This window comes from Pelodiscus sinensis, chromosome 18, assembly GCF_052426305.1.
Source record: "Pelodiscus sinensis isolate ZL-2025 chromosome 18, ASM5242630v1, whole genome shotgun sequence".
NCBI lineage: Eukaryota > Metazoa > Chordata > Testudines > Trionychidae > Pelodiscus > Pelodiscus sinensis.
This window is the reverse complement of record NC_143069.1, coordinates 17,747,066-17,819,154: the sequence shown is the minus strand read 5'-3', so window position 1 is coordinate 17,819,154 and position 72,089 is coordinate 17,747,066. Positions and strand designations below refer to the sequence as shown.

At 46.1% G+C, this 72,089-nt stretch overlaps 1 long non-coding RNA gene across 1 annotated transcript; it reads left to right on the top strand.

The window, feature by feature from the left end:
• Positions 1–52,027: 52,027 nt before the first annotated feature.
• Positions 52,028–55,773, top strand: LOC149523264 (uncharacterized). Its single transcript, XR_016347091.1, has 3 exons — positions 52,028–52,160; positions 53,125–53,190; positions 55,286–55,773. It is a non-coding gene; the product is annotated as an uncharacterized LOC149523264 (long non-coding RNA).
• Positions 55,774–72,089: the final 16,316 nt, after the last annotated feature.

Genomic DNA, 72,089 nt, shown 5'->3' with positions numbered 1-72,089 from the left:
ATCCAGGTGGCCGGTGTAGGGCTTCATCAGCCACGGCATCAGGGGATAGGCGGCATCAGCCACTATGCACACCGGCATGTGCACATCCCCAACCGCAAACTCACGATGCGGGAAAAATGTTCCTGCCTGAAGCCTCCGGTAGAGGTCCGAGTTCCTGAAGATGCGGGCATCGTGTGCCCGCCCTGACCACCCAACACAAATGTCCGAAAACTGGCCACGATGGTCGACCAGGGCCTGGAGGACCATAGAAAAGTAGCCCTTTCTGTTGATGAATTGGGCTGCTCGATGGGGCGGTGCACGGATTGCAATGTGTGTCCCATCGAGCGCTCCTCCGCAATTCGGGAAGCCGAGGGCAGCAAAGCCGGCCATGACGCTGTCCAGATCTGGTAGACAGATGAGCCTGTTGAGCAGCTCTGAATTGATGGCCCTCACCACCTGCAGAACGAGACAGACAACAAAATGTTAGAAGGGGTGTCTTATCTCTTAGGAGGAGAACCCACCGCCCACCTTCCCTCTCAAACACCCCGGGAATCCCCTCCTCAGAACCCCCCCCCCAACAATTCAGGGTGAGTGGAGGAGCTCCCTCCCACTCCCACTCCACTTGGCCCTTCCTGACAGTCTCCCTTCCCCCCATCCCAAACTGTGACTGTCCCCAGACAATGACTTACCTCCATCAGGATGGATCCTACGGTAGACCTGCCCACGCCAAATTGGTGTCCCATGGAGCGGTAGCTGTCAGGGGTTGCCAGCTTCCAGAGGGCAATGGCGATCCTCTTTTCCAGGGGGATGGCGGGCCGCAGGTGGGTGTCTTGCCGTTGCAGAGCAGGGGCGAGCCAGGTACACAGCTCCTGGAAAGTGGTCTTTCGCATCCGGAAGTTGCGTAGCCACTCTTGGTCATCCCAGATCTCCATCACGAGCCGGTCCCACCAGTCAGAGCTGGTGTCAAACCTCCAAACACGCCTGTCCACGAAAAAGTTTGGAGGCAAGGGCAGTGCGGCTGCTTGACGGAGGAGCCCCTCGTACCTCTGGTCTTGGTCCAGCTCGGGAAGTAGCCTCATGACAGTGTCATGCAGCTGCAGCAACAGCTGCAGTATGGTGGTGTGGGGCTATCGCCTGCCCAGGGACAGCTCTGGCTCCATGCCAAAAAAAAGGGTCTCAAAGCGAAAAACCTCAAAAGAAAAAAGCTGCTGGGGTGTCCCAGGAAGCTGAGCACTCCAAAGCAGCACTGCAATGCCTTGCTTACTTCCTCGAGGGACAGCAAATGCAGCTGCAGGAGCAGAGCAACGGGTGTTCAGGAGTGTCCCTCTCACCACGCGTCTCTGCACAGGGCAGGCAGGCAGCACCCGGAAGGAAATGCTGCCCCCATGCCCTGGCAGAAGCAGTTCCGGGTGGCTTTCAATTTTGAAAGAGCGTCCAGCAGTCTGGATGCTCTTTTTCGAAAAAGCGGATCGATTTTTCGATCCGCGTATTGTAGTCTAGACGCGCTCTTTCGAAAGAGGCTCTTTCGAAAGAAGCCTGCAATCTAGACATAGCCAAGGAGCTGTCTGCAGTGCTGCCACTCTCTCAGGCAGCCTGTCTCCTGGTTCTGCATACCTTGTGGCCTCCAGAGACACTGACTGATACTGGTCTTTCCGCTGCTTTTATAGGACTTTCCTGGCCCTGATTGGTTGCTTCTCCCACAGCCACTCCAGTCTGTCTGGAGGACTTTTCTATTGTGTCTCTAGGGTATGGTCAGACCATAGGGCCTCCAGGAGGGGATCCCAAGGCCAGGTCAATTGCATCACGTTCCCTTTGTCTGTAAAAATGTTTATGGATGAAAAGAATCATAGAATCGTAGAATACTAGGACTGGAAGGGACCGCGAGAGGTCATCGAATCCAGGCCCCTACCCTCATGGAAAGACCAAATACTGTCTAGACCATCCCTGATAGACATTAATTTAACCTACTCTTAAATATCTCCAGAGATGGGGATTCCACAACCTCCCTGGGCAATTTCTTCCAGGCTGTGTCTAGACTGCATCCTTTTTCTGTAAAAGGGATGCAAATTAGACACATCGCAATTGCAAATGAAGTGAGGATTTAAATACCCCCGCTTCATTTGCATAAACATGGCTGCCGCTTTTTTCTGGCTCGGAGCTTTGCCGGAAAAAGCACCAGTCTAGACAGGGATCTTTCGGAAAATAAAGCCTTTTCCGAAAGATCCCTTATTCCTTTTTTTAAGAGGTATAAGGGATCTTTTGGAAAAGGCTTTATTTTCCGAAAGATCCGCGTCTAGACTGGCGCTTTTTTCCGGCAAAGCTCCGAGCCGGAAAAAAGCAGCAGCCATGTTTATGCAAATGAAGCAGGGGGGATTTAAATCCCCACCTCATTTGCAATTGCGATGTGTCTAATTTGCATCCCTTTTACGGAAAAAGGATGCATTCTAGACACAGCCCTAGTGTTTGACTACCCTGATAGTTAGGAACTTTTTCCTAATGTCCAACCTAAATCTCCCTTGCTGCAGTTTAAGCCCATTGCTTCTTGTTCTATCCTCAGAGGCCAAGATGAACAAGTTTTCTCCCTCCTCCTTATGACACCCTTTTAGATACCTGAAAACAGCTATCATGTTCCCCCTCAGTCTTCTCTTTTCTAAACTAAACAAACCCAATTCTTTCAGCTTTCCTTCATAGGTCATGTTCTCTAGACCTTTAATCATTCTTGTTGCTCTTCTCTGGACCCTCTCCAGTTTCTCCACATCTTTCTTGAAATGTGGTGCCCAGAACTGGACACAATACTCCAACTGAGGCCTAACCAGCGCAGAGTAGAGTGGAAGAATGACTTCTCATGTCTTGCTGACAACAAGCAGTATAAGAACCTCTATAGAGTAGTGAAGGAAAAAAGAGCCTCTTCCCAGGATTATCCCTGTCCCTGTCCCTACAGATAGAATCATAGAATCATGCGGAGTATAATTTGATGTATTTCTACAACAGGGAATATAAATAACAAACCCACACCACTAGGTGGAGGCAGATATTTTGAGGAGTTTGTGAGAAAACTTTCAAAAAAGAGAAGTAATATTGGAATTCTGCTTTAAGTCATTTGGCTCACATCTCAGCAGAGTGATCTGTACAATGCTGGATCTTTAATTTTTTTCCATGAAAGAACCTGGTTAAAATCTTTTAAATAAATCAGGTTATTTCCACTCTCCTATTTGTCTGTGCTCTAATAGGGATAGAAAAAATATAATTATTGGCTAATAATGGCTTATATTTGAATCAGAGAGTTAGTAAAATTATTTAAAAAGGAAAATCTCTCTAGAAATGCATATTGTTGTTGCATCAAATTCTGCCGTCCTTGCTCAGATCCTCCCAGGTATTGAGATTCCTGGCTCCCATTGGTTTCAATGGAAATTAGTCTAAATACCTTTGAAGATCTGGGCCTCATACCCTACTCTGACAAAACTTAGGTTGAATTAGAGTCAGTCAAACGCTGAGCGGGATTAAGGTGTGCATCTTACTGCACATTGTACAAAAGCTTCTTGCTATCAGTCTATTTTTTGCAGTACAGCTGCTCCCCGAGTTGCAAATGGTCGAGTTACGACCGTTCGCACTTACGACCAAAGCTCCCATGGAGCAGTCGTAAAGGCGGTCCCCGTGTTACGAATGTGACCCGCGCTTACAAACAGCGTGGTCACGTGTAACTCAATGGGGTCCAAGTTACAAACTGATCGAGTTACAGCCAAGTGTTTGGTCTGTAAGTCGGAGAGAGGCTGTAATGTTTTTTCTGTATTCACCAGTTTTGTTTTCTTGCCTCCTTGGACATGTTGGACTTTGTACATAATGGTGAATAAATGGTATATTTATCATCCTCTCTGACTGTAATGTGTTTTGAGTGATGGCAAATTGTCAAGCCATATTCAGTACAGGCTGATCAATTGATACCTATTAGTGAGATAAGCATGTGAATTGTAAGCCCAGGACTTGCTAAGGGCAGGATCCCACTACTACTTGCTGCAGGACAGTGTGCGTTGCTGCAGAACTCTTAGTTGTGTATGTGTACATGACTTGTTTTTGTAAAAATCTGGCCCTGGGGCAAATAAACTAACATTCAACCAACGATTCAGCTTTTTATCTTGTAAAATACAACCAACTGATAAGTAAAATACAACCAAGTAATAAGTAAAGTTTCCTTTTGAGGATATACTATCGCACCAAGATCGGAATGAAGGTTATATGCTAACTTATGAGTTCCCTGACGTCTGCACGGTGTTTGTGATGACTTTGCTACACACATTGGTGTCCTTAATCTGTTCTGTGGTCCTGGGGTTATTTGTCACATGCACAAACATTATTCCCATTGCTGATCCACCCATAGTGGACTGATATTGGATGCCTTGCTCTCATGTGAACAGATACAACGAACAAGCATTGTTACAGTTACCTGTACATGATGCTGTGTTTTTGAAAGGCCTGAACTTATGGAGCAGGCGTAGACAGTGAGGGATGCATAAAACTAGCAGAGACAGGAAGTGTCTCTGTGATGACCATGCCCTTAGCTTCTTGTGGAAGTGACCTCCTGTGCATGTATTAAATATGGAGTACTCTTGAACTGTACTGCTGTACATTTTCTATCTAGCGCAGTTGTATAAGACCCCAGTTTGCACAATGGTATGGAACTGGGGCTTAGCCACAACAGACCCTGAATCAGGGAGAAAGTTTCCTAAATATGTAGTATTATTACACTAGTTTCATGTTGGTACCTGGTCAAAGTAGGCTTATCTTCTTGCTTAATTATCTTCTCTGTTGTGCTGTGAATAAATATTACTTAATGACAGTTAAGGACCATCTTATTCTGAGTTTGTACAGGTCGTAAGGCAATGAGATTCTGGCCTATGACTGGGACTATGAGGCAGTACCGCAATACAAATAATCACATGCTGATCTACAGAAATATTTTTCTGCCTTGGACATCCCCACTAGCTTGAGAGATCCAGATGTATCAGTTAGTGAAAATGGAAGCATGTGAACTTGACAGCTTCAGTTTCAGTCCCCTTGTTTCCTGCACTGAGTGTTTTTTCTGCTTTTTACACTAAATGGTAAGCATGTCCACATAATAGTGTGATGAAGATGGATGGATGGGAGGTTTTGACTTCCTTAGTCATGGCGTACTGTTGCAGGAAGGAGGTTTGCTGGGAAGAGATGGGGTCGATCTGACCACAAAAGGGAAGGACATCTTAATGCAGTGACTCACCAATCGTATTAGAAGGGCTTTAAACTAAGTTGAGTAGGGGCAGGTGACAAAAGGCAACTAGGTTCAAAAGGTATCTTTAATAGAGGACTAGTTCTTTGGGGAGAATCAGATATGGAAAATTAGAGTAGAATTACAGGAGCAACAAGAGGGAAATCCCTGGGGGGAATTTGATCAATCCCTTAGATCAGTGTTTCTCAAAGTGATCCGTGAAACCACTTTGAGAAAGTTGCTAACTGGCCGCGCCGGTGTGTTTATTTATGTTGGAAATAAGCCAGGACACTCTGGATGCAGGTGAAAACAAGCAGAGGATTTATTATACATCAGCTGATGGAGTGACACGCAGGGGTTACCCTGGTGAACACTGGTTAATTAACACAATACAATAGATTATATAGTCAGCAGGTGGACGGAGGAAAAATGATTTGATAGGTCTAGCAGCAAGACGAAATGAGCACATAAGCCAATAGAACTACTCAAGATTACATAATATCTCCACCCATTGCAAAGTAACAGCTCGTTAATTAATATACAGGTGGTTATTGTTCAAATGCCAAAACATGTCAGCAAAACAGTAATAACATTTTAGTCTCCATAGATGATGATGTTGCTATAGGAGGCGGGTATGGCCTTGATGTGGTGCAGCACTTGGTTCTCAGGCTTATTATCTAGGAGTGAAGCAAGACAGTTTAAGCAAATTTTATGAATGTTATCTCAAGCAAAATGTGTTACGTTACCAACTGAGACCCAGTTCGAGTGTTTTAGAACGTGGTTGCTATGGTGCCCAGGGTCTTTTACTGTCTGCAGTTCTTATCCTGACTGTGGTGTTCCCAGGCCTTAATCCTAGAATGGAGTTATGCTGTTTAGAGGCCTACTAGCACATTTAGGGCTGCCTCAGTTTACCCTACAATTTACCAGCACTGAGGCCACGGAGCCTTGCAGGTCCCTTTGGCTCTGGTTAGCCAGTCATAGCAAAAGGAGCTGTGGCTGCTGCTTCCCATGGCTCCCTTTGGCTGCAAACAGCAAATCGGATCCAATGGGAGCCACGAGGCTTTGTGGCTGCGGCACCAGTAAATAAACACACCAGTGTAGCCAGTTAGCAGTTTTCTCAAAGTGGTTTCATGGACCATTTTGAGTGTCACTGCTTTAGACGTCTACTCACAAATTCAAGGAATAACAGGAATAAGCAGTCAGAATTGGGAGTACTAATAGACAAGTCATAACTGAGCTTAAGTGGCATCTCAGATACTTGATGGGATAAATCTCATAACTGCAGTATTGGCATAGAGGGGTACATCTTGTTCAGGAAGAGCATGTAGGAATAAAAGGGAGGTGGTGGTGTATTGTACACTTGTTCTGAGTTCCAGAAAGAGGCAAGAAGCAGACCAGCTGAAAGTCTCTGGGTAAAGACGAAGTGGGGAAAACACATCCAAACCAGGAGGAGGAGGGAGATGAGGCATTTCTAGAACAAATAAAACAAATATCCAGACCCTTATAGTAATGAGGGACTTTACCTACCTAGACATCAGTGGGAAAAGTAATATGATAAAACACAAAATAGCCACTAAGTTCTTGGAATGTCATGGGGACAATGCTTTGTTTCAGAAACTGAAGGAAGTAACCCAGGGCATAGGCATTTAAGAATTGATTCTGACCAACAGGGAGGAGATGGTTGTGAACCTGTAGGTAGAGGCCTATTTGGGAGAAAGTGATTATGAATAAGGCTGTGAATCATTCATGGAGGTCACAGAAATCATGAAACAAAAAACAGGACTATGTAGCACTTTAAAGACTAACAAGATGGTTTATTAGGTGATGAGCTTCCGTGGGCCAGACCCACTTCCTCAGATCAAATAGTGGAAGAAAATTGACACAACCATATATACCAAAGGATACCATCAAAAAAATGAACACATATGAAAAGGACAAATCAAATTTCATGTGTTCATTTTTTTGATTGTATCCTTTGGTATATATGGTTGTGCCAATTTTCTTCCACTATTTGATCTGAGGAAGTGGGTCTGGCCCACGAAAGCTCATCACCTAATAAACCATCTTGTTAGTCTTTAAAGTTCTACATAGTCCTGTTTTTTGTTTCAGCTACACGAGACTAACACGGCTACATTTCTATCACAGAAATCATGGATTCTGTGACTTTCTGGGACCTTTGTGACTTCCACAGTAGTTGGCGTGGTACATCTCAGGGCATCCCTGGGGCCAGATGCTGTGCTGGAGCATTGGTTGGAGAGCAGTCAGGGTACCCTGGGCAGTTCACCCACCTGGAGTGGAAGTAGTAGTGGCACCCTAGCCTGCTCTCAGAGCGGTGGAGTCTGCTGGAGTGCTGCCTTTCCCCAGCACCTAAAATTTATTTAGGGCAATTTTTAGTAAAAGTCATAGACAGGTGACAGGTCATCTTAACCATAGTTCTCTCCAGCAAAGTGACAGAGTCCCTGTGTGCCTACCTGGTCATCAACAGTTTATGGAATTTGCTTTGGTCACAAGGATGTCACAATAGTGCTTGTGTAAGTTTAACTGGAAGTTCTGGTTGACAGACTGAGAGGCCATCTATCTCTCAGTACTGGAGCTAGTTGGAGAAAGGATTGAGAGAAGGTGTTGAGGAAAGACTAAACCATGAATACATTTGTGAGTGAACAGGAGGTAATTGATAGAGGTAAGGGTCACTATTGTGTTTTTTATATCCAACCTGTATCCACACATACACATTCAAGAGCATGGGTGCATAGAAACGTGTAATATTCTCCATTTATATGACCAGATCATTAGCTGCTGTAAATCCAGTGAGCCTCTACTGACTTCCCTTTTAATTGACTTGAGTTGAAGGACTGGCCTACAGCCTCTGAACCTGGAAACTTTCCTGACAACCTGTGTCACTATTGGATGTTATGGGGAAGGTCTTCTTTCCTTTCTCTGGTTGTTTTATGTTGTTAATATGGGTCCTTATTTTATGACTTCTGCATCCTTGGAGACAAAATCTAGTGGTGCAAAGCATTAGAGATGGGAGAAATTAGAAGGACTTCTCTTCTAGCTGACTGTGTCTAGACTACAAAGTTCTATCACTTTTCTTTTGAAAGAGGCTTTTCTGACAGTTGGCCCGTCTACACTGGGCCAAATGTCAGAAAAAAAGCCTCTTTCAGAACATCCCTTCTTCCTCGTAGAACGAGGTTTACTGAGATGCTGAAAAAACATGTCTGCTTTTCCAATATTTTTTTGGAAAAGCAGACGCATTCCTTGGACGTGGCAGAGCTTTTCTGGGATATCTCTGGTATCCTGGAAAAACTCTGCAGTCTAGATGTACCTGCTGTCTACTTAAGATATTAAGTGGATAGCTAGCATATTAAATGGAGGATAACAAAGCGTTTCTTAGCAACACTAGTGCTCTTAATCCTTCATCATTACTATTGCAACTGTATGGGCAATGTAAGTTACAGTTCTGATTCCATCTGCATCTGGGTGTTGGAATCGAAGGGTAAGGATGGGTAATCGCCTAATCTTGAGCAATCTTTCATGGGAAGGGTAAATTCTGATCAATTCCTCCTCCATGCCTTGGAATGCTGTTACAATGGAGACAGATAAATATGGCATTTCAGATTTCTTGTTAAATATTAAGTCTCCAGGAGAATTTCTGCTGAGAGACACATGGGAGATAAAATCCTGATTTTATTAATACATCAACTATTTCACAGTTTCATAGAGTTTAAGGCTGGTAGGTCATTAGATCATGTACTTTAATCTTCTGTATGTCACAAACCATTACGTTTCACCTAGCAACCCTATGCTGAAACCAAAACTTGTCTTGGACTAAAAATTGTCACTCCTGAAGGGTATGTCAACACAGCAGTGTTAATTTGGAATAACTGATGTTATTGCAAAATAACATAGTCCGCATCTACACAGCAAGCCATTATTTCAACATAATGTCAAATAATGTCAAGCTGGAGGACTTCTTTCTCCGACTCCTATAACCCGCATTTTATGGGGAGTAAGGGAAGTAGGAGGAAGAGTGCTCTTTCCCCGACTTCCTGCTGTGTAGACAGCGCCAAAAGCCGAAATAAACTATTTCAACTTAAGCTGCACAATTGATAGCTCAAGTTGTGTAGCTTATTTCTGCTTTAGCCCTGCTGTGTAGATGTGCCCAAGGCCTAGGAGACTAAGATGCTGTGTGCTGCAGACAGAGGATAGGAGAAACTGAAATGCTACCAATGCCTGAGGCCTTGGCAATGGTAGAGAAATGATTAGGTCAGAAATGCCCTGATGATCCTGGTGGTTGATCAGTGCCCCATACTCCCGAAGAAGACAAATTCCCAACCTCCCAAACAATAATCCCTGCTAGTCTGACCCAGGGAAAATTCCTCCCCACCCTCAAATCTGGAGATCAATTGCATCCTGACCAATGTTCTCTCCAATTCTACGTGTAGAATACATTTTATGTGCATTGAGGCATGTACGGATGTGTACAACCATTAGAAACACATGTCTGCCACCCAAGTGCTCAGTTTACAGGTAACACTGATCCTGACTATGTGAGCAAGACTTACCAAGACTTAATCTCTGAGGCTTCACATAAAGGTATGGGGCAATCACCCTACCCATAGAAAACACCTAGCTAGATAATTTCATGGAGGTTAGGTCCATAAAAGGCTATTAGCCAGGGGATAAAATGGTGTCCTTGGCCTGTGTTTGTCAGAGGCTGGAGAGGGATGGCAGGAGATAAATCGCTTGATAATTGTCTTCTGTCCACCCTCTCTGGGGCACCTGGTGCTGGCCACTGTCGGCAGACAGGATACTGGGCTAGATGGACCTTTGGTCTGACCCAGTACGGCCGTTCTTATGTTCTTATGTTGTGCATTGGGGGAAAATCTTTTAGGGTCTCTAGAGGCAACTGGACAAATACCTATTCCATGTGTCTTCTCTGCAAGTATTTAAATTACCATAAAATAAAACTGAAGCCTTTTTTCAAAACAGAGTGCATAAAGTTTGACTTCTAAATTCATACAGTGGGGTCTTTAAAAAGTGGCTTGATTTTCAAGAGATACTGAACCCCTAGAAGTTCTTTGCACCATCCATAGGTAATTCTGGGTGCTCAGCACTTTTGGAAATGACACCCTGACTAAGCAAAACACTTCAGCATGTGTTTAACTTTAGATTTATTTGTTGGCATTGAGTTAGGCATGTGATTAATTTGTTGAATCAGGATGTAGGCGTGTTAATATGGATTTAGGAGTTTTAGTTTAGGCACCCAGTTTTAAAAATCTTGGCTCTAAATTATTCTGTGTGCTATCAAAATGCCTACATTAATAGTAAAGGTGGAAAAGATTATTTTATGTGGGGATCTTATTTAAAAGGAGCAGCTTTTCCTTATTATAATCCGTCCCCCCACAATAGCTCTGCAAACAGACATGGTCACCATGAGGGAAGAAAAGGATTTGCATGATTCCCAGGTCCACTTATCACCATGTCTGGTCTCCTACAGAGTCTTTACTAGATAGTGAATTAAAGACACAAGCACTGAATCCCAACATCAATGATAACCAGCAGAATCCTTTCCTTTAATTTCAGCTGTTTACAGCGAGATTGTTTTCCTCCTGGACCATATGGACGATCAAGATAAGGCCTCTATTGCCCTTCAGATTGTCAAGATAGCTGAGACCAAACTGGCTGTCGTTGTGACTGTTCTGCTAGAAAAACTTCAGCAGGATGAGGTAGGGCAGTTTCATCAAATCACATCTGTTTTCCATGTTTCCACTCCAAATTCTGTTTGACTTCATGGAAGTAATTCAATACAGAACTTGGCTCAGCCCACCTTCAGTGTAATCAGTATTTACCCTTCTGTCTTCATGCAAAACTCATCATGCAAAATTCTGTTACAGATCAGGATGGTATAATAAAGAGACACTCAGAGGAGCACTGTCCTTTTGTACACACTGGAGTACATGGGCTGTATATTATAAAAGTGCACTGTAGGGGTATCTATAATCTCTTATAGCAGTATTTTGTCCTCCTTTAGAATCTTCATCCAAAAACCTCAAAGCACTTACCTACTTACGCATGAATTAGGTTTTACAGCACCTTTGGGAGAGTGATAAACATCCCCATTTACTGATGGGCTGTGTCATGGGGAATTAAATAACTTGCTCAACACCACATAGTGAGTTAGTAGAAGAATGGTGAATAAAACCCATGTGAACTGACTCTCTGCTCTAAACCCAAGACAACACTTCTTAATTATAATGACATATGATTGGGATATAGCTCTGAAGGGTTCTTAAATAATCCAACCCCCTTTTTCTTTTATTAATACTCGCATCCAGCAAAGTCCATTTCTCTATTAAGGGTCAACACAGAAGGCATTTTAGTTTCAAGTACCAGGAAGCCAAGACAAGCAGTTCATTTCTGGCTCGCTTGAATAGTGTGGGGCTCTTGTATTCATAAGTTATCAATTATGATTTTCAATTAAAAATCCTCCTTACATTTAAAAATGAATGGAAAGAGGCAGAGCCTCTCCCCACTAGAGCAGTAATAATAGCAGTTTGCAGCAGCATCCTTTAAAAGCACAACCACTGGAATGTGTAGCCAACCATTGGCTTTGAACATTCCAAAGTGCTTTATGACCTTAGCAGGCAGTTCACACCTTCAGCTGCCTGAATTCAGAGTTATAGACTCACAGGAGACAGATGTGAAAGGCTTGTTGGATCATCCAATTTCCCAGCAGTGCCTTTTTCATTTTTTGGGGCCAAACCAATTTTAAAAGCTCCTAGTGACTGGGTTTCCACCACTTTCCAATGAAGACGATGTAATAACCTGATAGATGTCTTATAGCTGGGGCATTTTTCCTCATGTTAAAGTCTAAATTTTATGTCTCTGATACTGCCCCCTGCTGTGCAATGTACGTGCTGCAGGGTAAGAAACACTGACTCCTAAGCATCCTCACTCCACAGTGCATGCTATGCAGCAAGGAGGTGGTGGCTGGCTGGAGTAGGCAGTCACGGTTGTGCTGACTCTGTGGAGGAGAGCTGACCTGATCTGAGCCCAGGGGAGTCCAGTTGTTTTCCCACTGTGATGTGATACGATTCATTTTAGATCCAAGAGAAACCAGGACACTCCAGGGATACTTAACCACTTTCTTATTTATTGCAAGCTTTAAGCAGTTATGACAGTTGTTTAAGTTTTACAAGCCTTAAAAACAATTACTACACAATTTAAACCTTAAATGCCATACATTCTAAAGCAAGAATATAGTGCAAAGCAATGCAAAAGCAATTAATAAAAGAGCTACTATAATACAATAAGAAAGACTAGTTCACTTACACTTCACCCGTATGCTACCTACAGTAGCAGGCAGGAGGCCAGGGTTCCTTTTCTTCCCATGCATTGGAACACCATGCACTGGATCACCGGTGTGAAGGGCCTATTTACTTCTAGTTACATCGAGCAGTACCTGTGGGTCAATCCTGCTCATTCCCTCCCACTGATTGTTCTTACTAAGCCCATTTTATAGCAAAGCGAGACTTGGTTGTTCTAATAATATTTACCAATTGATTACGTATTGTGTAGGATATGGAACATGCCCAATACCCTATCTGGAGTACATCCTGTCACTCAGGATGTTGCTGCTATGTGCATAGTTGACAGTTGTATGGCTGCATCTGTAATTTGTGGTTATCAGAAACAGAAGTACCTGTACAAGATTGCTTGCCATGTGTTCTTGACATAGTCTCACGTACCATGCTTCATCTGCATTGTTATGCAAAACATTCCTTCCTCTCACAGCTTCTCCCATGACCTTGCCTGCATGCTTATGTGCACCAGACTTGAGACAGGCCTGGGTTTTGCTTGTTAGAGATCCGCACGTGTTAAAGGGAGACGTGGCCATTTATTGTCAAGGCAGGCTCCCCTACACCCACCCAACCTCACCCTGATGCATGAGGTCAGATCCCATAGAGGTTGCAGGTCTCTATTTAAAAGTCAGTTCTGCTGGCCTCCCTGCACTTTTTAAAATTTTCTCCTGAATTACTTCCAAGCTGTTGATCTTTTCTGGGGAATGTGGTGCCAAAAAAGTGAAATAAGACAGAAGCAGTCACACCTCAGATGAACAATGAGAAACTGTTGTCTTCCTGCTTTATGACAAGATTCCTGTATGTAACAAACCCAACCCAGATGGCTGACTTTTTTTTTCACTGTCACTCCAGGTCACTTGTTGTTTCCCACTTTTCTCCCTCTCATTATGTCAGTTATATTGACCCCCTCTCTAGGTGCGCTAGTTTGCAGTTCTCTGAAATCAGTCTTGTTCTGCTCAGGTTTCTAATTTCTCTGTGCCCCTCTTTATTATTTCTCTGTCACAACTCATACCTTCAACTCCTCCATATTTAGTATCATCTGTGAATTTGAACTTTGATGGACCCCATAAAAGAGACCTTCAAGTGTGCTACTGTCAATGTAGAGGTAACTCCTGAGCTAATTTTCCCTAAAAGCTGCAGAAGATTTACTGCAGGAGTTGGGTATTTTATCATTGTATTTACAAATTCTGTCTGGAGTGGATAAAAAAAGGCATGATGCTAATAATAACAATAACAACAATAACAATAATAATAATAATAATAACAACAATAATAATAATAAACGAAATTAGATAAGGGGGCAGTGCAGGGCCCTTATTCTGATTAAAAATTTGTAAATTGCTCAGCTTCTTCTGAAATACTGCTAGCTGGGGTGATTGTGGAGGGCATAGCAAGTTTTATACAAATGAAGACTAGGGGTTACTTGAGTGAGTATGCAGGCTGTGGAATCAGTGTGGTCTAGTGGAGAGGACTCCAGATAGTGAATCAGAAGACCTGAATTATTTTCCTGGCTATTGATCTGCTCTTTTAGCCTGGGCTAGTTGTTTCATGTTTAGATTGTAAACTCTTTTGGGCAGAAGCTTATTAGCGTAAGTGTTACTATATTGCGTTACTATATTAGCTTATAGCATTACTATATTGTCATCAAGGAAACATTTCCCCCAATTGTTCTTTTATGTTTTGTCCCCAGAAAAACAGAGTAGACATTTACTGTATCCTGGAGAAAGTATTACAGCAGGATGCCCAGGTCCTAAAGAGAAGGCTACTGAGCAAAATAATAACACTTGCCTCAAAGCACATGAGAGAGACTCAGGTAAGTTAGATTAACGGAAGTGTTGGAGCATAAGCTTTTGTGGTCAAAGACCCACTTCACTGCTTTTGCAGATTCAGACTAACACGGCTACCCCTCTGATACTCAGGTAAGTTAGTTTTCCCTATATGCTAATGACAGGAATGAAAGCTTAAACTAATTAAAACATTGTTTGTAAACTATATACTGAAACTCCAGGATTAATGACTGCTAGGGGCCCACAGATCCCCACACCGTCCTCCAGAAATCCCAGGTCCTAAGCAGCATGTGACTAGTTTCATCTTGTTCAAGTTACACATGTGCTTAAGTGCTTTGTAAGGTCAGGATATTGTGACATATATCAGATGCAGAGAGGCCTACCGTTTCTTAACAAGCAAGTATTTTGTGAAGTCTCCTAGGGATTTCATTATTGATACTGATTTTGTGTGGAAGGTGCTCTGATACTATGGTGTTAAGCAGCAGGATGAAACCTTTAAACAGAATCGGAGCTGTTTCCAAAAGAAGCAGTATTTGGATTTAGGGTATAGTTTATTCAGGAAAATTCTCTGAATATCTTGAAGCTGCCCACCTCCTCTGAGGGAAAAATATCATGTCACTATGATAGCCAATCATCCACCACAAATAGCTAATAGTGAATAGTCTAAGCAGCTTGCAAACAACTGAAAGGCTGACAAGTGTTTAGGCAAACGATTCAATGATTATTTATGACTCATGATTCTGTTCTCAGAAAGTTGGGTGGAAAACAGAAATAAGAACTTGATTCATTTGAGCAGCATTGGCTGGTGTAGTTGGCTTTAATCACTTCAGTCTCTCTCTTTTTGTATTTTTTAAGGAAGCAACAAATGAACTAAAAGTGGCAGCGAGCAACACATTAGTGGCTCTGGCACGCTGCTATTTCAGTGAGGTGATGTATGAGCTTCAATGTCATCTGAATCCACTGAAGCTGTCTGACGTGTTCACTTTGATTACGCTGGGCAACCTATCATCAGCTTATCGTAGGTCAACTTCCATCTTTTGTTTCAAAGTTATTGTCTTCCATTTAAGGACAGAGGTTCACGCTCTGTACAGCTACACAGAGTGCTATTTGGGGGGCATGAGATGAACTGCTGTGGCTGGTTCCAGTTGCTAGACCATGAGCTATCCACACCAAGGTGCAAGCTCTTATGCCCCATTTGAAGTTCTTAAAGGACAGGATTGAGGAAAATCAGGTCTAGTGGAGCTCTTCTCCATTCCACTTCTCATCCCTCCCCAGTGCTCTCTCTCCTACTCTGGGAGAGGATTGGGCATCTGGCACAGCTGCACATTGGTGGAGAATGCTCCTCCTCAGGGTAAATCCCCCACTGATTTTTTACTTCTGCCTTATCATTTGTGTACGCAGCACAAAATGACCTAAGAGCCCATAGCATCCGACCCAGCGGTGTTTCTAAATGCGATAGTAAGAAGGCAGATAACAGTCAATTGTCTGTCTTCCTTTTCTTCTGGTCCTTCTTTTCAGCACTCAAGTGCATTCCTTTTGTGGGAATGACCCTGTACGGCATGAGCTCCATGCGGATGTTAGACGACGAGAGCAGGCTGAGGCAACAATTTTGTGGTGGTAAGTGCCAGCACTTATTGTAGATGTCCAAAATGGATATTTAGGGGCCTTGGTACAGAGTTAAGTGACTGATCGTTTACAAACAGGCTCTGAACTGGATTGTACCAGGGGCTGAGTCCTCATGCTCCTGTGGCACTCAGTGGAGTTGAGAGTACTCCTTACTTTGCTGGAGGTGCTGAGCATTTGTAAGTTCAGGCCCTTTATGACTTGTGGCTATTTTAAAAATAAACAAAAGCTGATGCTGCCCATGTGCCAGGAAACTCCTGGGGGAGAATGTGCAGGCAACAGACTGAATTACATTTAAAAATTTCCCGTTTTCCACCCCTCCACCCATTCCTCCTCTTTAGTTGCTTAATTATCATCTCCTTTCACCCTCTTTCTCTGTCCTCTGGTCTTCTCCACTTCTCTCTTCCTTTGCTTTTTAGTTGATGCTCAAGTAAGGCCACGTCTACACTATGCAGAAGATCAATGCTGCTGCAGTTGATCACCAGGGTCCAAATTAGCAGGTCTAGTGAAGCCCCACTAATTCGAACTGAGTGGGTGCTCCCGTTGGCACCGGTAGTCCTGCTTCTCATGAGGAATAACACTCCTGTCAACCTTCCACTGTGTGGACAGTCTGAAAACACGATTTAAGATACGTCAGCTCCAGCTACATAATTAACATAGCTGGAGTTGCGTACCTTAAGTCAACTTTCCCCTTTAGTGTAGATCAGGCCTAAGGGATTAATCCTGCACCTTTGAGATCAATGGGAATTTTGCCATTAGCTTCATAGAACATAGGATTGAGCCTTAATTTTCCTTTCAAGGGCAGCGGGTGCATCTAATTTTAGGGCAAAATGCTGTCAAATCTCAGTATAGCTAAGAGGAGTTAGGGGCACTGAACATCTTTCAGACAAACTGTAACCCAACAGGAAATCATACAGTTTTAGGGCTAAATAAGCAATAACTGCAGAGGACATGAATCATTCAGAAAACAGCTGGTCAAAATATTTTGTTTTTGTATTACATTTTTCATATTTTTTTCCAAGTTGATGGAATATTAAACTGAAAAAATGTCAATGACAGTTTTAATCAGGATGTGTTCAGTGTTTTTGTGCAGCTAAAAAGGTGGCTGAAATTTGTTGATTTTTGAAACATGTGAATGATCTTTGTAATTTGAAATTTTGAAAAAAACAAGAGTAAACACTTTTAATTTAATTTCAACTACCTTTACAATCATCTCTAATTAAGAGGTAACAAGGGAGAAAAAAATATGTTTTCAAATGATGGGAATTAAAAAGAGATGGAGAGAGACAAAAGAGAAGAAAGCCTTTTGAGAAACAAGAAACGGAAAGGAGGGAAGAGAAATCATTCAAAACTGTTATTGGATTTCATCAGCTGTTCCTGAATTGGGAATGGAATTGTAATAAACTACAAGCCTGGGTGTGTCCACTGATAAAACAACGTATCCTTATTACTAGTGCATCCTTTTCATATTGCCTGTCTTTTTTCCTTCCATGCAGTTCTGGAAAAATGGTCAAGGGCAGTAAATGTATATTTTAGTAACTGGGAAAAGTGGCCATTTCCCAAAATGGGTAAATCTCAATTCTGTGATGAAATTCTTCCCCTCTATCGTCATGTGACAAGCAAATGGACCACATGTGAAGATTTGGAGGTGAGAATTGTAGGCTTTCTAAACCTTTATGAGAAATTGTATTGTTAAATTCTCTGTGTATGGCACTCTTTGTGATGATGGAGTTCAATGGCAGGTTCTTTGGGATAGAACGGAGTATGATGTAAAACATTTAAAAAAGATTATAATGTCACAATCTCATGGAAATTCTGTCTGTACATAGTGTACATAGATTCCAGTTTTGTCACCTGACATGCAGATGAATATAGGAGTATGGGCTAAATTCATTCCTGGCAGATGTCTATTCAGTTCCAGTAGAGTTACAGCAGGAATGAGTTGGTTTAGTGTGCATACTAATCTGGGGAAATATCCCACTTGGGAAAGTTGTGAGGTGCAGTAGAATATAATTCTGAAACCAACACCATAGCTGTGTCTAGACTGGAAAAACTTGCCAGCTGTCTACACTGGCTGCTTGAATTTCCGGAAAAGCACTGACGATCTCATGTAAGATCGTCAATGCTTTTCCGGAAATACTATGCTGCTCCCGTTCAGGCAAAAGTCCTTTTCCGAAAGACTTTTGCGCAAAAGGGCCAGTGTAGACAGCACAGTAGTGTTTTCTGCAAAAAAGCCCCGATCGCGAAAATGGCAATTGGGGCTTTTTTGCGGAAAAGCGTGTCTAGATTGGCCACGGACGCTTTTCCTCAAAAAGTGCTTTTGCGGAAAAGCATCCTGCCAATCTAGATGTGCTTTTCCGAAAATGCTTTTAATGGAAAACTTTTCCGTTAAAAGCATTTTCGGAAAATCATGCCAGTGTAGACGAAGCCATGCATGAGTCTTAACTCTTTACCAGGAAATATTGAGATAGGGCTGTTTCAACAGTGGAAAAGGGAAATTGCACTCGTCAGCAGTAGAAAAGATGGGCCCATTGCATGATATTGAATGAATTTGTAGGAACATAAATTCTGTGTCTCTATGTAGCTCAAGCAGGCCATTATCAAAGCCCTTGGTACTATGATGAGCCTCCTCCTGCATAAAGAAGAGCATCAAGATAAGGTGTTTGAACAGATCCCATGGCTTCTTGAGCAATATAAAGAGGATGTTAATGTTTTTCATGTCACCAAGGTGAGATACTTATTAAAATAACTATCAATGTGTGCGCATAGGTGAACTGCACTAGCTGCTACCAGTGGCGTTTCCTGGTCTACATAGTGACTTGTTAGATAATAGATAAACACACAAGTCTTGATTTTATAGACATGGTGACCCAGGTGACAAGTTTTGTAGGTAAAAGCCTCTCATGAAAAGTATCTTCTGTTTCTGGAGATGATAAGGAGGTAAGAAACAAAACACCTGTTCCTTCCCCCCCCCCCCCACATAAGATACTCCCTCCTTGTGATTTACTGGTACATCCTATCAACTCTGTGTCTCTCTTTTAGATTATAAATAAACTCCTCAGAGCAGGGGCTGCTGTGTGTTGTCTCTGGGCAGTATTAAGTAAACTGCCAGTAGCTGAAAATTAATACTAAGAAGGCCTGAAGTGCATTGCTTTAGATTCTATAACTAGATAGATATAAAATCACTGTCTATTTCATCTACCGTTGTGAACAGGGCTGTTGTAGCTGTGTTGGTTCAAGGATATTAGAGAGACAAGGTGGGTGAGATAATATAATTAAAGATATTATTTCACCCACCTTGTCTCTCTTATTTCATCTACCCTCAGTATCACATGACCAAGGTAACTCTTGTCTGCTGATAGTGAGAGGATGGAGTGAGGGCAGTTGGCTTCAGTAGTATGATTGAGCATGTTCAGTCTCTGTGAGCTGGCTCAGTACAAGCCAAGCAGCAAATCCAGGGCCACAACCCTGCTGCCCTTCCCCCCTCCCCACTTCCTCCATGGTTTACTCCCAATCTATGTTGGCTTTCTGGTCCAGAATATGTGGTTGCTTTTGGGATTGGAATGCCCATGACTTTGAGGGAATCAATGTCTCATGGACTTGACTAAAAGTATCAGAGGACTACACAAGAGCCTAAATGTAGTAAAATATGTAGATTTCATCAGAGCTATCCTGGAAGCTTCAAGGAGCAAAGAAGAAAAGTGTGTAGGTACAGGAAGGAGTTAGACTGTCATCTCATTATCAATAGCCTGGAAGAGAACATAAAATCATCATTGATAAAATTGGCAGATGAAATAAACATTGGGGAGTGGCAAATAATGGAAAGGACAACTCACTGATTCAGAGTGATATAGATCATTTGGTAAACTGGGTGCTAACAATAAATGTGCATTTAAATATGGCTGAATGTAAATAGATGCATCTAGGAACAAAACAATGTAGGTGATACATACATGTTGAGGGATGCTTCCTGAGAAACAGTAACTCTGAAAAATATTTTGGGAAACTTGGTGAATACTCAGCTGAACATGACCTACAAATGCGATGCTGTGGCCAAAAAAGCTGAAGTGATACTGGGATGCATACATGGGGAAATCTCAAGGAGGAATATAGTGGGAAATGCAAAGTTCATTTCCACACTAGAACTGACCAACAGATATTGGTAGATACCCCTGATACCGGCTTCCTGTGAGAAGAGTGCCTTCCACACCCTGCTTGGCTTATAGCAATTCAGCAGGATGCCATTTGGGCTGCACAGAGCCTCAGCCACTTTTCAGCAGCTCACGAACCAAATATTGCAAACTTATATGCAATATACAGCCGTGTGCATTAAGAATATTGTCATCCACAGCACCAGCTGGGGGAAACACCTCTGACATCTTAGCAAGGTATTGTAAGCCCCAATAGATGCAGGACTCACTGTGAATCCAGCCAAGTGCCATCTTAGTGAACACAGTAGGAAGGGGAAAACTATAGCTCCTTGATAAATAAGGTCTAAGGCTTGTGTGACTGCCCCACCTCCCTGACAAAGAAACAGGTGCCACAATACTTCAGACACAGTGGCTGCTTAGTACTCAACTTCATCACACTGGGCACCCTATTATTGGACCTGATGAAGAACACCCAATCACAGAAAGTCCAGTAATCAGAAGACTGTGAGGAAGCCTTCCAGGCCCTGTGAAAACAGCTGAACCAAGAGCTGGTCCTATCCCATCCAACTTCACAAAGCCTTCTATCCTTCAAATGGAGGTCTCGGAGGTAGGACCAGGAGTGGTACTATCTCAAGAAATAGGTGGGAAGGAGCACCAGATCCTTTATCTCAGCTGCAAGCTGTTCTCCTGAGAGACCTGCCGCCCTACTATAGCAAGGGAGGCCCTGGCCATGAAGTGGGTGATCTACACCCTGGGGGTATGTCTACACTACAAAGTTAATTCGAACTAACGGATGTTAGTTCGAATTAACTTTGATAGGTGCTACACTAGCGCTCCGCTAGTTCGAACTTAATTCGAACTAGCGGTGTGCTTAGTTCGAACTAGGTAAACCTCATTGAACGAGGACTAAGCCTAGTTTGAACTTACTAGTTCGAATTAAGGGGTGTGTAGCCCCTTAATTCAAACTAGTGGGAGGCTAGCCCTCCCCAGCTTTCCCTGGTGGCCACTCTGGCCAACACCAGGGAAACTAGTCTGCCCCCCTTCCGGCCCCGGACCTCTTAAAGGGGCACAGGCTGGCCAGCACCCAGCTAGCAGACCCTGCACCTGGCACGGCTCGAGCCAGCCTCCCGCTGCCACCCAGCCATCCCCCTCTTCCCGGGACCAGGCTGGCGGCTCTCGGGAGCCTGCCCAGGACCGCACCCGCCTGGTTTAGTGCGGACATCATGGACCTCGTCCACGACCTCCGCACTAGGCACAGGAAAGTGGCCGTCTAGGGCAGGAGAGCTGCCAGCCTGGCCACCTAGGAGCAGGTGTGCATGAAAATGAAGGTGGTCCACTGAGACCCCCAACCCTGAGCCCTGAGCTTACAATGGGCGTATTGGGTCATACCAAAGGTCCATCTAGCCCAGTAGCCTGTCTGCCGACAGTGGCCAACCCTAGACACCCTGGAGGGGATGGACCGAAGACAGTGATCAAGCCATTTGTCTCGTGCCATCCCTCTCCAGCCTTCCACAAACTTTGGGCAGGGACACCACTCCTACCCCCTGGCTAATAGCACTCCATGGACCCAACCTCCATCACTTTATCTCACTTCTCTTTAAACTCTGTTCTAAGTTCTAGCCGTCACAACCTCCTGCAGCAAGGAGTTCCACAGGTTGAATTTTTGCTTTGTGAAGAGCAACTTTCTGTTAGTAGTTTGAAGCCTGCTACCCATTCTTTTCCTTTGGTGTCCTCTAGTCCTTCTATTATGGGGACTAATGGAGAACTTTTCTTAATGCATCCTCTCCACCCCACTCATGCTTTTATGGACTTCTATCCTATCCCCCCTTAGTGTCCTCTTTTCTAAGCTGAGAAGTCCCAGTCTCTTTAGCCTCTCTTTATATGGGACCTGTTCCAAACCTCTGATCATTGTAGTTGCCCTCCCCTCTCCCACCCTCTCTCTTCCCCTCTCCCACCTCCTTTTCCCAGTCTCCCTGAGTTTTGTTCAATAAAGAGAGATTCTGTTTTTGACCACACGTTTTCTTTATTTTGTACATCAGGAAGGGGGGCTAGGGAAGGGTAAGTGGAAGGAGGTGACGGAGGAATGGGGTACGAGCCCCCGATGGGGAGGACTGGGCTGGCTCTGCGGGCTTCTGGGGGTGGAAGCTCTCCTGCAGCCCCCCAATTGCTCCCTCTCCCCAGATGGCAGCCTGCGGCAAGTAAGCCAGGCTGATGGCCGAGTGCTGTGATGTGCCCAGTGTGGGCACTCAGAGCACTCCAAGCCAGGACTGCTTTGCAAGAGGGGCACCCCTGAGAACTGTCTGTCCGGGGTGGGGGTCGGGTCCCTTTAAGCACAGCCCTCGGCTAGCCTGAGGCAGCAGCTCCACGCTCTAAGTCCTCATCTGATGCCCTGCCGGCACTGCTTCCCGCCATCCTTAACCCCGGTTCAGGGTCCACTTAATGTGGACATGCTAGTTCGAATTAGCAAAACGCTAATTCGAACTAGTTTTTTTTAGTCTGGATGCATTAGTTGAATTAGCTTAGTTCGAATTAACTAATTCGAACTAAGTTAGTTCGAATTAGCGCTGTAGTGTAGACATACCCTGGGATATTCTGTACTGGGGAAGCCCTTTCAACTGGTCACCAACCATGCACCCCTCAGATGGATTAATAACATGAAGGACACCAGTGCCTGAATCATGAGGTAGTACTTCCCGCTCCAACCCTATGACTTCTGTACGTTACGCTGGGCCAGGGAAGGCTCATGCAAACACAGACTTCTCCCAAGTGGAAGGAGACGATGAAGAGGAAGGTCCACCAATGGACACCCTCTTAAGGAGGAGTGTTTGTGACAGAGGATACCCCCCATGCATGGTTCAGCGGGGGCTAATCATGATCTGTGGGCTATGCCCCTTCATACTTGCTGGGAATGCTCCAACTGGAACCAGGATATAAAAGGGAGCAGCTCAGTTCTGTCTAGGCTGACAGCTGAAGGGAGCAGAGGTGCTTTGCAGGCTTTTGTGGAGGGACTGCCAGTGCCCTAGGATGCAGAAACCAGCCAGCCTGTGGTTCCAGTTGACCCCCCCCCCCCCACAACCATCCAATGCCACAGATGGAGGAGAGACCACGGAGTTACTGAGATGACCTGCTTCAGAAGAATGGTGGGAAGTAATCTATGTGAACTAAGCATTATTGAGTTGAGGTATTAGTCTTTGACTCTGCATGTTTTGGAAGAAACCCCATTGAGCTGCAAGACAAGGCCCTGGGCTGGGACCCTGTGGAGTAGGTAGAGCCTGGTGGAGAAGGGCTGGCCACTAGGCAACACTGGTTTGCCCCAAAGGGTGGTTGAGCACTAGGTTGCACGGTCGTACCTAGAAGGGCTTGGGTCATTGAGCTGAAGAGCCTCATTAAAGGGCTGCTGCACTGACCCTGACTATTAGGCAATGCTGCTCTAAGAACCAGGCCTGCTATGGTGGTTGGGGAGACTAGGTCACTTGGGCTGCCTTAGTTCTTTAACTCCTCCACAACCTGATACCATCCAAACAGGGTGGACCTACCCTGTGACAGGTGACTTACTTACAGTCTATAATATCTGCATGGGGAAATATATGTAATGACCTAGCAGAGAAAGGCATGACATGATCCAGTGGCTACAAACTGAAACAGGAGACATTCAGATGGGAAATAAGGTCTACCTTTTCAGTGGTGGGATATTAGCCATTCAAACCATTTACCAAGAGTCAAGGGGATCATTTTAAAATCAAGATTGGATTTTTTTCTGAAAGTTCTGCTTTAGGAATTATTTTGGCAATTTCTAAGGCCTGTGTCATACAGAAGGCCTGACTAGTTGATGACAATCATCCCTTTTGGCCTTGGAATCTATGAATTCCATGAACCTGCTTCAGTCATTGCATATTGCTCCTTTGTATGCCCACCTTCTAACTTTCACCCTCTGTTGTAGAGTCTGAGGCAGCTCTTGGAAGTCTCTGGTGAATATAAGATCCTTCTACCTGAAGGGAAATTTCAAGCCATCTGCAGTGCTCTGCACGACCGGGTGAGGGGAACTTGTTCTTGTATCATTTGAGCTTAAGCACAGCAGATCTGAAGCATATTAAGAATAAACATCTTTTGAATGCTAGTGAAGAGCCCGGAGACCTTCTCATGCCTTATTGGTTTCTGCTGGCTTAAGAATAAGCAGATAGTGGTCTCATTTTATTAGCTAAAATCCAGCTCAGTTTGTAAAGCAATTTTAGCATAAACCAGTTATTAGAGGGAGTTAGAGTTAGATAGTAAAAACTGATCCCATCCAAATGGGGAGGACCTATCCTGTGACAGGGTGACTTAATTGCAGTCTATAATATCTATGTGGGGAAACATATGTAATAATCTAGCAGAGAAAGGCATAACGTGAGCCAATAACTAGAAAATGAAGCTGGACAAATTCAGACTGCAAATAAGGCCTACATTTTTATGGTGGAATAATTAACCATTTGAACCAGTTACCAAGGGTCAAGTCTTGATTCAATTAGCTCTGCTGCTAAAAACACTTTGAAAGCATGAACTTCTGTTATCCAGTGTCTCGGTCATTGTTTCTGATTCTTGTTGTGCAGTCAGTACCATTTCTTTTGGCTTCAGAGCTCTATTTGGAAAGGTAGGAAGTGAGTGCTTAGAAATTAATTGAGCCTCTTCTTTTCAGTTGCTTGTTCTGATTAGTTTTCCTTTGATCACTTCTCTTCTTCCCACAGATCTGTTCTCCAACTCAGCAGCTCATCATGGAAAATCAAATGGAGCTGTGCTATTGTATCCTACTGCTAGGTAGGGGAAGAGACTCCAAATTACACAGTAGTGTCCTTGTAACTTCCTTCTTTTGTAGGTGTGGTAAGAATGAGCTTTCAGTTGTTAGTGAGGATGTGATTTCTTCCTTTGCAGCCCGTTCTTCTCCTGATGACCTCATAGCATTTCTGCACTCGCAGCTGAAGATTGAGAATGAGACTGTTCGTGTGGCAACCCTGAATCTGCTCACAGCTATTATTGGTGCTGACTGTAAGTAACACAGGAGTAACTGTGACTGCTGCGATCATCGCCATCGTGCTGGGGGTTGAGTTGGGGACATCCAGAGCTAAAAGCATGAGCTGCTATAGGTTGATCTAAAGAACCAAGGCTTTGCAGGCATGGTAGGGCTATAACATACTCATCATCTCTGCAAATGGGGCACAGAGGATCTGTAACACAGGGGCGGATATAGGGCAGGGCGAGCGGGGTGGCCGCCCCGGGTCCCGCGCTTCAAAAAGCCCCGCGCACGCGGCGTGGTGCCACCGTACATGAGCATGGTGTCACTGTGCATGCGCCGTGGCAAAGGGGGGGCCCCGCGGAATTATGCTGCCCGGGGCCCCGCAAAACGGTCATCTGCCCCTGCTGCAACACATAGAGTCATATAGTCATAGATTATTAGAACTGGAAGGGACCTTGAGAGGTCATCAAGTCCAGTCCCCTGCCCTCATGGCAGGACCAAGCACTGTCTAGATCATCCCTGATAGGTGTCTATCCAATCTGCTCTTAAATATCTCCAGTGGTGGAGATTCCACAACTTCCCTGGGCAATTTTTCACAGTGTTTAACAGTTGGGACGTTTTTCCTAATGTCCAACCTAAACCTCCCTTGCTGCAATTTAAGCCCATTGTTTCTTGTCCTATCATCAGAGGCCAAAGAGAACAATTTTTCTCCCTTCTCCTTGCGACACCCTTTTAGATGCATGCTCACCAGAGGGTTGGAAATTCACTAAAGGGACCCAGTGCTGCTCTAAGTTACTCCCATGTGGTCACACAGAAATCAACAGGGTTAATTAAGTGCTGAATGTAGCCTAAAATATTTTCAAGGTACAAATACAAATGTAATCTTGTGGCGGATGCATGTTAATAATAATGAGATAAAAACAAAATAGTACTCCTGACTGAATAAGTATTAGACACTCTAGAATAGATTCCGAATTCTGCTATACTGGTGGTAAACACAGACTAACTTCACTGACCTCCATTTGTCTAACTCTCTTACAATATTTCCATCAGGATAGTATGATGGTGCTATTTACAGAAGTGGAAATACTTCAGACTTAGACTGGTGTAACTGAGATCAGAGTCTGGTCCTATATTTTCCCCGCTGATTCTCTGTATATGAGTGAAGCTTGGTAGTACTCTTAAATAGGGCACAGGACACATTCTAATGTGGAGCATGAGTGTTTGGAACAAAGATATACTATATTGCACACTTCTCCTTATCTTTCAGTGCCTGAGACAAGAGTTAGAAAGTTTCTGATTGTGAAGGCAGTGAAATCTGCTCTCAGTGATCAGAGTGCTAAGGTAAGATTGTGTGTGGAATAGTGGTATTGCTGTTAATATCTGGGAAGTATTTCACTCAGTGGAGAGTCTGGCAATGAGACACATTTTTAGGCTGAGATTATTAATAGGGTTTCAATTAATCACAGTTAACTAAAAATTAATGCGATTAAAAATTGAAATTTATTAAATATTTTTGTGGTTTTTTACATTTTCAAATATATTGATTTCAATTACAACACAATGACAAGTGTGTACTATGCACTTTATATTATTTTTATAACAAACATTTGCATTGTAAAAATGACAAAAGAAATAATATTTTTCAATTCATCTCATAGAAGTGATGTAGAGCAATCTCTTTAGCGTGAAAATGCAACTTACAAATGTAGATATTTTTTGTTAACTGTAATGAAAGAATGTAAAACTTTAGAGTCTACAAGTCCATTCAGACCTACTTCTTGTTCAGCCAGACACTAAGACAAACAAGTTTGTTTACATTTATAGGAGAAAATGCTGCCTTTTTCCTAATTACAGTGTCACCTGAAAGTGAAAACTGGCATTTGCATGGTACTTCTGTAGCCAGTGTTGCAAGGATTTTACATAACAGATGTGTTAATCATTTGTACTTCAGCCACTATTCCAAAGAGATAAAAGAAAAAGCAAAAGGACTCTCATATCCTGTCTCATATTGCATGCAGAAGAGATAATAATAACTCGTGCATAATCTCTACCCTTGCAGGTGAGGATGGCAGCTCTCCATTTTGTCCTGAAGCTGCTCAGTTCAGGAAGTGTGGACAATTGTGCAGCAGGGGATATGGTCGCCTATGTATTCGGAGAGTTCGATGTGTCCACCAGAAATCTGGTAAGGAGAGTTCTTAACACTTAGGACTCAGTTCTGCCATTCTGGCATGCTGATTGTTCCCCTTGACTTCAGTGGGAGCTTTGGATGCTCAAGGATGCAGCTGGACTGAAGGATTAGAGCTAGAATCTGATCAGTGATATTCGTGTAAAACCAGGGTAATGCTCCTGACTTCAGTGGCATTATTTTGGATTTACACAAGTGTAACAGAGACCAGAATCTGATTCTGGATATTTATATCTGACAGTGCGACCTACATTACTTAGACCTCGGGCAAGTCAGTGAAAATTCTGACAACACAATCTTTCAGTGAAATGCTCTTGTATAAGGAAGCACATCTTTTTTATAAATAGACTCTCCAAAGAACACAATGGTGCCCAATCCTGTGGCTGCTGAAGCATACATAAACTATTAGCAAAACACTGAAGTTATGCAGCCTACATCAAGATGTCTAGAACCTGGAAAAGTTTGCTGCACACTTCATTCTCTGTTCTATGTGTACTAGTTCAAAATCTTTTCAATGGGTATTTCCAGCTATGGGCAGAGTCATGGACTCCAGACACAGAGTTCCATGATGGGATCCATGATATACATTAACTTTACAGTAAGTTGTTGAGGATCTTAGCTCTGCCTGGCCCTTTAGCTACCAAGTGGGAGCTTATGGCAGTACTCACCAACTGCCTCTTTTTCATCCTACCCATCTCAAAGAAAGTAGGAGGCAACTCTTTCTCATCAGGCCACATTTGCTCTTATTTAAACTGAAATCAGTAGAGCTGATCAATATTTAGTTTGGTGTAAGGAAGAACAGAATTTAGCCTATAGATAGACTCACATTCACTATGCACAGAATGATCAAGCTGCTTGGGGCATCAGAACAAACAGAATGGCTCCCTCTAGGTTCTGCATATTTATTTCCACTGGGCAGAGTCTGAGTGGCTCTCCTCAGAGATAAAAAGAAGAAATGTTCTTTTTTGAAAAATTTTTTGAAAAGAGTTCAGGGAACTCTTTTATAGAATCATAGAACGATAGGGCTTGAAGAGAATTCAGGAAGTCATCGAGTCCAACCCCCTGCTAAAAGCAGAACCAATTCCAACTAAATCATCTCAGCCAGGGCTTTGTCAAGCTGGGACTGAAAAACCTCTAGGGATGGAGATCTCACCACCTCCCTCAGTAACCCATTCCAGTGCTTCACCACCCTCCTCGTGAAATCGTTTTTCCTAAGATCCACCCCCCCACACACACAACTTGAGACCACTGCTTCTTGTTCTGTCATCTGTCACTACTGAGAACAGCCTCTCTCCATCTTCTTTGTGTCCCCTTGTGCTGGGGTTTTCCTAAGCCTGGGTTCTGACCCACCAGTTAGGTGTTTCTGTTATTCTCTTCCCTTAAGAATCTCCATCATTCGAGGTTTTTAATGCCAGGCTTGGCAAAGCCATGGCTGGAATAATTTAGTTGGGGCTGGCCCTGCTTTGAGCAGGGGGTTGGACTATATGACCTCCTGAGGTCCCTTCCATCCTTAATCCATGATTTTATGATTTGTGCACTCCTAATGCAATGGAAAAGCTCTCCTAGGTCAATATTCAGAAAGGCTTTGTAAGAAATAGACACCGATTCTACAGCCAGTGTTTTCCCACTAGCTAGTAAATTCTATGTATCTATCTCATAGCAGGGGACATTTTATGCCAGTGGTGGACTGAGATCTAGTTTTTCCAGTATAGTTAACACTACATGGACAGGAAAGAAAATCATCAGCGCAGTAACCAAATTCAAGAGGACCAGTGAGAACTGATCACCTCTCGTAAAAGGAATGAATTAGTATTGAGTTAAGCTCTGTGTATGGAAACTCATTCACCAAAGACTTCCTGCTCTTCAGACATAAACAGAATAGTTTGAAGAGCTGAGGGGAGGGGAGTTAGGTGCAACGTTGGTATGAAAATAAAGTTATAAAAGGAGCTGGGCTGGGGAGACTTCTCTGCTCTAAATAAAAAGAAATGCTCCTCTCTGTCATTTGCCACTCAGCATGGGAGAAGCTGTCCAGGAAAGAGAACACAGCACCGGACCCCAAACTGCATGCAATGTGCTAGACAGCTGCCATCAGACAGTCTACAGAAGCCCTCACATACACAGAGCCAGACTCATCTCTCATGTAACTCCTTTGGCTTTGATGGAGTTACGTACACCAGAGGTGAATCTGGTCCCTGGGACTTGTATATACAAGGGTCTCTTTTTGGAGACATATAAATCTTTTGCTATATGGAAGTTAAATGCTTTGGAGAGGGATTTTAGTGACAATCAAACCTATTTAAAAGAAACGTTTGGGAGGGATTTTCTGGTACTAACTTTGTCCATTCTCCTGCTTTGCCAACAGCTACTAGAGACCTGGCTCAGTTCAGGGCAGGAGTGGGAGAGAGAAAGGGCCTTGCAGGCCAGTGTCTGGCTGCTAACTGCCTATCAGGAGATAGTTAATAGCACAGTGAGTATAGTTCTACTCTTCCTTGAGCTGACTTCCCAACTTCTATCAAATCTGACATTCAACGTGAATGCATGAGAAATTCTACTAGGCCTGCAGCTGGGGCCTCAAAGTGAGTAAGATCCCTCTGCTTCCATAAGAGAAAGGTTTCCATAATAGTGCTGTGACAGCACTCAGGCCAGACTGTAAGAAACAGGGCAGGCAGTTCCCCAGACTAGTGATTTTATAATTAGATTCACCAAACCAGTAAGAAAAGAGCTTCTACTCTGGTTAACAAAATACCAAACAATAGTACCCTTTAGGCATTCCAGACCTTGGTTCCCATCTAGACAACTAAGTCTAATATAATCACCAATCACAAAGGACTAGACACTTATCCTTAGGTTAATATGAATCACAGGTCTTCCCTAAATATCAGCCAATCCTTAATAACGGAATATCAGATTTGTTGTTAAAAGGAAAAAGAAGAGAGTTACAAATGGTTAAGTGATAGATAGTTGTTAAAATGACTTTCACTTTTCATAGTTCAGGATCACAACCATGGTGGAATAAACGGCTGGCTTGTAAAAGTCTCTCTGGAATCATGCTAACCGGTCAACATCCAAAGCCAGTTTAGATGCAAAGGCTGTTAGTTTTTCCATGCATTTCCCAGACTATTCCAAATAATTATTTGGAAGATCTATGTCCTATGGCTTACACGTCCCCTGTTCAAAGTTTAAGCAGACTGGAGAGAGAAGATCAGTCCCATAACTTGTCTTTTATAGCTATTCTAGCCGGTTGGCAAGCCTCCTCACAGAAATTGTCGAAGCAGGATCTCTCCCTGAGAAAGAATAGGTCATGCAGATCTCCTGTCGTACTTTGTTTTGAAGTTAATTTTCTATTTCCTACGCATACACTGGTAAATGGGTGATAGTCATTCACATAAAGTAATTAGCCGATCGTAGTCTTCCATTACAACACAGATAGTTAAGCTGAAGGCAATGTACAAACTATTTTCTTGTACTATCTTCTATCTTTGATCTTAAGGTTAACTGAAGACAGTTGCATATAATTAAGGCAATTAAGACATGAAAAGGAATTGGAATCTACAAGCTAATTTGGTTATGTTAAACTTCTAGCAAGATATAAATACAGACAATAATACATAACATCTACCTTTCATATCTATTACCAAAATGCATAATGTTGGTGATCGCTAGTCTAGGACTTTTCTTTGGGTACGTCTAGACTACAGGGTTTTGTCGACAGAAGTTTTGTCGACAGTATCTGTCGACAAAACTTCTGTCGACAAAGAGCGTCTAGACACATTCAGTTCTGTCGACTAAACAAGCTGCTTTGTCGACAAAACCCTGTAGTCTAGACACAACCCTACATGCAATAACACCTTCTGTCGACAGAACTCTGTCGACAGAAGGTGTTATGCCTCGTAAAATGAGGTTTACCAGCATCGACAAAACTGCTGACTTCTGTCGACGTTATGTTGACAGAACTCAGCGGTAGTGTAGACGCAGGTATAGTTTTGTTGACAAAAGTCCACTTTTGTCGACAAAACTCAGTAGTCTAGACACACCCTTTGAAATAACATAGAAGTGACTTGTCTTGATACAATTGCAGTGCCGCTTGTTAAGTTATTGTGGTCACACATAGGTTGGCTGTGTCAGTGTCATAGATGCATTCCTATACTCTCAGGCTGTTAAAGTTGAAGCAAAATGCAGGACAATGTAGCACTTTAAAGACTAACAAGATGGTTTATTAGATGATGAGCTTTCGTGGGCCAGACCCACTTCCTGATCTGAGGACGTGGGTCTGGCCCACGAAAGCTCATCATCTACTAAACCATCTTAAAAAATAAATAAATCAATAAATAAATAAATCTTGTTAGTCTTTAAAGTGCTACATTGTCCTGCATTTGCTTCAGCTACTCCAGACTAACACAGCTACATTTCTATCGCTGTTAAAGTTGAATTTCTATTTCTATTTAATCGGATAAGAACATAAAACATGAATGGCCATTCTGGATCCCCCAGACAAATGGTTCATGTAGCCTGTCTTCTGACAGTGGTGGGTGTTATATGCATCAGAGGGAACAAACAGAACAAGGCAATTGTTGAGTGATCTCTCCCCTGTTGTCCAGTCCCAGCCCCAGGCAGTCAGAGATATAGGGACACCCATATCATGCATCTCTGATCATCTTATATGGCTCTATCAAACCCCCCTGTAAGCATCTCTTTTCTAAGATGAATGGTCCCAGTCCTTTTAACTTCTCCTTGTATGACTTGTCCCATATCCCATATCATTTTTGTTGCTTTTCTCTGAACTTTTTCCAATTATAACCTAACTTTATTTAAGTTGGAGGACTACAATTGCTTGCAATATTCAAGGTGTGGGTGTACCATGGATTTGAAACAGTGGCATGATGATATTTATCATATTATTATTCATCCCTTTTCCTAGTGGTTCCTAACATACCATTAGCATTTTTAACTGCAGCTGCATGTTGAACAGATGTTTTTAGAGGACTATCCACAATGACTCTGAGATTTTTCTTGAGTGCTACAGCTAATTTAGACCCCATCAATTTGCATGTACAACAAGGATTATGTTTTCCAATGTGCCGTACCCAGGTACAGTAATGGAGTTCACAATAAGGAAGGCAAATAATGTCCAGTATAGCCGGAGAACTTTCATTCTTCATTCTTTTAAAATTAGCCTCAGGAAACTTTTGATCAGTTTGGATCGCTGATTGGGCTGTTAGCACCATATACCTGTGCTTCACTTACGACATCGCGTCAGTGGGTGGTTGACTGTATCAACTGTCTTCTCAATATACAAGGTGAGGAGACCATGAGCAGGTGTAAGTAACTCTTCACTTTCTTTCATTGTTGTAATGACCATTTTTTCCATCTGTAATTCTTTCTGTCTTGTTAGCGACACTTATATAACAGAACGATTGGGGCCTTGTAAGTACATTGCTGGAAGAGAACTGCACAAATAATAAATAATCTGCAAATATTAGAGGGTGGACAAAATATAGCACACAGGCCAGATCTGCCCTTCTCCCCAGAATTTCTGTCTGGAGCGCTCAGCTGATTAGCAAGCATGCCAGCAGCATGTGTTCAGCTGCCCCTCTCCGACCTTGCTCCATCCTATCTGCTGCTAGTGGTGTGTGGAGGGGAGGTGAGCGGGGAGACATGCAGAAATCAGGGTGACCCTTTTGCCCCTGTCATCATCTCTGCAGAGCAGAGTTTGGGGAGAGGGACACATACAATAGTGCTGCTCCAGTCTGAAGTATGGTGAGTAACGGAGTGCCTATCTAAAGAGGCACTGTTTCTAAGATTTCTCTGGCAGCCAGCATGTCCCTCTCTCTCTCTCTCTCTCTCTCTCTCTCTCTCTCTCTCACACACACACACACACACACATTGTCTCACACACACTCTCTCCCCCGCCATATGCCCATATGCCCCCGCTCTGCAGAGTGGGGTGGGGAGAGGGAGATGACAGAGCAGGACAGCTTTCCCTTAAAGAGACAGTTCATGATTTAGAAGTGAGCGAAGAGCCTGGGTTTCCTACCTAAGCTTTTGGTCAGCCCCATCTCTTTTACAATGAGAGTTCAGTGGAGGGATTCTCCTCCAAATCAGAACCTCAGATCAATCTACATGAGTTGTGCTTGACTATGAGATTAGATTTAAATACTGAGAGCAGAGTGGCTACTGAAACCAGATATACAGAGAAAGATGCTCCACACAGAATACAGTGCCTGTTTAATCCTGTATGAATCACAATGAATCACATGCCATTACCGTTAACTTTCAGACATAGGGGCTACGTCTAGACTACATCCCTTTTTCGGAGGGATAAGGGATCTTTCGGAAAAGGCTTAATTTTCCGCAAGATCAGCATCTAGACTGGCGCTTTTCTCCGGCAAAGCTCCGTGCCGAAAAAAGCTGCAGCCATTTTTATGCTAATGAAGCAGGGGAGATTTAAATCCCCGCTTCATTAGCAATTGCGATACGTCTAATTTACATCCCTTTTCCGAAAAAGGGATGTAGTCTAGACATAGCCTGACGGTAAAATTCTGACTCCATTAAAGTCAAGAAGAATTTCGTCATTGGCTTTAGTGGGGCCAAAATTTCACACACAGCTGGTAATAACATACCCCATAGATCCTCCTGTATGATTATCTCTGGATCAGAGGTTCAGTTTTATTAAATGTTGCCATACTTTTTCTCCTTTTCTCTATCCTAGGTCAGTGCACTAACCTGGGGTCAGCAGAGGAGGAGCTGAGTTGTCTCCGTGAGGCACTAACAACTCCAGACCCTGAGGCTCTGTTTCAAGCATCTTCCAAAATGGCTAAGGTAACAAACACTAGGTGACTGTCCTAGTGGCTGTGCACCATTCATTTTCCCTTGTCCAGAGGACTGGAAAAGGGCAAATCTAGTGCCCATCTATAAAAAGGGAAATAAGAACAACCCAGGAAACTACAGACCAGTTAGTTTAACTTCTGTGCCTGGGAAGATAATGGAGCAAGTAATTAAGGAAATCGTCTGTAAACACTTGGAAAGTGGCAAGGTGATAGGGAACAGCCAGCCTGGATTTGTAAAGAACAAATCATGTCAAACCAATCTGATAGTTTTCTTTGATAGGCTAACGAGTCTTGTGGATAAGGGAGAAGGGGTGGATGTGGTATACCTAGACTTTAGTAAGGCATTTGATACAGTCTCGCATGATATTCTTATCAATAAACCAGGTAAATACAACTTAGATGGGGCTACTATAAGGTGGGTGCATAACTGGCTGGATAACCATACTCAGAGAGTAGTTATTAATGGTTCACAATCCTGCTGGAAAGGCATAACAAGTGGGGTTCCACAGGGGTCTGTTTTGGAACCGGCTTTGTTCAATATCTTCATCAACGATTTAGATATTGATATAGAAAGTACGCTTATTAAGTTTGCAGATGATACCAAGCTGGGAGGGGTTGCGACTAATCTGCAGGATAGGGTCACTAATTCAAAATGACTTGGACAAATTGGAGAAATGGTCTGAGGTAAATAGGATGAAGTTTAAGACAAATGCCAAGTTCTCCACTTAGGAAGGAACAATCAGTTTCATACATACAGAATGGGAAGCGACTGTCTGGGAAGGAGTACGGCAGAAAGGGATTTAGGGGTTATAGTGGACCACAAGTTGAATATGAGTCAGCAGTGTGATGCCGTTGCAAAGAAAGCAAACATAATTCTGAGATGCATTAACGGGTGTTGTGAGCAAGACACGAGAAGTCATTCTTCCGCTCTACTCTGCGCTGGTTAGGCCTCAATTGGAGTATTGTGTTCAGTTCTGAGCACCGCATTTCAAGAAAGATGTGGAGAAATTGGAGAGGGTCCAGAGAAGAGCAACGAGAATGATGAAAGGTCTAGAGAACATGACCTATGAGGGAAGGCTGAAGGAATTAGGTTTGTTTAGTTTAGAAAAGAGAAGATCGAGGGGGAACATGATAGCAGTTTTCAGATATCTAAAAGGGTGCCATAAGGAGGAGGGAGAAAACTTGTTCATCTTGGCCTATGGGGATAGAACAAGAAGCAATGGGCTTAAACTGCAGCAAGGGAGATTTAGGTTGGACATTAGGAAAAAGTTCCTAATTGTCAGGGTAGTCAAACACTGGAATAAATTGCCCAGGGAGGTTGTGGAATCTCCATTTCTGGAGATATTTAAGAGTAGGTTAGATAAATGTCTATCAGGGATGGTCTAGACAGTATTTGATCCTGCCATGAGGGCAGGGGATTGGACTCGATGAACTCTCAAGGTCCCTTCCAGTCCTAGTATTCTATGATTCTATGATTGTTTTATGCTTTTGTGATGTCTTTCCACACTTGGAGCGAGCTATGGGAGTGAGGCATTCATGGGTAATCAGTAACATGCTTTTCATAGGTATATGCTATGAATGCCATGTAAAAAACAAACAGATTCCAGACAGTTGCATGAACATGCCCATGCATGTGCGCGCGCACATCCATCCATCCATCCATCCATCCATCCGGGGGAAAATATGTGAGCGGGACATCAAGCTGAGAAACCAGTCTTGGCACCTTGTGTGTTTACCTGAACCTATATTTGTGTGCATGCATCTCTTTGCATATTTTTATATTTTGTGAAAAGATGTCATGTACATAATAGTATATAAACTGGAAATTTACATCCTGTTTGTCCCATACAATGTTGTGCTAACTGTACAACCTAAGATCTAACCTGATATTATTAGTGTAGAATAGAGATGTGGTAGCTAGAAAGATTACAGAGAAAATTTTAATTGCAACTGCCTTGCCAGATAGGAGCCCAATTAGCAATTTGCTGATGAATACATTATTTTCCAATACAGCTCTTAGGCCTCCTTTCTTAAAAGTACTGGAGCCGACTATCATTGCAATCTTTCCTGTTTTTGATCTGTCCACAGGTGGTTAGTAAGTACTTTCCCTCTGAACAAGCCACAGATTTTATTGAGGCCATACTGGATGGTATGCGGTCTGCTAGCCCCTCCTGTGCCACAGCAGCCGGTCTGTGGATGAAGATCATCCTGAAGGAGTGTGGAGGTGCCATGCTGGATGAGGTAAAATAGAAGCTGGAGAGGTTTTTCTGGCTAACCTGCAGGCTTTCAGGTCTTTGCCATCATTTGCAGTGAACACAAGTCTTGCTGTTTCTCCCCCTGGGATTGGAAGTTAATTCCATCTGTGTTCCTATCCTGAGTCAGGCAATGGGGGAATCAACAGCAGAAGACAGAGATAATCTAACGGTACATCTGCACTAGCTCGTTAGTTCGAGCTCGGTAGGGTAATGAGGGCAAGCGGAGTTGCAAATGAAGCCCGAGATTTAAATATCCCGGGCTTCATTTGCATGTTCCCTGGCGCCACCATTTTTAAATCCCCCTTACTCCAAACTCCGTGCCCGCGGCTACATGCGGCATGGACTAGGTAGTTCAAATTAAAGATCCTAATTCGAACTACCGTTACTCCTCATGGAATTAGGATCTTTAATTAGAACTACCTACTCCGTGCCGCGTGTAGCCGCGGGCACGGAGTTCAGATTAAGGAGGATTTTAAAATGGCAGCACCCGGGAACATGCAAATGAAGCCTGGGATATTTAAATCCTGGGCTTCATTTGCAACTCTGCTTGCCCTCATTACCCTACCTAGCTCGAACTAACGAGCTAGTGTAGCCGTACCCCAAGGGAAAAGGAAGATGCTTGATTAGTTGTCTATCTTGTTGTCACAGTTTCCAGCCATGAAAGGCTTGGAAAAATTAGACTCCGAGTAAAATGCAAAAAGAGAATATCCGGCCCCAAGAGACAAGCTAAGTGAACTACATCTTCGGGCCTCAGATAATGAGGGGTCTCTAAAAATACCCCCAAATTACTAGTTTTTACTTGCCTCTTTGCCTATGTATAGATAGATAGATAGATAGATAGATAGATAGATAGATAGATAGATAGATAACTTTATTATTTCTCTTTTCATTGTCCTTTCTGTTAGAATAATACATGTTTTTTTGGAAATGCAATGAGGCCTCTTTAACTTGACATAGCTTAGGGCCTCAGCATGTCTTAACCCGGTGTTGCAGCCAGGTATGGGCAGAGATATGCATAATTTTTGTGGATTAAATCTATGCAGCCATGTCTAAATACTTGTTTTTTGAAGGGAGGAATTTCTACAAGAACAGCAAATTGCTAAACGACTAAATAAAGGTTTTGGCTCTGCAGAATGAATGCAGAGAATGGAAAAGGGACATTTTTTCTGGTTTTATTCTGTCCAGGTGCCAGCTATCCTGAGGAGAATATACATTCATATGCCTACCATCAAGCAGGGTAGCTTGAGGCAGTTCCTGGTGGAGGCAGTGTCCATTCTAGCCCACCATCACCTAGAGGCAGTGATCTTCAGCCTCCTCACCAAACGTCTGCCGATGGACAGGTATATAGTGCTCCTTACAGTGTTCATTTTGGTAACCATGGATCCCACAGCTTCACTGGAAGATGTAAGGCTTCATTTAAGCCACAGACAGGTTGAGATAATTCCTAAAGGTTAATAGCTTGGGTCTTTCTGCAGAAAGGTCCAAGACCATGTCAAGGTGGGTGCAGGGAGAAATTAAGTTTCATTCTGTTTCCATTAATTAATAGTTGCTTTGGCATCCTAAAGACTTCCCTTTACTGGCATCACTTGAGTGGACTTTTGCCTCTCCAGACCCCTGAACTAACATCACCCTGGAAATTGCCAGTGACTGTTCGTTTTCTGGTAGCATGAAAGCTTCAAATCCAAATTCCTGGCTGATTAGCAAGGATAGGGCACCAGGCTTTTGGTATCAGGAAGGGTATGGCTGCTGGAATGGAGTTGTCATTCTTGGTACTTAAAGACAGGGCGGTAAGCATATCTATCATTTCATTCAAACATCCCTAGCTGAATTATCAGTCATCTGTGCTGGAATCTAAGAACATAAGAACGGCTGTAGTGGGTCAGACCAAATGTCCATCTAGCCCAGGATCCTGTCTTCAGACAGTGGCCAATGCCAGGTGCCCCATAGGGAGTGAACAGAACATGCCCATTCTGGCAAATAGAGGCCAGGGAATGCCATTTGTAAAGAGGTCATGGGCTAGCCACAAATATTTGTTCTCATAGTTGTACATCCAGTTAGTAGGAAGATCATTTTTCTTTCTTCAACTTGTCTCCCAGGCCCTAGATCTTTGGGCATCATATGCTCATGATTCCATATCTACTGAGAAGTAGGAAAACAGGAACTGTGATTAGAGCTCTGTGTCCTTTCCTTCTGAAGTCTAGCATTAATGGTTATGGTGCAGTAAGGCTAGGGTTGTGTCTATACAGCACCCTAAACTTGAAATAAGATGCACAATTTGCACTCCGCAAATTGCGTATCATATTTTGCATAGCCTATTTTGAAATGTGGCGCTTCTACACAGCACCAAATGTCGAAATAATGTGCTATTTCAAGCCATCCCTTATCCCTCATGCAACAAAGTTTATTGGGATGGCAAAATAGTGTGCCCATTATTTTGAAAAATATTTCAAAATAACGGGCTGCTTCTGTAAATGTGGGGTAGGTATTTCGGGATACCTCCAGGATCCCAAAATAGTCATGCACTGTAGAAATGTAACCTGAAATGTAACTTAACTTAGTTCTGTAACTAGAAACTCAATATGTAAAACATGAGGACCATATAAGGAGGACAGCACTCTGAACTTGCTCATCATAGGCAGGGCTTGACAAATAATACAATCTACGCATCCATGGCGTGTAGATTGTAACCTGGAAGAGCCGGGTTCGGGCGATCTGTGCATGCGCAGATCGCCGGACAGCGCGGCTGGTGAGCCCTGATCATAGTCAAGGAGAAAATGTGTTCTTTACTTGAATATGATGCATATAGTCAGAGCCACAAAAGTCTCCAGGGGTCACATATAACCTATGTTAAATTGCAGTAACACCACTGAGCTGTGGAGATCTCTGGGGACAGATCCCTTGCTTGCCCCTCAAGTCCTGAAGGTCCTAATAGAAAGAATAAAGACTCCAACAAGCCAAGAAGGAAGCATGACCTCAGAGACAGAAACTGACCTGCATTTAGCAGCTGCTGCACCTCTCACAGTAAGTTAGACGACAGACATGTATTTCTCTGCTTTGTGACAAACATGCTGATGGAAAGCTAGATGAGTGGTATAATATTGTCATCTGGGCACTTCTTTTCTGAAGTACTGTTTCCTGGATTCCAGCTGTGCTTTCTGTGGCAGATTTAGAGTATGTGGCTGATTCACTTCATAATATCTGGCAATCAGAAAGTCTTTGAATCAGATTTCTTACAGTGCTTTGCAAATGTTTTGTGCAACTCATAACATGCCTTGATAGGTCCTACACATTTTTACAGCTATGGGACGCTAAGGCACACATGGAGTGAATTGCTCTCGGTCATTCATCAAGTTAGTGACAGGAGTGAGAATTTAGTCCAGCAGGTATCAGAAGGGGAGAGCGTGTGATAGTGTTAGGAAGAGACCTCTTCTTTTACCATGCTCTCCTTTCAGGCAACATGTGCCATCTTTGAAGTGGTGTCAGCATTGCAGTTGAGCAAAACTGTGCAGGAGCTGTTCCCGGAGTTGTTCACTGTTCTTCTGCAGCAGATCAGCCAAACCCTAGGACAAAAGATGCCTTTGCCCAGGATGAGACGCCGAAGGAGGTTATTTAGAAAAGGACAACAACTATGTGAGGGCAACCCTTGCAGGTAATTAGAAGAAAGGGAGCAAAACAAAGAGAATCCCAGTCCATTTGTGTGACACTCCCCAGGAGTTCTCAGGGTTATGAGGCACCTTACCATCACCTGCTTTTAATATGAGAAAGTCTTGTTTGTGCTTGCTATAGGTCAGTTCCCTGAAACCACCAAGCTCTGGCAACACAAACACTACTATCTAGGCCTCCTCAGGCCTCAGTCTCTTTGTCCTCTCTTTCTGACTACAGCTTAGAGAATCTCTATCAACAGATTCTCCTCTAAGAGAAGTCTCCCTGCGATTTACGTGCCTCTCCCCACCAATCGGCTTTCCCCCATCTCTTAGTTTAAAAACTGCTCTACAGCCTTTTAAATGTTTAGTGCCAGTAGTCTGGTTCCACCCTGGTTTAGGTGGAGCCCATCCTTCCTGTATAGGCTCCCCCTCTCCCAAAAGTGTCCCCAGTTCTTGATAAATCCAAACCCCTCTTCCCTACACCATCGTCTCATCCACGCATTGAGACTCTGAAGCTTTGCCTGCCTACCTGGTCCTGCGCATGGAACTGGAAGCATTTCCAAGAATGCCACCATAGAGGTCCTGGATTTCAGTCTCTTTCCTAGCAACCTAAATTTGGCCTCCAGGACATCTCTCCTACCCTTCCCTATGTCATTGAGACCTACATGTACCACGACCACCGGCTCCTCCCCAGCACTACACATAAGTCTATCTAGATGCCGCTAGCATTTTGTCTCTTTTGCTCTCTGTTTCCCTCAAACACTGCTGTGGATGTCCCTTTAGGCAGATTCCTTATTCATGGGAGAATAGGTTTGTTGATTCTATAGCCCCACTCTAGCCAGGCAATCAGGTACATTTCTATCCAATTAGGCTTTCTCTGGGGAAGCTAATTAGTACTAGTAGTTACCAGAGTGCTGACCCCAAGTACAAGCTCTCAGCACCCTGTCACATCTCGCTGGACATAGGGCCCCAAAATATCCATTAGTGATCACTAATCTCTCTGTGTCCCAGCTTTTGGGGTCTGATTGTGAATTTTTTCCATATTACTGTACTGTGCTAGTGCCCATACACCTTGCAGATAGGAGAAAGTGACTGCAAAATGTTGTCCATAGCAACACTAGTAATATGAGATGTATGAGACTGAAATACCTCCTGGGAATTAAGTCCTTCCAAAAACAGTGGTCCCCAGGATACTGTCAATGGATGAACTGTCAATGAACAACAGACCTGACAAGTAACTGGGGTTTCCTGACTGCTTAGGCTGTGCCTTTCTATTGGTTACTACAGTTCTGTGCCTCTTTTCCCCCAGGCTTTCTATTGAAGCATTAGAGGCTGTGCTTCTCAAGGCTATGAATGAGAAGCTGATACGAACTCTCTGGAAGCAGAAAACTTGGATGCTTCTTGAAAATCCGCAGACTCACCACGAGGGGGTGTGTTTGCTGGTGAGGTAAGAGATCTAGGAGACAGCACTTCATCCTCAGGGATCGGCAACAAATAGAGTGACTGACAGGGAACTTTCAGGTATAGCTTTGTGCGGGGTGCCCTGGGTGAGAAACACAGAGCTTCCATGCGTAGGTTTTAGAGTTGTATGGTCATAGCAGCTAAGCTTTTGAAGTGCACAGTCTGCCCCATAAGTGGTTCCTTTTGTCTTCCAGGGTTCTGCAAAGATCTGGACTAATAACAGTGGAGATCATACAGAGCCTCCTTCCCTGGGTAAATTCCCCATCAGAAAAGCAGCGAGTCACCAGCACAGCTTTCTTTGCTCAGGTATGAGCAGTTCCACCATTAGGCTGTTATCTGTTGTTTACCTTTCTCTGAGGAATTGTACAGTTCAGTTCATAGGAATTCATTTTAGATAGTAGAATGTGTCCTTTATAAGGAAATCTCATAAGGAACTTCATTACACCTTTCTTAATCATTTTCTCTTTGTTATTTTTGGGGCCTATACTAGCCTAGCCTAGCTGCCTATTCTAGTTGCTGGTTAAGAGAGAGTGAGCAAGATATAGATAGGCTACGTCTACATTGGCAAGATTTTGCGCAAATAGGGTATGTCTACACTACAGCACTAATTCGAATTAACTTAATTCAAATTAGTTAATTTGAAATAAGCTAATTCGAATGAGTGCATTTAGACCTAAAAACTAATTCGAATGAGCATTTTGCTAATTCGAAATCGCATGTCCACATTGAGTGGACCCTGAACCGAAGTTAAGGCTGGCCAGAACCAGTGCCGTCAGGGCATCAGGTTAGGACTTAAGGTGTGGAGCTGCTTCCTCAGGCTAGCCGAGGGCTGTGCTTAAAAAGACCTGACCCCCACCCCGGACAGACAGTTCTCAGGATTCCCCGCTTGCATGTCTAACTCGATGGGGACATCAAAGCAGTCCTGTCTTGGAGTGCCCTGAATGCCCACACTCGGCACATTTCAGCACTCGACCATCAGCCCGGCTGCACTTGCTGCAGGCTGCCATCTGGGGGAGGTCAATCAGGGGGCTATCAGGATCCAGGAGGCCCTACAGGAAAGCTTCCACCCCGAGGAGCCCGCAGAGCCACCCCAGTCCTCCCCATCGGGGGCTCGTGCCTCATTCCTCCCTCACCTCCTTCCACTTACCCTTCCCGAGCCCCCTCTTCCTGATGTAAAAAATAAAGGACATGTGTTCAAAAATAGAAACTCTCTTTATTTAACAAAACTGGGGGCGGAGGGGATTAACCTCTGGGGGACTGGGAAAAGGAGGTGGGAGAGGGGAAGAAAGAGGGTGGGAGAGGGAAGGTGGAAACCTGGGAGGAGGGAGCTGGAAGGGGGAAGCCAGGGGAAGAAGGAGGAGGGGAAGTATAAAACTATGGTACGCCATATCTTCAGAACTGTGTACAGATGTGGTCTTCTCACCTCAAAAACGATATGGCCTTGGAAAGGGTTCAGAAAAGGGCAAGTACAATGATTAGGGGTTTGGAACAGGTCCCATATGAAGAGAGGCTAAAGAGATTGCGACTTTTCAGCTTAGAAAAGAGGAGACTGAGGGGGGATATGATAGAGGTCTATAAAATCATGAGTGGTGTGGAGAGGGTGCATAAAGAAAAGTTCTTCATTAGTTCCCATAATAGAAGGACTAGAGGACACCAAATGAAATGAATGGACATCAGGTTTAAAACTAATAAAAGAAAGTTCTTCTTCACACAAAGTTCTTCTTATAGTCAACCTGTGGAACTCCTTGCCACAGGAGGCTTTGAAGCCTAGAACTATAACAGAGTTTAAAGAGAAGTTAGATAAATTCATGGAGGTTGGGTCCGTGGAGTGCTATTAGCCAGGGGGTAGGAATGGTGTCCCTGGCCTCTGTTTGTGGAAGGCTGAAGATGGATGGCACGAGACAAATGGCTTGGTCATTGTCTTCAGTCCATCCCCTCTGGGGTACCTGGTGTTGGCCGCTGTCGGCAGACAGGCTACTGGACTAGATGGACCTTTGGTCTGACCCAGTACGGCCATTCTTATGTTCTTATGTACTAAGCGCAGGGCTCAGGGTCGGGGGTCTCACTGGAACAACTTGATTTTCATGCAAATCTGCTCCTGGGTTTGGATGTGGCCTTTGGTGGCCAGGCTGGCAGCTATCCTGCCCTAGACGGCTGCATTCCTGTGCCTAGTGTGGAGGTCGTGGACGCTGGAGGCCTCCCCCCAAACCTCGATAATGTCCACGATCTCTGCACTAGACCAGGCAGGCGCCTGCCTCTTGTGGCCCTGGGCAGGCTCCTAGGAGCCGCCAGCCTGGTCCTGGGAAGAGGCGGAGGGCTGGGTGGCAGCAGGTGGCTGGCTCATGCCATGCCAGGTGCAGGGTCTGCTGGCTGGGTGCTGGCAGGCTTGCCGCTGGCACAGGCACTGTAGCCAGACCATGCCCCTTTAAGGGCTCTGGGGCTGGGAGAGGGGCAGAAAAGTTTCCCTGGTTTGGCCCAGAGTGGCCATCAGGGCAACCTGATTAGGGTTAGCCTCCAACTAGTTCGAATTAAGTGGCTACACAGCCCTTAATTTGAACTACACAATTCGAACGAGGCGTTACTCCTCGTAGAATGAGGTTTACCTAGTTCGAATTAAGCGCTCCGCTAGTTCGATTTAAATTCGAACTAGCAGTTTGTATGTATAGCCGCTATTAAAGTTCATTCGAACTAACGGCTGTTAGTTTGAATTAACTTTGTACTGTAGACATACCCATACTTTTAACGCAAGAGTTTTTGCGTTAGAATATTTGCGCAAGAGAGCGTCTACACTGGCATGTGCTGTTGCGCTAAGAGGCGCTTTTCTGCAAAATCATCCGTGCCAGAATAGACGCTCTCTTGCGAAAGAAAGCTCCGATGGCCATTTTAGCCATTGGGCTTTCTTGCACAAGAAATTAATGTGGCCTGTCTACACTGGCCTCTTGCGCAAGAACAGTTGCACAGGAGGGCTTTTTCCTGAGCGGGAGCATCATAGGTTTTGCGCAAGAAGCACTGATTTTAGACATTAGAATGTCAGTGTTCTTGTGCAAGAACTCCCCACCAGTGTAGACAGGCAGCTGCTTTTGCGCAAAATCATGCCAATGTAGATGTAGCCATAGAATTTGAATTACTAGACCTTTTCTGACAATTCCTAGGGCTAATACTGACCAACAGCTCCTGATTTTGGTCTAGCTCAGCAAATCTTCTAAATGAATCTAGTGTCCTAATACTATAAAATAAGCAACATACAAATACATTAACATCTATCTTAGATTCTCATGAATGTAGAATAATAGATTCATAGATCATTAGAACTGGAAGGGATCTTGAGAGGTCTTCGAGTCCAATCCCCAGCCATCACGGCAGGACCAAGCACAGTCTAGATCATCCCTGACAGGTGTTTGTCTAACCTGCTCTTAAATATTTCTAGTGATGCAAATTCCACAACCTCCTGAGGCAATTTATTGCAGGGTTTAACCACCCTGACAGGCAGGACGTTTTTCCTGCTGTCCAACCTAAACTTCCCCTGATGTAATTTAAGCTCATGGCTTCTTATCCTATCCTTAGAGGCCAAGGAGAACAATTTTTCTCCATCTTCCTTAAAACATCCTTTTAGAAACTTGTATTATCTGAGTACTTCAAAATGAGAATGTAGTATCTGAGTGCCTCAAAACTCTTTAAAAGTATGTATCCCTACAACACCCCTGTGAGGCAGGGAAACACTATTAGTCCCATTTTGCAAACAGGAAACTGATGCACAGAAGGCCTAAGTGACTTGCCCTACATCATCTAGGAAGTCTTTGAGGGTGCAGGAAATTGAACTGGAACCTCCTAAGTCCTAGGCTGCTGACCACTGGAGCATCCTCCCTCTCCACAGCCTTGCTATAACGTCTGTGTCATATTTCACATTTACGCTAAGTCGCTATTTTAGAGGCTCATCTGGTGGTTCTAGGAATCTGTTTGTGCCCCCAAATCTTTCTACACCCCACCTAGGAAAGGAGTCACAAACGTGGGTTTTCAAGGTCTGCCTAGAGAGGCCTCATGAAAGCTGCCAATCAGAGCCCAGCTGGCTCAGATCTATGGAGCTACAGGGCTTTATTAGGTCAGTTCCTTTCAGGAAGTGGAGGGCCAAGAAAGGATGCTATTCTCTGGCCAAACCAATTCACAGGGGTTTATTTCAGGCAGCATTTTCTGAAGCTGAATTTGCAGAGAGAGAGTCCTTACGAGCCTTCAACATATAATTCGAGGGAGAAACTGAAAGTGGCCCCATAGGAAGAACCCAAGGAAAAAGTAGCAATAAACTGAAATGAAGCAATGACTCGCTGCTATTTCTAGGTTGGAACCAAGAGTAGTGGGCAGGCCCAGGTTCCCCAGTGGCATAAACCCGATGAAGGGGACAAGGCTTATGGAGAGGTTGAACAAAGAACAGAATATAAAGGGTCCAGAGTTGGGGCTGAAGACCCTAGTGAGGGCAACAGGACCTAAAAGGCATTTGTTTGGACTTTGGGACTTGGCCAGAGGGCTGAGCCATGGAAGACTCACTAAGATCGACTGGCAGGATGCACCTGGGCGAGAAAAGGACTGTGGTATCAAATGCAGTCACTGAGAGGCTTTCAAGGGATGAGCAATCCCCCATTATAGTGCCTAAAAGGAAAAAATCCATGTTTTTAACACAGTACTCATTCATATAGAATAATAAATTACAGTGTATTACGTGTCTCCTCAAATTATATTCGCTATCTTAATGAACAGATTAGAGCTAATGGACATGTTGATTTTATTTCAGCTAATGACTGATCCCATACTCAGGGAGAAGAAGACCCTTAAGTCTGCCTTACATATATTAGAAGAAAGGTCACGGGACAATAACAGCATTGTCCGTCAAATGGCTGTAAGAGGCCTAGGCAATTTAGTCTATGGGGCACCTGAGAAGGTAAGATAGAATACTGAATACAATGCAGCATAACTAGAGAAACTAAAGGAAACAATTGCTCAGGATTTACAGAGGCCATGCACAATGCACTAGGCCAACTTCTGCTCTCTCATACCCCTGTAACCTCTTTGCAGTCAATACACAGCAGGTTTGTTCCCTTGGTAAGCTGGGCATAAGGAAACAATATGGACTTAATATGATCATATGTAAATGTATACTCCCAGGAATGAAGAGTGTAGGCTTTATTTCCAAGATGAGAGATTCTATTCCAGGAAACAGAGACACTAAAAAACTCAAATCATGATAGATAATCAGCTGAACGTAAGCGCCCAGTACAAAGCTGTGACCAAAAGAGCTGAGGTGATCCTCGGAGGCATAGACAGAGGGATTCTGAATAAGAATAAAGAAGTTATTTTACCTCTGCTTATGGCACTGGTGTGAGAACTGCTAGAATACTATGTCAGGATCATGCCTGCAATTCAAGAAGGATGCTGATAAATTGGAGAAGAGTCACAAGAATTTTCAAAGGACTAGAAAATGTGCCTTTAGATTCAATGGGGGGGGGGGGGGCGGGGAATGAAGCTAAACTAATTCAGACTGCTAGTAAGGCATACATTTTAATGGTAATTTTAATCATTGGAACCATTTACCAAGGGTTGTGGTGGGGTCTCTATCAGTAGCAACTTTAAAAACAAGATGGGCTGTTTTTCTAAAAGAGGTGCTCTAGTCAAACAGACATTATTTTGGGGAGGTTCTGTGTTGTGAAGGAGGTCAGACTGAATGATCACAATGGTCCCTTTTGGCCTTCAAATCTAAGTAATTAGAAATCTAATAGGATTACATAGGCGTAATATGGCACAGAGTTTGGCTTATTGTAGCTAGTACCTGATGTAAAATATAGCTATAGGTCACTAGGGGGGCAGATGAAATTCCCACTGCTTCATAATTGCTAAAAAAAACATATTAGAAATGTGGTTGGTGGAAAGTGTTTTTTAATGTCATACGTCTGAACAGGTGAAAAAGTACAAGAAGTTTCTTCTGGAGGCACTGATCAGGACTTTAGAAGACACTTTCAGTTCTGAAGTCGTCGAAAGCATGAAGGCACTGGCCAAAGTCCTTAAGGAGCTGAAAGGGAAGGACATAGGTTCTTCTTTCAGAGACCTCACCACACAGATCCGGAAGTACTTCGATAATGTACGTGAACAGAAGCCTTCAACCCCAGTTCAGCTGACATTGATGAGGCTCCATTTACAATGCATGATGTGTCCTCACTGGGCATTGTTCATGTCAGAATGAAGTGATTTTAGGCCTTAGGGAAGAGATGTGTTTTATGGAGGAGCAGAGAATTAAGAAAATGAGGATGCCATCCCTGCTCCTTCAGTCTCACCCTTCTGTTCATCTTTATTTCCAATGAGAATGGCAAAGGAAGTATGAATACTAGATTAGGTAGCTGCATAACAAGGAAAATGGGCATACAGGGTGTAATAGACTGCTTTGGGCCTGCTCCATACGATTTTTATGTCAGATGGTTGAAATTATTCCATTTTGCAGAGAAGTTTGAGATTTCAAATTTTGGTTTTGTTCCTATTTGGGGGACACACCCCCCAGCCCAAATTTCAAAACTCTTTGTGAAACAGTAATACTATTCTCAACCCAGCTCTACTGGGAGCCTTGCCTGAGGGCAGTCTACTGGCAGACTATGCTGGAGACAGGGAACCTGGAAACACTGGGAATTAGAGGTGCCAGGGTGCACATTTCCTGGCTCCTTGTCAGCCTGCCAGACAGGCTGTTCTGAAGGTGAGGGCCAGGAAGCCCAAGATCCCAGTCAGCCTGCTAGATGGGTCACCAAGAAGCTGACCAAGTACCCCTACTTGGCTTCTGGAAGAATTTTGTCAAAATTGAACTGTCTTCAAAGTATTTTGATGAATCAACACATTTGGCCCAAACTTGATTAATTCCAGTTCTTTTAAACTTCTGTCGTTGGAATCACTCTACCCTAATGTAGAAGAGACAGCTGTGCTAGATACATGATGTGGTTATTTCTTCGTTACCAACCTGTGTGGCTTTCTTGGCTATAGGAGGACAACACTCTTCGTGCATTGGCCTTTGTCCTGTTTGGTATCCTGGCCGGCTCTGCAAAGAGAAAATGGAAGGACTATTTTGCCAAGCAGGTTAGACAGAGCTGGGTCACGCTTCTTATGCACCTGCAAGATCCAAGCCCTGAGGTTTCAATGGTAAGAATGACAGTGACTTAATTACTAAGCAAAAAGAATCTTCCTCCTGATGCCAGGGGAGCTCTGCTATTCCTTCCCGCAGTGGAGACCTAAATTCTTCCCTCAGTTCATTGCCCTCCTTTTGAGTCAATCCCAGACAGGCTGGTCCTTAGCAGCCAGGGTTGTCTCACTGGAGTTCAGGATAGGTCATGGGTCTGATCCCAAGAGTTCATTCCTGCCTATCTCTGCACCCCACGTTCCTGCCTCCCCACAACAGAGGAAAGACCACAGCTATGCCTAGTGAAGCAGCTTTCATAGCTACATCCGTTCTGAAAAAACATTGCTGCTATCTCCAGTTTTCAGTATTATAAAATCATAGAACCATAGGTTTGGAGGAGACCTCAGGAGGTCACTGAGTCCAACCTCCTGCCCAAAACAGGACCAGCCTCAACTAAACAATCCCAGCCAGGGCTTTGTCAAGCTAGGACTTGAAAACTCTAGATTTAGAGGTTCCGTTGCCTCCCTAGGTAACCCATTCCAGTGCTTCACCACCTTCCTAGTAAAATAGTTTTTCCGACTATCCAACCTAGACCTCCCCCACTGTAACTTGAGACCATTGCTCCTCATTCAGTCATCTAGTACCACTGAGAACAGCCTCTCTCCATCCTCTTTGAAATCCCCCTTCAGGTAGTTAAAGCCTTCTATCAAAGCTCCCCTCACTCTTCTCTTCTGAAGACTAAATAATCCCAAATCCCTCAGCCTCTCCTTGTAAATCATGTGTTCCAGCCTCCTAATCATTTTTGTTGCCCTCCGTTGGACTTTCTCCAATGTATCAACATTTTTTAAGTAATGGGGTGCCCAGAATTGGATGCAATACTCCAGAAGTAGAATCCCTTTCCCCCTATTAAAGTCATGCTGGCATATTTTCTGTCTATTACTTCAGGGGAATCCCTTTTATTCTTCGGGTAGATGAGCAGTCAAGGACATGAGTTCCATTTGAATGAGCACAATACGTGTTATGGAACAATTCAATGGTGCAACCCTCTTTTTCAGGAGTGCAGAGCTACATTTCATCTCTGTGCCCCATTTTTGGGACTGAAGAGGCTCCAAACTATACTTAATGAGCATCTTAGTTGGAGAACCGAGCTGAACCCTGAGGAGCTCCAGATGGATATCTGCAGACACCTTGTGAGTGACCTATAGAATTATATGAGATTATTGACAGCATAGGCTTGTGGTGTAGAAGCAGGGGGAATGTGTGATGGGCAATGGAAGTATCTATGGGTATGTCTACGCTACAAAGTTAGTTTGAACTAACGGACGTTAGTTCGAACTAACTTTCATAGGCGCTACACTAGCGCTCCGTTAGTTTGAATTTAATTCGAACTAACGGAGCGCTTAGTTCGAACTAGGTAATCCTCATTCCACGAGGATTAAGCCTAGTTCAAACTTACTAGTTCGAATTAAGGGCTGTGTAGCCCCTTAATGCAAACTAGTGGGAGGCTAGCCCCCCCCAGGTTTCCCTGGTGGCCACTCCGGCCAACACCAGGGAAACTCGTATGCCCCCCTCCCGGCCCCGGACCCCTTAAAGGGGCATGGGATGGCTACGGTGCCCATGCCAGGTGCAAGCCTGCCAGCACCCAGCAGGCAGACCCTGCACCTGGTGCGGATCGAGCCACCCACCCGATGCCCCCCAGCCCTCCCCCTCTTCCCGGGACCAGGCTGGCGGGTCCTGGGAGCTTGCCCGGGACCGCAAAAGGCGGGCTCCCTCCTGGGCTAGTGCGGACATCGTGGACCTCGTCCACGATCTCCGCACTAGGCACAGGAAGGTGGCCGGCTAGGGCAGGAGAGCTGCCAGCCTGGCCACCCAGGAGCAGGAGTGCATGAAAATCAAGGTGGTCCACTGAGACCCCCGACCCTGAGCCCTGAGCTTACAATGGCCATCCTGGGTCAGAACAAAGGTTCATCTATCCCAGTAGCCTGTCTGCCGACAGCGGCCAACCCTAGGGACCCTGGAGGGGATGGACCGAAGACAGTGACCAAGCCATTTGTCTCGTGCCATCCCTCTCCAGCCTTGCACAAACTTTGGGCAGGGACACCACTCCTACCCCCTGGCTAATACCACTCCATGGACCCAACCTCCATGGCTTGATCTCACTTCCCTTTAAACTCTGTTCTAGTTGTAGCCTTCACAGCCTCCTGCAGCAAGGAGTTCCACAGGTTGACTCTGTGCTTTGTGAAGAACAACTTTCTGTTACTAGTTTGAAGCCTGTTACCCATTCCTTTCCTTTGGTGTCCTCTAGTCCTTCTTTATGGGAACTAATGAAGAACTTTTCTGTATGCACCCTCTCCACCCAACTCCAGGTTTTAGAGACCTCTATCCTGTCCCCCCTCCGTCTCCTCTTTTCTAAGCTGAAAAGTCCCAGTCTCTTTAGCCTCTCTTCATATGAGACCTGTTCCCAACCCCTGATCATTTTAGTTGCCCCCCCCTCTGCCACCCTCTCTCTTCCCCTCTCCCACCCCCTTTTCCCAGTCTCCCCCAGTTTTGTTCAATAAAGACAGATTCCATTTTTGAACACAATTGTCCTTTATTTTGTACATCAAGAAGAGGGGCTAGGGAAGGGTAAGTGGAAGGAGTTGAGGGCGGAATGGGGTACGCCCCCCCGATGGGGAGGACTGGGCTGGCTCTGCGGGCTTTTGTGGTGGAAGCTCTCCTGCAGCCCCCCGATTGCCCCATCTCCCCAGATGTCAGCCTGCGGCAAGTGCAGCCGGTCTGATGGCCAAGTGCTGTGATGTGCCCAGTGTGGGCACTCCGGGCACTCCAAGCCAAGACTGCTTTGCAAGCGGGGCACCCCTGAGAACTGTCTGTCCGGCGTGGGGGTTGGGACCCTTTAAGCACAGCCCTCGGCTAGCCTGAGACAGCATCTCCACGCTCTAAGTCCTCCTCTGATGTCCTGCCGGCACTGCTTCCGGCCATCCTTAAGCCCGGTTCAGGGTCCACTTAATGTGGACATGCTAGTTCGAATTAGTAAAACGCTAATTCGAACTAGTTTTTTAGTCTAGATCCGTTAGTTTTAATTAGCTTAGTTCGAATTAAGTAATTCGAACTAAGTTAGTTCGAATTAACGTTGTAGTGTAGACGTACCCTATTAGAGTGGGATACAGGACTGAGGGTGAGAGGAATGTAAATCTGCCATAGATTCCCACTTTCCCCACTTCTACACAGCCTCCTGTCCTTTCTTTTATTTACTTGTTTAAATTAAAAAAAAAGTCTGAGTGAGTCCAATAACTGACAGCAGTGGCAAGAGGAACACAGACTGTTTACTTGTGGTTTGTAAAGGCATGTGTTGGCAGTCAAAGGGCATTTCTAGCCAGAGAGAGCTCATGTGTCCCTGATTTTCTCTAGGCCAAAGAGAAGGCTGAGCTACTGGAGAACTTTTACAAAAGCACCATCACATACTTCTGCAGCAGCTGGGAAGAGATCCGGGCAGTTGCAGCCAAGTTAGCTGGTGAGAGAAAGTGTGCCGTGTCCCTTTTGGTATTCCCTTTGAGGTAGACAGAAAAAGTCCCTGTGTGCAGCACTGAGCTACTATTAATCTCTCCGTGCTGTGACTTCTCATGCATAAATGGAGATGTTAATGTTCTCCTACTTCTCCAGTGTGGTGTTAGGAGGAATTTGTAATTTGCAATAGAATGCTTTGAGATGGCGCAGTCATTTAGTAGCAGAGGCTGGCACACTGTCACGTAGGGTATGTTTATTCTCCGATCAAACTAGTGTGCTAAAAATAGAGTAGCTGTGGCAGGAGTAGCAGGAGGGGTTAACTATTCCAAGGATGATCCCATCCAAACCCAAAAGTCTGTTCTCAAGGTGGCTAGCTCCTCCGACTGCTTCTGTCATCTGACCTGCACTCTATTTTTAGTAGTCCGAGTTAGTGTGGACTCAAACTATAGACCTAAGCTCAGTGTTGTTGACTGTTCCTTACTGGTGCTTCATCACTGGGAGGTAGGCAGGCCACCGCCACACAGTGCCTGCTGTTGCAGGTTCCTGATTGCCTTGCCCAGGAAGCACTAGATTCCTCCCCTTTGGCCCTGTGCCATCCTTTCCTTAGCACACCCATGCAAGCCAGGCAAGCATTGTGGCCTAATTAATTTATCCATGTGAGATCCTTGCTTAGTACGCACTTATTCCTGGCCCCAGCCCTTTGTTCACACCACTAGATTAATACACTATCCTAGTATATCTCCACTAACTGACAGCAGTGGCAAGAGGAACATAGATTGTTTAAAGCAAATGAGGTTTTATGTAAACATTCTTAATTTTTTTCTCTTCAGTGTGGACGCTAAACTTTTCTAGTATTTTCTTGCCTACAGCTCACCTTAGACCCACAATAGAAGCCAAAGGGCCAATGTTATCACCTTGCACTTAACAAGAGAAGGTTTTTTATTGATGTTTATTTTACACTGCTTATTTAGGCATCATCCTGGAACATACGGACACCAAGAATATGAAATGGCTGGACATGGAACATCTGTTGACCTGTAAGTAACAAATACAGGTGAAATCCTATTCATTAGTGAGTTATAAAGAAATTTAGCTGACAAGCAAGCAGTAACTGATACCACAGGTGTGAAGTGCATCAGCCACACATCAAAGGACAGATTCAGCTTTAGTCTGCTCTGAAAGAGGTACGTCTACACTACAGCGTTAATTCAAGTTAACTTAATTCGAAATAGTTAATTTGAATTAAGCTAATTCGAATTATGCATCTATACACAAAACCTATTTCAAAATAGCATTTTGTTATTTTGAAATAGCGCGTCCACACTGAGTGGACCCTGAACCGAAGTTCAGGCTGGCCGGAACCAGTGCTGGCAGGGCATCAGGTTAGGACATAGTGTGTGGGGCTGCTGCCTCAGGCTAACTGAGCTCCGTGCTTCACGGGACCCTACCCCCACCCCGAACAGACAGTTCTCAGGGTTCCCCGCTCGCTTGTCTACCCCGATGAGGGAGAGCAAAGCAGTCCTGTCTTGGAGTGCCCTGAGTGCCTGCACTCGGGACACCACAGCACTCGGCCACATGGAGCCAGAGCTGCCCCTGGGCACACCGGTGCGTCTCGTAGGGTTGTTGCCATCAGCCCAGCTGCACTTGCTGCAGGCTACCGTCCGGGGAGTCCATCGGGGGGCTGTCAGGATCCAGGAGGCCCTGCAGGAGAGTGTCCACCCCGAGGAGCCCTCAGAGCCACCCCGGTCCTCCCCACCGGGGGCTCGTGCCCCATTCCTCCCTCACGTCCATCTACTTACTCCTCCCTAGCCTCCCTTCCTGATGTCAAATAAAAGACATGTATGTTCAAAAATAGAAACTGGGTTTATTGAACAACAGGGTGAACCTCTGGGGAGACTGGGGAAAGGAGGTGGGAGAGAGGAATAGAGTGGGTGGGAGAGGGGAGGGTGAAACCTGGGAGGAGGAAGTTGGAAGGGAGAAGCAAAGGGAAGAAGGGGGAAGGGAAGATCAGGGCCCAAGGTTGGGGGTCTCACCGCACCAACTTGATTGTCATGCAAACCTGCTCCTGGGTTCGCATGTGGCCTTTGGTGGCCAGGCTGGCAGCTATCCTGCCATTGACGGCCGTGTTCCTCTGTCTAGTGCGGAGATCATGGATGCTGGGGCATCCCTCCCAAACCTGAATAAGGTCCATGATCTCCACCCTGGACCAGGAAGGCACCCGCCTTCTCCAGCCCCTGTCAGGCTCCTGGGTGCTGGCAGACTGCTCCTGAGGAGCAGTGGAGGGTTGGCTGCCAGTGCCTTGCTGGCTCACGTTTTGTGGCTACTGGCTCAGGGGCCCCGGTGGCCACTGCTGGCTCTTGGCTGGTAGGCTTGGATCTGGCACGGGCCAGGGTCTATCCCTTTAATGGCTCTGGGGCCAGGGGGAGAGGAGAGGAAGTTTTCCTGGTTGTGCCCAGAGTGGCCACCAGGGCTCCCTGGGAAGGGCTGGAGGCCCCCTATTTTGAATTAATTGTCTACACAGCACTTAATTTGAAATAGCTATTTCAAATTTGGTGTTACTCCTCGTAGAATGAGGTTTACCAAATTTGAATTAAGCGCTCTGCTATTTCGAATTAATTTCGAAATAGCGGTTTGCATGTATAGATGCTATTAAAGTGAATTCAAAAGAACAGCTGTTATTTTGAATTAACTTTGCGGTGTAGACGTACCTGGAGGAAACTGCAGCCAGTGTGATATAAGTCAGTGCATCTCCTGGCTACCCTGGCAATGCCTCTTCCCAACCTGTGTGATCCACTCTTTGGGCTCCATCGGCTCCCTGGGAGCCACTTTTTGCTACCCCAAACTCCACACCATCAGATTTATTTCTGTCAGGAGATGTAAAATAACTTAAAAGCAGAAGCTATTGAGTCAATGGAGCACCTTCCAATTGGATGAGTTTCTGGTAGGGTCAGGGTCTCCCCTCTCCCCCCTCCTCCATCTCAGTTTGGAGCTTGGAAGGATCCCAATGGAGGAACCTAAAGCTTTGTTTGTACAGAGAGCTTCTGGAGCTTGGTACTCACTGGTACTAAATCTCCAGCTACTGCAGGCATAGGTGACTATATGAAAAGTGAGTCATATTCTCTGTAATTCCAGCTCTCCAGGTCCTACAGAATGACCCAAGTCCCATTGTCCAGCTGGTGGCAACTCAGGTCCTAAGAGACATCTGACCTGGATGAGAGCTCGGGGAATGAAGCACAGACAAATAGAAGAAAGAGCTCCTGCTTCTGTTTCCAGCTTGCACATCATATACTTGGGTGGGAAGCTAGACTGAACGCTATATCTGCTAGCTGTCTATGGGGTAGGGGAGTAGTATAAGGGCCCTACCATCAATCAAACATTAGCCCCGCCCCCTGACCCTGGAAGTCCCCCCCCCCGACTCCCCGGAAGTCCCTTCTCCCTTGTCACTGGCAGTCCCGCCCCTGGAGGGTAGTACATCCGGGTCGAGAGGGACAGGTGACCGGAAGTAAAAAAGGATGTCATGTGACCCCGGTTAGGCCCGTCCCCTGTCACCGGAAGTCCCGCCCTTGGGGGTAATACATCCGGGGTAAAGAGGGGCAGGTGACCGGAAGTAAGGGGTGTCATGTGACCCCTCTAAGGACTTGCCCCTCCTCCCTCTACCAATCAGGAAGGGCTTTCCCCGTAGGAACGCCCCGCGAACCGCTTTGACCAATCGGGGGGCAGTTCCGGGAACGGATGACCCGCCCAGAAGTGGGTCGTGTGACCCCTCTAAGAACTCAACCCGCCTCCCTCCACCAATCAGGAGGAGTTTTTTCCCTGTAGGACCGCCTCGTGAACTGCTTTGACCAATCGGGGGGCAGTTCCGGGAACGGATGACCCGCCCAGAAGTGGGTCGTGTGACCCCTCTAAGAACTCACCCTGCCTCCCTCTACCAATCAGGAGGGTTGTTTTCCCTGTAGGACCGCCCCACAAATCGCTTTGACCATTCGGGGGGTGCAGTTCTGGGACCCGTTGACCAGACCGGAAGCTGGTCGTGTGACCCCTCTAAGAGCTTCCCGTGACACCCTCTGTCAATCAGAGCATAGCACTTCCCCATAAGTTCTAGCGCCACACAAAAGAGGCCATCTTGTTCCAAGATACAGCTAGGACACCGCAGCGGCACGCCCACGCTGTCTGAGCACGTTCCGCTCAAGCAGAGGCGGCAACAATACCTGCAAGAGTGGTCATGACTGTATACTGCGTGGCAAAACTCACAATAATTTTTCGCTCCGAACAACTTTTTCACATCCAGAACCCCATAGTAATGCTCATCTCCGCCAAGCGCCGCGCGCCCGGGGCCGGCGCTCCCCCCGCAAGCGCCACGCGCCCGGGGCCGGGGCCGGCGCTCCCCCCGCCAAGCGCCGCGCGCCCGAGGCCGGCACTCCCCCTGCCAAGCGCCGTGCGCCCGGGGCCGGCGCGCCCCCCCGTGCAAGCGCCACGCGCTATGTGCCCAGGGCCAGGTCAGCCCCGAGCACCTGGCGGGTGCATGAAAATGCCCCTGCGGGCGCCATAGCGCCCGTGGGCACCGTGTTGGGGACCACGGACCTACGGCAATAACAGTATTTAATAAGATTTCCAAACACAGTTCAGCACATAGGCCCTGGAGCTTGCAGTTTATACCCTCTGGAGTCCAAGTCAAACAGTCATGGTACCGCTGGGCTGGCGCATTTATGACACAACCCTCACAGTCCTCAAAAAGCTTTTCCCTAAGACAGTGACTAAGGACGGTATAAACACCAACGCGTACAATAGAGCGCATAACTTTTTTACGCTTATGATGTGGCACTGGCTCAACTAGGTCAATGCACAGCCACCTCCTGAATTCTTCATGGCCGTCATCCTAGGCGTTCTCTTCAATGCTTTGTATCGGTGTTGAGCAAAAACAAGGTGGGCCCGGTTCGTCTTCCTCGTCCGATGCAATGCTGTCCTGGGTCTGACGGTCAGCTAGAAAGGCATCGTCAAGCTGTCAAAAGATTGCCAGAAAGAAATAATGTAAGACGCTCTGGTCATTTTTTTTTTAAAGTTTACAAAATCCCGGATTCCTAACCCCATGATGCCCCAACTTCGATCTTTCATTTACCTATTTGGCTTCTTTTCCATGCGTCTTGTCCGACTCCTGGGAGCCATGGGCACCTTCTTCCTCCAGGCTATCTAGCTTGTCTGGCTGCATCGTGAGCGGTTGGGTTTCGGTGTCAGATATTGGTGTATCCATCAGCGGGTGGGTCAAAGGGCTCCCTTCAACTTCTCCTTCCTCCTCGGAACTGTCGCTGATGTAGCGCTTTCTTCTCGGCACCAAAACAAAGTTGGTGAAAGAAGCCATGATTCCGCGCAGCGTTTGCACGCTCTCTGAAACACGCGCTCTTGGAACAAGATGGCCTCTTTTGTGTGGCGCTAGAACTTACGGGGAAGTGCTATGCTCTGATTGGCAAAGGGTGTCACGGGAAGCTCTTAGAGGGGTCACACGACCCGTCTCCGGTCTGGTCAACGGGTCCCGGAACTGCACTCCCCGGATTGGTCAAAGCGATTTGTGGGGCGGTCCTACAGGGAAAAAACCCCTCCTGATTGGTAGAGGGAGGCAGGGCGAGTTCTTAGAGGGGTCACACAACCCACTGCTGGGTGGGTCATCCGGTCCCAAAACTGCCCCCCGATTGGTCAAAGGGGTTCGCAGGGCGGTCCTACAGGGGAAAACCCCCTCCTGATTGGTGGAGGGAGGCGGGGCAAGTTCTTAGAGGGGTCACACAACCCACTGCTGGGCGGGTCATCCGGTCCCAGAACTGCCCACCCGCTTGGTTAAAGCGGTTCGCGGGGCGTTTCTACAGGGGAAAAACCCTTCCTGATTGGTTGAGGGAGGCGGGGCGAATCCTTAGAGGGGTCACATGACACTCCTTACTTCCGGTCACCTGCCCCTCTTGACCCCGGATGTATTACCCCCAAAGGCAGGACTTCCGGTGACAGGGGACGGGCCTAACGGGGGTCACATGACACCCGGTCAGCTGTCCCTCTTGACCCGGATGTACTACCATCCAGTGGCCGGACTTCTGGTGACAGGGGAGAAGGGAATTCTGGCGGTCAGGGGGCGGGACTTCCGGGATCAGGGGGCAGGGCTAACGTTTGATTGATGGTAGGGCCCTTATACTACTTAGGGGATTCCACATGCCGGGGGAATTCACTAAGGGTGGGTTTAATTGGCATTTAAGCATCTAACTGTGGATTTTGGTGATTTCCTTTAGATATCCAGGGCCTTTAACTGTGCTTGTATTGTCCAGTCTCATAAGTTGCTGAGTGTCCTCAAACTCCCTCTGATGATATTGGGAGTTCAGAACACTCTGCCCTTCAAAGAAGGTACTCAGCAGATATCATTCGTCCTCCAAATTTAGAGGCTATGATCCTCCACCTCATAGAAAAAGTTTCCTGAATAGTTAGGTTTCTAGTCTCTCTCAGCACTTTACTCTTGCCCTCCTGGGTTCTGGGCCTATGAGGAGTCACCAGACAACAGTTAGCAAAGGAGGGTAAAAGGCTGAGGGGGTCTGGGATATCATTGTCTGTGGTTCTCAATGGGGAGAGAATCTTCCTGTGATGGCTGAATATGGGAAGGGGATCAGTGTTTTCCCCTGTTGAATTGACACTTTCTGATAATTCACTATATTAGGTAATAGGAGTTCCCCTAATCTTGTGGTGTTTCCTGTTTTGGAGATTGTTTTCCATTCCATATCCAGCAGCTTAATCCCAACCCATATTATTATATTTATTAAGGGGCATTGTACAAATGCTGATGACTCTTTAAGTTTATTTCTCAGGTGCTGGCCATGCTGTGTCTCACAAACAGTCACCTGTAAATAACCCTCCCCTGTAAATAATATAGTGTTTGTATTTACTGTGCACATGTTTCCAATTAAACTCTTTGAAGTATCTGTTTCAATTACTCAGGGGCCTGATTTCTTCTTTCAGAGTATGTCTACACTACAGCATTATTTCAAAATATCTTATTTCGAAATAGCGCGTCTACACACAAAATGCATTTTGAAATAGCGTTTTGCTATTTCGAAATAGCGCGTCCACACTGAGTGGACGGTGAATCGCATTTAAGGCCGGACAGAATCAGGTCCGGCAGGGCATCAGGTCAGGAGTTACTTTGTGTGGCTGCTGCCTGAGGCTGTCTGAGGCCTGTGCTTAAAGGCACCCCCTTGGACAGCCAGTTCTCAGGTTTCCCTGCTTGCTTGCCTACCTCCATGAGGGACAGGAAACCATTTTGTCTCTGTGTGCTCTGGTTGCCTTCACTCGGGACATCACAGCACTCTGCAACGTGAAGCCAGAGCTGCCCCTGGGCACTCTGGTGCTTTTCGTGGACGCGTTGCTGCGGACTTGTCTGAACTTTCTGCAGGCTGCCATCTGAGAGGTCCATCAGGGGGCTGTCAGTATCCAGGAGGCCCTGCGGGAGAGCTTCCATCCTGAGGAGCCCTCAGAGCCTCTCTGGTCTGCCCCACTGGGGGCTTGTGCCTCATTCCTCCCTCACGTCCTTCCACTTACCTCTCCCTCAGCCCCCTTCCTGATGTCAAATAAAATACACGTATTTTCATGAACACAAACTATCTTTATTTAACAAAACCCCGGGAGAGAGGGGGGAGAATGAAACTCTGGTGAGACTGGGGAAAGGAGGCGGGAGAGAGGAGAAGAGAGGGGGGGAGAGGGAAGGGGGAAAACTTGGGGGGAGGAAGCAAGGGGAAGAAAGGGGAGGGGAAGGTCAAGGCTCAGGGTTGGGGGGCTCTCCAGACCAACTTGATTTTCATTCAAACTTGCTCTTGGGTTCACATGTGGCCTTTAGTGCCACGCTGGCAGCTATCCTGCCATTGACGGCCGCATTCCTCTCTCTAGTGCAGAGATCATGGACATTGGGGGCAATCCCCCCAAACCTGAATAAGGTCCATGATCTCCACCCTGGACCAGGAAGGTGCCCGCCTTCTCCAGCCCCTGTCAGGCTCCTGGGAGCTGGCAGACTGCTCCTGGCGAGTGGTGGAGGGCTGGCTGCCAGTCTTTGCTGGCTCATGTTTGGGGGCCACTGGATCAGGGGTAGTGACTGCTGGCTCTGGCCTGGCAGGCTTGGAACTGGCACAGACACTGTGGCCAGAGTCAACCCCTAAAGGCTCCGGGGAGGGAGGAAGGAGAGGAGTGATCTTGGTTGAGGCTGGAGTGGCCACCAGGGCACCCTGGGAAGTGTCAAAGTCAGACAGGACTCACAGATTTGGCAGACTGCTCTGTTTATTTCAGCAAAGCTTTGCTAAAATGCATTCAGAAAATGTGAGTACCATACAAGGTTCAAACCCCTTGATTTTATACAGTCAAAAGGCCAAGTTAACAAGATCAAAGGGTGTGGCAAAACTTCACATTATTAGTGTGGTTAAGTATCTTCATTTCAATATCAAGCACACAGCAATCTCCTGGCTATATCTCCCTGATTATCTAGAATTGCTTTCTGTCTAACACCTAATGTTTCTCTTCCTGTTAAACTCAGGCCCAAATTGGCTAGCACCTTGATCTGCATACCTACAATCAACATTAACATACTTTTCTTCTTCCTCTTAAAAGACAAACAGAATTCCTTCAACTTATTCAATTATTACAGTACAATTCATCTTTCTCCTACAGTATAATTCTTTCTACTTTCACAATCCCTCCTTTTGGTCAAGCCTCGCCTATGACCAACAATTACTGGGTTCCTTGCATTAACCGTTCTTTGTCTTTTTGTTCATTAGTGATATTTAAAAGCATCAGATTAGCACTCTGGTGAGGGGACATGTCTGTGACATGTCTTGCACAGTTTTGGATACAACAGGAGATTAACTGAAAACATACAAACATTATTAAGATTCCAAATAGGATAGTCAGGGCTTCCTGAAACAACCAGTTTCCTATGCCAGAGAAATTGGACAAGTTACTTAGCCATTTTCACAGGGAACTTGGCTCTTCGTTGGAAAGGTATGCAATCTTTTTTAAGTAGCTAGCGCGATCTATTATATCATTGGTGTTGTCTGGTATATATACACAACATTCTTTGTCAATGAGAGCACAGGTCCCTCCTTTTGCTGCCAGCACTATATCCAATGCCTGACGGTTTTGGAGGACCACTTGTCTGATCGCTCCTGTTTCTTTGGCCAGGGCCCTTAAACTTTTTCCAGTTTCATTTTCCATGATTTTAACTACTGTTTGTAACCTCAGAAGCCTTTTTGCATGATGTATTACTCCCCCAAGTGGGTCAAAGGAACCACCAATAGCCTCTTCCCAAGTTAAAGGGCTTATGTGATTCACATACCATTGGGCATCCGACAAAGCCCTTCTTTTTCGCCTAAAATTACGGAGGCGTTCTCATGGGAAGGACTCTAACACTCGGAATTGTGGGAAGAGTTGGGCGGGATAACAGATACCTGACCAGTTAACTGGTAATGTGGTATAGGCCTTTGTCCCACAGACCCAATGATGCCCTATCAAAGCCGGGAAGGGTCGGTTGCACCCCTTTGCCATATAGGTGTCTACAAAGGAGGAGTAATATCCCCCGAAGGGCACACGGTGATTCTCCTTACGGGGAGTGGTGTTATTTGCATGGCATTAAAGATTGTACTGATGTTACAATATGCTGGAGACAACTGCTCCTCCCCAGATTCAGCCCCGTCCCATTACACACCAAACACCAGTGACCTTTTTTCTCCTCCACACTTATCCGTTTAGATACATTTATTCCCACAATTATTCCCACTGCTTCCCAAGTGTCATTACTGTTCCATGTCTTGTTAAACGGGTGAGGCCTGGGGAATTAAGTGGGATTGCCAAGACAGGAACCAGCTTGTGAGTGGGATGGAATGTGGCTGCAGACCCAGCAATTAGAGATATTAAGGGTCTGAGCGATCCATACTTGCTGGTGGATAAAAGAATTGTCATTGTCATTGTGGATTCCCCAGATCTTAAGACACCAGTGGCCGAGGAACAGGCCCCACCAGAGGCACATGTTGGAGGCAAGACCCTTTTGGTTCTGACAACCTCCACTGAGGGACCCGCAGTTACGGTTTTATGTCCACCAGGCAGCAGGCGCTAGGCTCACTACTGCTTCTTCTTGGGCCTTGCTTTTGGTCCTCATCTGCTTCAGGCAATCCTTACGCGAACGTAGGTTGTAAGGTATTGCAGGCTGTTCCTCTACGTCTTCTTCTGGAGTCAAAATTGACTCTGCATGGTCCTGAGGTGATGATTGGTCCGCTGGGGATGGTGCCTTCTTACACTGCGAAGCCTGTATCCATGCTGCGATGCCGGATAACTTAACAGCCGTCTGGGCAGTGAGCAGCACCTGATGCAGGCCCTTCCACCAGGGTTCCATGGCGTGTTTTCGTTGGTGGTGTCGTACGTAGACCCAATCACCTTTCTCGAGAGTGTGGCAGGCATCCGAGGTGGGTTCCGTCGGCCAGGCGGCTCGAACCTGTGAATGGAAGTGACTTACAGCTTGCATTAGTCCCTTGCAGTACTGAAGGAGTGTACTGTGAGTCAAGTTCAAGTCTGAGACTGGAGTAATGGTAGCCATTGTTCACATAAACAATTTCAAAAGGACTTAGTTTATGTCTTTGGGATGGTAGGGACAGTGCAGCAGGTGTGTGACATGTAACACACGATCCAGGTGCTGAACAAGTTGTTCAGTAAAACGTGTACCCCGGTCACTGGACAGAGTGGCAGGAGTTTCTTTGGCAGGCATAATATGATTTAACAAACATTTGGCAACAGACAGCGAATCAGCTTTGCAACAAGGAAAGACTTCAATCCAACCCGAAAATAAGCATACCATAACCCAAATAAATTCATATAGTTGACACACAGGCATTTGTACAAAATCAAGCTGCCAATGCAAGAACAGTGCTTGGGGCAGGCCCCAGAACCCTTGAGCTACCTTTACAGGTTTGCCAACATTGTAGCTTTGGCAAGTGGTACAGGCGGCACAGTGGTGAGCTGCAAAAGAGCTGAAATGGGGGGCCCACCATTCTGCCTTAGTTACAGCAGAGATCATACCCTCCTTTCCGACATGCGAAACGCCGTGTAGCAGGGCGGCCAGAGCTGGGTAGAGCGAAAAGGGGGCCACAAAGGCACCAATAAGGGGGCGCCAAAGGGAATCAGGGTGTAGAGAGCAACCCTGGGCGACCCAGGAGTCTTTTTCTGTTTCTGAGGCAGAGTCTTGGAGCAGGGTGACTTTAGAAAGGGACTGCGGTGGTACAGAAACAGAAAGGGAACCGAGAAACGCACCTGGGGAAGGTTCTATGGCATCATTACCCTTAGCAACATCAGTATCTGCTGTGGAGTGACCAGGGCACTTAACAATAGCTAATGCACATGGGAGTGCATACAGGAGAGCAGCAATGTAGGGGCCATTCTTGATAGGGGTACCAGCAGAGGTAAGGAAACCCCGAGCTTGCCAGAGGGTGCCAAAGTCATGTACAACCCCAAAAGCATATCGAGAATCAGTATAAATGCTGGCGGAGCGTCCCTCAGCCAGAAAGCAAGTGCGGGTTAGGGCAACTAGTTCAGCGACTTGTGCTGAGGTCACAGAAGGTAAAGGCGCAGCTTCTAGGGTTTCAGAGAGTGATACCACAGCGTATCCTGCGAGGAGACGACCTTGGCTATCTCTAAAGCAGGAACCGTCAGTGAATAACACAAGGTCGGAGTTAGAGAGAGGGACATCAGAAAGGTCGGGGCATGAGACGGTGACAGCAGAGACACTTGCAAGGCAGTCGTGGGGTTCACCGTCATTAGCCAGAGGAAGGAGAGTGGCAGGGTTCAACTGAGAACAGCACTTTATGGTGATATGCGAAGCCGAAAGCAGTAAAAGTGAGGCGGGCGGAGGAAAGGTGAGCTGTATTACATTGTAGCAGGAGAGTATCTATAGAGTGAGGGACCATGAGAGAAACAGGAGAGCGGAGGACAAGGGACTCAGACATTTCAATTAGGCGTGCCGCGGCAGCCACAGCACGCAGACAGGGGGGTAGACCTTGGGCAACAGGATCCAAGGTGGCAGAGAAATAAGCTACTGGACGATTTTTGCCACCATGCTCCTGAGTAAGAACCCCAAGTGCACAACCAGATTGCTCGTGGCAGAAAAGGGTAAAGGCTTACAGTAGTCAGGTAACCCTAAGGTGGGGGGGGGGCAGTGAGAAGCACTAAAGAGTCAGTTTCTGAGGCAGATAATGAAGGGGAACAGAGGAGTAGATCATTTACACATTGGACCAATGTGGACCCAGAGGGGAAGACCAGGTTAACAAGGTCTTTGGCTAATGCTTGGGAAAAGTAAGACGGGCTTTCTGTGTACCCCTTGGGAAGCATACTGCTGCTCCTTGTAAGAAAAGGCAAAAAGATACTGGAACTTAGGGTGAACCGGGACAGAAAAGAAAGCAGAACACAAATCAACAACAGTAAAATGAGTTGCATCTGGCAGGATAGAAGCCAGATTGGTTGCTGGGTTAGGGATTACAGGAAAGGTGGGTACAACAATGCAGTTAATAGCTTGAAGATCCTGAACAAACCGCCATGATTTACCATCAGCTTTTCGAACTGGGAGGATAGGAGTGTTACAGGGGCTGGAATAGGGGACAATAATGCCTTGTTCCCACAGGGTGGATATGACCGGAGCTGAAACCTCTAAATCCCAAAAACCCGGTGCCACAACCCCTTCTCCGACCTTATCCCCATTCTTGGTACCCTCCCCGTTCCCAGTACTGTCTGCCCTACCCTGAATAATGCTGTATTTGCAGAGCTATCAACTTTTGTGAGGACTGCTTCTCTTTCCTTTTAGAGTGCAGTGGCAATGCTCTGCCACTGCTTGCAATTTGTCCATGGTCTTGGCCTCCCATCCAACACTTATTTGCTTTAACATACTGCTAATAGCAGATAAGAGGCTATTAACAAACGCATGCGCCAGGGCGCCCTGTCCATTTTTACCTGGTTGCTGTACCCCAAAAACCCCCCCAAAAAAACCAACCAAACAAAAAAAACCATCAGTCAGTCTGTGTGATAGTTGCCCGGGTTTTTTTTTTTTTCTTTGTTGCTGTTTACGGGGTTATAAGTAGCTTACACAGTTGCAGGAGGTCTGCTTCAGAGGGTTCATAGGCATTGCACACTAGCAAAATTTCTCTGCAAATTTGGTAGGGTTTTCCTGGGGCTTTGGAAAACCTTTTAAAATCGAGTGGAGCTCCGTGTGGGCCAAGGGTTTATAGCTTCAAGTAGGACCGGTCTGAGTCTTCTTGGAGGACGGGGTAAAGGGAAGCGCTCGATCTGGTGGTGGGAGAGGAGGTTTCCAATAAAGCTTTTTCTTATAATTAGAATTTTTAAGGGAGGCGAGCTTCGATTCAGTTCATTTAAGATTTGCCTCATCCCACCACTGCATGAAGCTATCTACCTCTCCTCTAGCCAATTTAGTTTTTGGGAAGGCCAAGTTTGTCTTTTAAGACGTCCACTTGGTCTTTGTTCCAAGATCCTAACAGTGGCCACTGAGTTTTGGGATCCCCCCAGAGTCAATCTAGATCATTTTTCCAGAAATTTACAGGAGTCCGGACCCTTTCTAAAATATATAAACTGAGCCAGGGTCCCTTTAGGGAACTATCCCTGCTTAGACGTCTAGTTACCCATACAGGAGGACTTCATACACCAATTACACAAGGAGGAAATTCGGGTTCGTCAGAGCGGTGCCCAGTGCAACACACAAAAGAAGCCCACAGGCTGCTGCCTCAATCGCCCTTGCGTTCACTCCAAGGATTTTATCCAAGGTGCGGTGCGGCTGCGATTGTGCAGATTCCAGTCACACAGACCGTGGGGACAGGAGCCCCTTGGTCGGCCAGTCCCTGGACAGGGATGGCTCCCAGACTCACTCACACCACAGGGAAGACGGATAGACACAGAGACAAGACAGTCCTCAGTCCGGACAAAATAATTACCTGACCAGAGTCGTGATGTTAGATCCCGGGATCCCTACCAGAACAGAGCAGGAACCAACAGGTTCGATGGCGTAGACTTCGCTGTGGTTGTGCACCTTTCCGTTCTGGCGGAGGACCGCTCGGGCCAAATGCCCAGGTGCCGGCTACCACGGTCATCCTGCAAAACAGTCAGGGATCACACAGCCTCAGCGAAGACGGTTGCCATCTCAGTGGGACCTCCAAATTGTCAAAGTCAGACAGGACTCACAGATTTGGCAGACTGCTCTGTTTATTTCAGCAAAGCTTTGCTAAAATGCATGGAGAAAATGTGAGTACCATACAAGGTTCAAACCCCTTGATTATATACAGTCAAAAGGCCAAGTTAACAAGATCAAAGGATGTGGCAAAACTTCACATTATTAGTGTGGTTAAGTATCTTCATTTCAATATTAAGCACACAGCAATCTCCTGGCTATATCTCCCTGATTATCTGGAATTGTTTCCTGTCTAACACTTAATGTTCCTTTTCCTGTTAAACTCAGGCCCAAATTGGCTAGCACCTTGATCTGCATACCTACAATCAACATTAACATACTTTTCTTCTTTCTCTTAAAAAGACAAACAGAATTCCTTCAACTTATTCAGTTATTACAGCACAATTCATCTTTTTCTTACAGTATAATTCTTTCTACTTTCACAACTTTGACCACCAGGGTCTGAAGCCCCACAGACAGGGGCCACGGATGGGGAGGGGGAGAGGCAAAGGGGGCAGTTGTCTCGGGAGCTGATGATTTAAAAGGGTCCAGGCCTCTGGGTCACTGTATCGACTATTATGGCAGCCGCCACTGCCAGAGACCCGGGCAAATGAAATCAGTCCTAGAGCTCTGTCTGGTGCAAGGTGGGTGGCGCTAAGGCCTGATTGGCCCTCGCCTTGCCCCTCCTACCTTTAGCTTTGCCCCTTTGAGGGGGTCTAGAGCCTTGCCCCTTTGAGGGGGTCTTGAGCCGACCCCCTCCCATACATTACCCAGGGCCCGACAACGTCTGTCACCAGCCCCGTTGACATGAATGTGCCCCAAATCCCTCAGACCCAGTACAGTCCCCCCCTCCTCCCCCCCCGGATCCTTAATTCTTCTCTTGTCATCTGATTGCTTCAAGCATTGTTACAGGCTGGGGACCGACTGGCTAAGCAGCAGTTCAGCAGAAAAGGACCTGGGGATTCCAGTGGATGAGAAGCCGGAGATGAGTCAACAGGGTGGCCTTGTAGCCAAGAAGGCTAATGGCATATTAGGGGGCATTAGGAGGAGCATTGCCTGCAGATCCAAAGAAGTGATTATTCCCCTTTATTCGGCTCTGGTGAGGCCACATCTGGAGTATTGTGTCCAGTTCTGGGCCCCCAACTACAGGAAGGATGGGGACGCATTGGAGGGGGTCCAGGGGAGCTTGACCAAAATGATTTGGGGTATGGAGCACATGACCTATGAGGAGAAACTGGGGGATTTGGGTTTGTTTAGCCTGCAGAAGCAAAGAGTGAGGGGGGATTTGAGAGCAGCCTTCAACTTCCTGAAGGGAGGTTCCAAAGAGGATGGAGAGAGGCTGTTCTCAGTAGTGAGGGATGGCAGAACACGGAACAGTGGTCTCAGGTTACAGCGGGGGAGGTCTAGGTTGGATATTAAGAAAAACTATTTCCCTAGGAGGGTGGGGAAGCACTGGGCTGGGTTTCCTAGGGAGGTGGTGGAATCACCATCCCTAGAGGTTTTTAAGTCTCGGTTTGACAAAGCCCTGGCTGGGATGATTGAGTTGGGATTGGTCCTGCCTTGGGCAGGGGGCTGGACTTGATGACTCCTGAGGTCTTTTCCAACTCTAGGATTCTATGATTCATCCGTGCGATGTCACTGGAGTCGCAGGGAGGTACACTGTGGGCGAAAGCCCCGATCTTGCTTCTGGTTTTGTACAGGCGGCCGTGAAAGTAACTTTACAGTTTCTCACAGGTACTGTCCTGTTGCAGCCCAGGTCTTTGCAGTTCTTGCTGGAGCTGCGCACCAGGGCACTTTCACCTCTGTGTTCAGGATTCAGAGTTATCTCTTTTCCCAAAGATCTTCCCTGGAGCTGTTCAGAGAGAGCTTGCTCCCTCTCGCCACAGTCTCTCTTAAGGCAACCATGTTCTTCAGAGCCTCTGGCCTGACGTGGAACGGGACGGGGGACATCACAGAAGAGGCCAAATTCGCCGGGGGAAACACTCCAAGGGAATGGATGCTAAAGAGGGTCCATTCGCCAAGACTCATGTGCAGGGCCTCTTTGATTTCAGTGTTGTCACTATAGACCAGCGCGCGCCCGTTGAGATTATGGTCCCTGAGCCTCTGTTTGTACAGCGGGACGTTTTCCTCCTTCAAGCCGATTGTGTCCATCTGGAAGAGAAGTGGGAGCACCCGTTAGTGCCGTGCATCTACTGAACAGGTCGCCAAACACGTTTTTAGGAAGGGTCCGCTATAGCTCCCGAGAGGAACCTGTCTGGGCTTGCTCAGATTCTAGCAAACAAGGCGGGCCGGCCGGCTGTGGGGCCAGGTATGGTAGGTACCCTGCACACCCCACTGCCGTGTGCTTGGATTCTGCTAGGGGCACCGCTGAGCAAGTTGGCACGGCAGGGGAAATAGCATGCTCTCTGCAGGCAAAAGCTAGCAATGCAGGGACCACTGGAGGGGTGTGTTGAAATGAAGAGGGAAGGTTTCCTGACCCTGCTTGTAGGCTGGAGGGAAGCATGCAGTCAGCCTGACGGGGGTGGAGTTGGGCCTCTCGACCTAAGGCTATATCTACACTGCGGGCCTTTGCAGGCAGAGAGTATGCTAATGAAGCACTCGTTAGCAACTTCTTGTGCTTCATTAGGGGTGTGTCTGGACTACATGCCTCCGTCGACGGAGGCATGTAGATTAGACAGATCGGCAGAGGGAAATGAAGCCACGATTAAAATAATCGCGGCTTCATTTAAATTTAAATGGCTGCCCTGCTCTGCCGATCAGCTGTTTGTCGGCAGATCGGGGCAGTCTGGATGTTCCCCTGTCGACAGAAAACCCTTTTGTCGACCGCCCCGGTAAACCTCATCCCACGAGGCATAACGGGGCGGTCGACAAAAGGGTTTTCTGTCGACAGGGGAACATCCAGACTGCCCCGATCTGCCGACAAACAGCTGATCGGCAGAGCAGGGCAGCCATTTAAATTTAAATGAAGCCGCGATTATTTTAATCGCGGCTTCATTTCCCTCTGCCGATCTGTCTAATCTACATGCCTCCGTCGACGGAGGCATGTAGTCTAGACACACCCTAGCATGCTCTCTGCAGGCAAAAGCTAGCAGTGTAGACATAGCCTCAGGGTTCTTGTGTGTTATTCTGGATAAGGGGTATTACGCTGCAGGCCTCCAGCAAGAGTATTTATGTTTTTGCCTCTCTTCTCTCTGGAGTGCATAACAGACAGCTACGGGTCTCCCAGTCTTAAAACCGACCAAAGTCATTTCAGAGCGTAAAGGATGAACCCGGGGAGAGCCAGCCAATGGCTTCGGGGTTGGAGGAAAGAGCTCCAAGGAACCGAGTTGTTCCAAGAAGAAATGTTTTGTGCAAACCAAGAGTCAGGAGCAGCAGAAAGTGGGGGAACTAGCAGAGCCCGGACTGTGGCCTTGCCCCCTACATCACCCTTTCCCCTCATCCTCACTCTGCCCATTCCCTCTCATGTGCCCCCCCTACTCCTGAGGCCTCAAACCCACACTGTGCCTTCCCCGAAAGCCCCCATCCCACACCGCCTGTTCCCCTCAACATCCTACCCCCACTAGTTCTCGCTCCTCTCCCTCCAGTTATGCACCAGTTATGTGGGACAGTTTTCTCCCAGCTCTGGGGCCCGTAGTCAGGGCTGTCCCTAGGCCCATGGGAAATATGTAGCTGCATAGGGCACCGGAAAATTTGGGCACCAAATTTTTGAGTTCCCCAATGCAGCAGCCATGTGTTCTTGTATGTCTGAGGATATGCCTCTGCCGGTTCGTCTCTGGGGACGATGTGTCCTGTCTGCTGCAGGGCTTTTCCCTTCGCCCTCCCCCACGTGCTCCTCTCAGCTGGCAGTGTAATCCACACACCTAGTGTGTGTGGTTCACTGTCCCTTCGTGTGGCAATTGGACCTCTTACAGCCAGAGATAAGAACAAGGGAGCTCTACATCCTAAGCTGGGAGCCAGCTGCCTTCATGGCTCCAGCTGTCGAGGCCTCTAGGGGTGTGTCTAAACTACATGGCTCCATCGATGGAGCCATGTAGATGAGGCTGATCGGCAGAGGGAAATGAAGCCGCGATTTAAATAATCGCGGCTTCATTTAAATTTAAATGGCTGCCGCGCTCTGCCGACCAGCTGATGATCAGCTGTTTGTCGGCAGATCGGGGCAGTGTGGACGCTCCCGTCGACATGAAAGCCCTTTGTCGACCTCCCCCTGATGCCTCGTGGGATGAGGTTTACCGGGGAGGTCGACAAAGGGCTTTCACGTCGACGGGGAAGCGTCCAGACTGCCCCGATCTGCCGACAAACAGCTGATCATCAGCTGGTCGGCAGAGCGCGGCAGCCATTTAAATTTAAATGAAGCCACGATTATTTAAATCGCAGCTTCATTTCCCTCTGCCGATCAGCCTCATCTACATGGCTCCGTCGACGGAGCCATGTAGTTTAGACACACTCCTAGAGGGCCTAGGTTCAAATCTGCTACGGGGTTCAAATCAGCAGCAGCAGCAAGCTAGCAAACAGAGAGGATCTGCAACTCTGCTCTAGTTCCTGAGCCCTGCTTGGGGTAGGGAGGTAGAAGGAACGACCAGACCTCCAGCAGAAGCTGCATGAGGGGAAAAGGCCCAGGCAATCCTGCAGAAGGGCCCTCAATTATTCAGGGCCCCACGATTTGCAAAGATGGCTCTGCCTGTAGCCATCATCTGTGGGCAGCTGCTGTCACATGAATGACATGCTTCTTGCGATGAAGAGGCATGGACATTCTATCGACAGCTGGCCCTGCTCGAAGGAAGGAAACCCAAGGGTGACCCACCTCTCGGCAGACATCCTCCACCGTCATACCCAGCAGAGTGCAGGCGCTGAGCTTGTCGAATTTCTTTGTCCGTTTCAGTCTGTGGCTGCCACGTTGCAGCTCCATCTGTCTTTTCAGGGATGGGTCCAAATTGACCGTGAAGGGGAGGTAGAAGAGGGCCTCCTCCACCCGAAACCTGCTGCACAGGAAAGTGTGGAACAGCTCGGGATCCTGGTCCAGTTCCAGCAGCTTTTCCATCTGGCCTTTCAGCATGTCCAGCTCTTCCATGTACTTCTCGTAGACCTCCCACAGAGACATGTCGGGGCGGAGCGGGCTTCCATGGCAGCTGCCCATTCGACTCCTCTGCTCCTCATCCTCGATGCACTGCAAGAGCCAGCTCAGACGGCACGGCCACTGGTTGGCAAGGAGCACCCATTCCACCACCTTCTTCGGACACACTTCATCCTTGGGGATGTTACTCGCCAGCAGCCTGATGGTGATGGTGACGGTGTTCACGATGCGCCGCATCTGCACCACGTTGTCTGTCATGAATTCCTTCAAGGCGTCATCCAGGAGGTAGTCGAAAGCATCTTGAATGAGGTCTTTGGCTCGGATACCTTTCCCGCAGCTGCCGGTTCCCAGCGCTGGGGTTCCAACCATGAGAGGTATCTGGCTGTCCTCTGCAACTGGATTCTGGGCATCGTGGTTGGCCGAATGGTAGCGAGAGATGTTGAGGAAGTCAGAGCTGGCTTCCATCTTGCCATCCTGCCGGAAGCCGACCTCTGCCTCTAGCTGCTCCTTGCGCGCGATGATATTCCTAATCAGCCTCCGCTTGGTGTCGCAGTCCATCCGAGGGACAGAGAAGGGCAGGGTGACGATGCGGTTTAAGAACTCGTAGCCGTTGTTGGCCATACCTCTCATATACTTGGAGCTTT